Source organism: Panulirus ornatus, chromosome 6 (genome assembly GCF_036320965.1).
Source record: "Panulirus ornatus isolate Po-2019 chromosome 6, ASM3632096v1, whole genome shotgun sequence".
Classification (NCBI taxonomy): Eukaryota; Metazoa; Arthropoda; class Malacostraca; order Decapoda; family Palinuridae; genus Panulirus; species Panulirus ornatus.
The window spans coordinates 1,701,691-1,773,779 of NC_092229.1; the positions used below are offsets into that span (position 1 = coordinate 1,701,691).

General features: G+C 40.4%; 2 protein-coding genes across 4 annotated transcripts in view; both read left to right on the forward strand.

The window, feature by feature from the left end:
• Positions 1-4,041: 4,041 nt before the first annotated feature.
• Positions 4,042-52,193, forward strand: LOC139748991 (uncharacterized). The gene is made up of 6 exons (XM_071662348.1): positions 4,042-4,181; positions 7,993-8,258; positions 10,603-10,701; positions 11,502-11,707; positions 47,755-48,085; positions 51,993-52,193. The coding sequence occupies exons 2-6, from the start codon at positions 7,995-7,997 to the stop codon at positions 52,167-52,169; spliced, it is 1,077 nt and encodes a 358-aa protein (XP_071518449.1). The 5' UTR covers positions 4,042-4,181; positions 7,993-7,994; the 3' UTR covers positions 52,170-52,193.
• A 3,668-nt stretch (positions 52,194-55,861) lies between these two features.
• Positions 55,862-72,089, forward strand: part of LOC139748990 (uncharacterized) — a 60,635-nt gene continuing 44,407 nt past the window's right edge. For 2 of the 3 annotated variants that reach the window (XM_071662346.1, XM_071662347.1), the window contains exons 1-3: positions 55,862-56,056; positions 61,334-61,430; positions 69,535-69,636. In XM_071662346.1, the coding sequence (XP_071518447.1) occupies positions 69,535-69,636 (102 nt within the window). In that variant the 5' untranslated portion in view covers positions 55,862-56,056; positions 61,334-61,430. The remainder of the gene's footprint in view (positions 56,057-61,333; positions 61,431-69,534; positions 69,637-72,089) is intronic. The other variant, XM_071662345.1, reaches the window with a different exon arrangement.

Here is a 72,089-nt window from a genome sequence, read left to right on the forward strand (position 1 = left end):
TCTTGGGAGTAAAGTCAGGGGTTAGTGAGAGGACAAGAGCAAGGGAAGGAGTAGCACTACTCCTGAATCAGGAGTTGTGGGAGTATGTGATAGAGTGTAAGAAAGTAAATTCTAGATTGATATGGGTAAAACTGAAAGTTGATGGAGAGAGATGGGTGATTATTGGTGCAAATGCACCTGGGCATGAGAAGAAAGATCATGAGAGGCAAGTGTTTTGGGAACAGCTGAATGAGTGTGTTAGTGGTTTTGATGCAAAAGACCGGGTTATAGTGATGGGTGATTTGAATGCAAAGGTGAGGAATGTGGCAGTTGAGGGAATAATTGGTATACATGGGGTGTTCAGTGTTGTAAATGGAAATGGTGAAGAGCTTGTAGATTTATGTGCTGAAAAAGGACTGGTGATTGGGAATACCTGGTTTAAAAAGAGAGATATACATAAGTATACGTATGTAAGTAGGCGAGATGGCCAGAGAGCGTTATTGGATTACGTGTTAATTGATAAACGCACGAAAGAGAGACTTTTGGATGTTAATGTGCTGAGAGGTGCAACTGGAGGGATGTCTGATCATTATCTTGTGGAGGCGAAGGTGAAGATTTGTGGGGGTTTTCAGAAAAGAAGAGAGAATGTTGGGGTGGTGAGAGTAAGTGAGCTTGGGAAGGAGACTTGTGTGAGGAAGTACCAGGAGAGACTGAGTACAGAATGGAAAAAGGTGAGAACAAAGGAGGTAAGGGGAGTGGGGGAGGAATGGGATGTATTTAAGGAAGCAGTGATGGCTTGCGCAAAAGATGCTTGTGGCATGAGAAGCGTGGGAGGTGGGTTGATTAGAAAAGGTAGTGAGTGGTGGGATGAAGAAGTAAGATTATTAGTGAAAGAGAAGAGAGAGGCATTTGGACGATTTTTGCAGGGAAAAAATGCAAATGAGTGGGAGAGGTATAAAAGAAAGAGGCAGGAGGTCAAGAGAAAGGTGCAAGAGGTGAAAAAGAGGGCAAATGAGAGTTGGGGTGAGAATCATTAAATTTAAGGGAGAATAAAAAGATGTTTTGGAAGGAGGTAAATAAAGTGCGTAAGACAAGTGAGCAAATGGGAACTTCAGTGAAGGGGGCAAATGGGGAGGTGATAACAAGTAGTGGTGATGTGAGAAGGAGATGGAGTGAGTATTTTGAAGGTTTGTTGAATGTGTTTGATGATAGAGTGGCAGATATAGGGTGTTTTGGTCGAGGTGGTGTGCAAAGTGAGAGGGTTAGCGAAAATGATTTGGTAAACAGAGAAGAGGTAGTAAAAGCTTTACGGAAGATGAAAGCCGGTAAGGCAGCAGGTTTGGATGGTATTGTAGTGGAATTTATTAAATAAGGTGGTGACTGTACTGTTGATTGGTTGGTAAGGTTATTTAATGTATGTATGATTCATGGTGAGGTGCCTGAGGATTGGCGGAATGCTTGCATAGTGCCATTGTACAAAGGCAAAGGGGATAAGAGTGAGTGCTCAAATTACAGAGGTATAAGTTTGTTGAGTATTCCTGGTAAATTATATGGGAGGGTATTGATTGAGAGGGTGAAGGCATGTACAGATCATCAGATTGGGGAAGAGCAGTGTGGTTTCAGAAGTGGTAGAGGATGTGTGGATCAGGTGTTTGCTTTGAAGAATGTATGTGAGAAATACTTTGAAAAACAAATGGATTTGTATGTAGCATTTATGGATCTGGAGAAGGCATATGATAGAGTTGATAGAGATGCTCTGTTGAAGGTTTTAAGAATATATTGTGTGGGAGGAAAGTTGTTAGAAGCAGTGAAAAGTTTGTATCGAGGATGTAAGGAATGTGTACGTGTGGGAAGAGAGGAAAGTGATTGGTTCTCAGTGAATGTAGGTTTACGGCAGGGGTGTGTGATGTCTCCATGGTTTTAATTTGTTTATGGATGGGGTTGTTAGGGAGGTGAATGCACGAGTTTTGGAAAGAGGGGCAAGTATGGAGTCTGTTGTGGATGAGAGAGCTTGGGAAGTGAGTCAGTTGTTGTTCGCTGATGATACAGCGCTGGTGGCTGATTCATGTAAGAAACTGCAGAAGCTGGTGACTGAGTTTTGTAAAGTGTGTGAAAGAAGAAAGTTAAGAGTAAATGTGAATAAGAGCAAAGTTATTAGGTACAGTAGGGTTGAGGGTCAAGTCAATTTGGAGGTAAGTTTAAATGGAGAAAAACTGGAGGAAGTAAAGTGTTTTAGATATCTGGGAGTGGATCTGGCAGTGGATGGAACCATGGAAGCGGAAGTGAATCATAGGGTGGGGGAGGGGGCGAAAATTCTGGGAGCATTGAAGAATGTTTGGAAGTCGAGAACATTATCTCGGAAAGCAAAAATGGGTATGTTTGAAGGAATAGTGTTTCCAACAAAGTTGTATGGTGCGAGGCGTGGGCTATGGATAGAGTTGTGCGCAGGAGGGTGGATGTGCTGGAAATGAGATGTTTGAGGACAATATGTGGTGTGAGGTGGTTTGATCGAGTAAGTAATGTAAGGGTAACAGTGATGTGTGGAAATAAAAAGAGTGTGGTTGAGAGAGCAGAAGAGGGTGTTTTAAAATGGTGTGGTCACATGGAGAGAATGAGTGAGGAAAGATTGACAAAGAGGATATATGTGTCAGCGGTGGAGGGAACGAGGAGAAGTGGGAGACCAAATTGGAGGTGGAAAGATGGAGTGAAGAAGATTTTGAGTGATCGGGGCCTGAACATGCAGGAGGGTGAAAGGCGTGCAAGGAATAGAGTGAATTGGAACGATGTGGTATACCGGGGTCGACGTGCTGTCAATGGATTGAACCAGGGCATGTGAAGCGTCTGGGGTAAACCATGGAAAGTTGTGTGGGGCCTGGATGTGGAAAGGGAGATGTGGTTTTGGTGCATTATTACATGACAGCTAGAGACTGAGTGTGAACGAATGGGGCCTTTGTTGTCTTTTCCTAGCGCTACCTCGCACACATGAGGGGGAGGGGGTTGTTATTCCATGTGAAAATGCTAAATATAGGTTTATTGGCATTCTTTTATACAGGAAATTGCAGTCTTATGTTTAAATCCAAGCCTCTTGAATCTGTAATGTTTCTTTTCACTCAGACTGGATTATATGATAGAGATGACGGCATCCCAAACATTTTGTTCAAACTTCCCTTGTAACCACGTCCCTATCATATGGTTTTAAAAGCTAGTGTTCATGTATATGGTCCTTTCGAAATGAATTGATATAAAATGCAATAGCCTTGGGAAAGCTGAAAAAATATTATTGTCCGTTATCAAACCATATATTTGCAGGGTACTTTCTCAAAAAGCCCTTTTCATACTGTTCAATATATCTGAAGTTCTTTCCAATGTGTCCAGTCATGCTCATCTGTCACACGGCATACCTTTACGGACTTTTAAATCTTAGATTTTTTTTTTTTTAAGGAATCTCCTTTCAGCTGTCTATTCACCCTTCTTGCCTGTCCACATATATCGGTTCATCTGGCAGTACACTGTATGCTGCTCATATCCACTGCCTGCTTGATATTGTACCATTCAGCTGCCCTTATCTTATTTCTCTGTTAAAGTGCCATTGATTACATCATCAACCGCGAAGCCTCTACATGATATTCAAAACAGAATTGGTGAGTATTACAAAAGTTTCCATTAATGGTAAGTCAAACAATTTCCCCTTGTTCATGAAAACACGTCGCTAACTGTGCAGTGCAGTTATACCAAAAAGGATCGTTATGACTGCGTAGAAACAAATTAGCTCTAACTCCTGCTATAGATTATATGAAATAAACTTACTTATATTCAGCACCGAAAATTAATAAACATAAACCACCTTAATGAAGGAACATTTAAAACCCAGCGCGTATTCACTTGGACCCGACGCAATAGCTTCCCGAGAGCGTATTTTCTGTATGCGATGCTTTGCGTTCATAATAATACAATTGTGACGTTTAGAGAATATATGGGAAAGAAAGACCAATTTACCAAATTTATCTCAATCTATTATTTCTATGATTACAATGAAGGAATCGTAACAAGTCATTCATTATGTCATTATGATTTTTATTATATTTTCTTCACCAATGAGCGTTCCACAGGAGCTAGGACGCCATTACGCGGTAACAGCATTTGTGTCTAAGAAACACTGAGAAACTAGTATCTGGACTTGACTAGTAGAGAGAGAACAGCGAGTGAGTATATTTCGTACTTCAGATATAACTTCTGATTCATTGCATGGGTATCTGCTGGTGTAAATTGGCAAACTAAACTGTAGTGATCGGGGCAGTCAATCGTTGGTTTGGTTAGCATAGCCGTCAATAGTGAAGTACGAAATGCCACATTAACGTACCTTTCATACTTTCTTTGATCGTAATGAGTAACAGTCTCTAGCAGTAGGTGATAAAGATTGGCTAGTTTCGGGCAGACTTAACATTTGAAAAAGCAAAAGAGAATACGCTAGTAGGTCTGATATGGTCAGCACGAGTGTGGAGGTCCCCGGCGGTAGTGGCGTCTCGTCATTAGTCTAGTTCTCCTGGGAATTTTTTTTTTGATACTCCTCCAGTCTAGGGGCATGGATTTATTCATTGCGGTAGGATTTTTTTTTATATATTCCTGCAGTCTTGAGGAATAAATTTTTGATAATCAGTTACCCTTTACTTATATATAGTAGGAATCTCATGGTTCTCTATTTTGGACTTTTATACCGTTGAGTCCTATGGGTATTGTACTTTATGTTGAGTGATTTCAGCGTGTAAAACAGTTTTGGTTTTGTAGTTACTTGGCTTTAATCTTTTGTTGTCTGTATCCCAGCAACACTTGTGAGCCTCACTGATACACTTCCTGTATAATAGGGTTGTTTGTGTGGTGATTCCTAGAGAGTGTTGGTTGAGAAGAAAAGTAGCTATGTACTATGACAGGCTGTTTTTCATATATTGAATGATTTGTTTTGCAGGTGCATTGTAGTGGTTAACTTACAATAAGAGAAAGTGAGAGACTGAAATGCACCAATTGGTGTTTTTTATGCTTGCCGTAAAACTTTTATTTTAAATGAATTCTGTTTTCAAAGTGTATTGTGTATCCTATTTTTTTCTTAAATTGGATTGATTTAAGTTGATAATTTCAGCTGAATATGACTCCAGGAGTCCACCAATCTGTGAGAAGTACTTTCTGATGTTATTAATTGGTTCTTAAAACTCTTGTGAGCTGCACCTCTTTATGTCATTCCTATTCTTTTGTAAACTTTGAGCTACAGTCATTTTCCCTTCTCATAATTTTAAAAGTTTGTCTGAAGTCATCCCTCTTTCTCCTCTCCTCTCCAGTTTGGTTAATTTGAGATGATTTTATTTTTCATCCCATCATATGACAGTCTTGTTCATTTTGGAACTGTTTTAGTAGCTTTTCTGTGGACAATTCTTTGAATTGTCTCTATTATTCCTTAAATGAGATCTTGCCTGAAATGATATCTTGCCTGAACAGCATACTCGTGTGGTCTCGCAAAAGTTTTAAATAGTACAAAATGACTCCAGGTGTTTACATTCAAATGAGCATCCCTTTGTCATATAGGCTTTTCTCTCTTATCTGAAATGTGGTTTGTTAATTTCATATCCCCATCATCAGTACTCCCAGATTTTTCTTCATTAACAGCTGCTGAGTTTTTTCCAGACATCTTATAATTTATTTGTACATCGCCATGACCTAGTTGAATCGCCTTACATTTTTAGTAATTAAATCTTAAAGTTTCCATGTGTTTGACCATCATTATTCTAGGTAGATCATCTTGAAGAGTTTCTCATCAGCATGATAGTTAACTTTTGTGTTATCTGCAAATGATTTTGATTTTATATCACATGGGAGATCTTTTACAAAGGTGAGGAATAGTTTGCTCTGGGACTGATCTGTACGTTAGTCCACTTTTTAGTCCACTTTTCATTTCAACCCACTTTGACATGATTCCATTTGTTGATACTGTTTTGTGTTGGTTAAGAATGCCTGAATCCAGGATATAGTAAAGAATGAGGGCTTTTATTTACTTTATTTGATTTGTTGATAGATATGCTAGTAGCAAATTTGCCATTAGATTAGGTTGTGTAAGAGTGATGACAGAAAGCAAATTTTAGTGAATTCTAATGGTTGGGAAATTGATGGTTGGATTGCGGTTGGCAGTTACTTGGCAAAATAACGTTTGAGTTACCTGTGCTAACCAGCCGATTCCAAATGTATGGCACTGGTGAGTAGAAGGCTTAATTTAATCAGCAGTCAGCTTTGTAGGGTTTCATCCACTGATGCCCACTATTCTGCACTGGGCCGAGTCTGGTATGTCAGCTAGTTGGCAAAATAACCACAGACAAAAGTATTTGTAAAATGTTGGCACTTTATTTTTTTCATATTAGATTTTTTAATTATACAGTGAGGAGCCTAAACATATGGGGATGAGATGGCTTTTCTGGCGACAGTTAGGAGCTTCATTGAGTACCATCACTAATATGCCAGTTGCATGTAATAAGTACAATTAAGGTAAGGTCTTGTTTAGCTTAGCAGTATTATTATTTGTCATGTGTATACATCAGATTTTTTCAAACATATTTTGTAGTTATACAGTATATAGTACAATCAGTATTAGTAGGTAGGAATGTTTATGGAGGAGTATTAGGTTGAACATTAGGTAGTAGCAGTTGGTAGGAACATTAGGTAGGAGCATTAGATAGAAGTAGTCAGTAGGAACATTAGGTAGGAGCCTCTGCAAACACAATTTTAGACTTACCCTCTGCCAGTGGCCTGACAAGGTGAGGCATTAAAGGCTAAGAAGCAGCACTAGAGTTTGCTAGTTATGGAGACTGTTGCCATGGCTTTCCCCTTAAGGGAGTTTCAGAAGGAAACAGGCATCAGAGTTATGGATAGTTGTACATTGTGGAACCCAAATATATTTTGAGAATTGTTTTTCACACAATTGTAAGGAGTTATTAAATATGCCTTAACTAGCTCATGGGAGCAAAAACCAAAGTGATCCCTATCTAAAGCTTTAGTTATACCAAAGGCAACTACATAGGATTCAACAAAATCTTTCAAGGATGCTGGTCAGACATTAGGCAGATAGGAAAGAATATCACCAGTGGATCTCACCATTTTGGCTGAGGATATGGGAGTTGAGGAGGGGATTCAGACTTTGGAAATGGTAGATATCAAAGGAACAGGTCGATAGTTAGAGCTCTTAGAATGTTCACCCAATTTAGGGATAGGATGTACCAATACATGCATCCAAGAAGAAAGGAAATGGATGAGTAAGCACAGGTGCAAGTTCAGAGGCAAACTCTTTCATTACATGGGATGGATGTCATCTGGATCATAAGCTTTGTTGTATCCAGAGATAGAAGCACTTTTTGGAAAAGAGGTTATGGGAAAGTGCTTAATATTAGGAAGATGAGCATCAGGGGGTAATGCGAGTTAACTAATGTAGAGTTAGAGGAAAAATGGGAACCAAGGAGTGTTGCTTGGTCTATGGGAGAGACAGCTGTAGGATTCAGAACAGAAGAGTGAAGAAAAGGTAGAGTGACAGTTGTTAGTGATGCCTGTAGCCAAAAACCAAAAATACCTATCAGTTGAAGATGAGAGATTATCGCACTTTTGAATAAAATGATGCTTTGCCTCATTTATAACGGAATTGCAGTATTACGCTCTAAACATCTGGGGACACAAAACTTTTAAGTGCATTGCCTGTATAACACTGTATGTTGTGCATTGGAGAAATGTAAGTAGGATATGGTGATTACTTAAACTTGTGGATCACAACTTCTGACAGCCTGACTGACCAGTAGGGGAACATGGTAGCTTGGCCATAGGCTGAGCTGTGGGGATGGATAGCCTATGAAGTCAGTGAAAGATGTTTAAAGTAAATACTTTGTGTTGGTTATGTAATATCCTCTACAACAAATGTGATTTATGGTGCTTGTTTCTTCAGTGCATTAGTTTTATTCTTGAATCTAGAATTGTTATATTCCTTTGCAGAAATGTCTTCCCGTCCACCTGGAAGAGGTATGCGAGGGGGTGCACCACGTGGAGGATATGGACCCAGAGGAGGAGGTGGACAATGGCCTAGTCATCGTGGAGGACATCGAGGAGGAAGAGCTGAGTACTATCATCAGAATTATGGGGGTAGATCACCACGCCCATCACAGAGACAGCCTGATCCTGAAAAATTATTGGCTTCACTGGGACCTGATGCACAGCTTGCTCTGACTACAGCTATTATCAATTCTGTGTTAAAGAATTCTGTAAGTAATTTTTTCTTTTAGAGAGGTTCTGTAATAGTATATGTTTTGAAATTTGTTAGAGAAACCAGTACCAAATATATGTGGTAGTAAGTAAAACTGAAGAAGTAAGAGTATTAGTGAAAGAGAAGAGAGAGGCATTTGGACGATTTTTGCAGGGAAAAAATGAAATTGAGTGGGAGATGTATAAAAGAAAGAGACAGAAGGTCAAGAGAAAGGTGCAAGAGGTGAAAAAAAGGGCAAATGAGAGTTGGGGTGAGAGAGTATCATTAAATTTTAGGGAGAATAAAAAGATGTTCTGGAAGGAGGTAAATAAAGTGCGTAAGACAAGGGAGCAAATGGGAACTTCAGTGAAGGGCGCAAATGGGGAGGTGATAACAAGTAGTGGTGATGTGAGAAGGAGATGGAGTGAGTATTTTGAAGGTTTGTTGAATGTGTTTGATGATAGAGTGGCAGATATAGGGTGTTTTGGTCGAGGTGGTGTGCAAAGTGAGAGGGTTAGGGAAAATGATTTGGTAAACAGAGAGGAGGTAGTGAAAGCTTTGCGGAAGATGAAAGCCGGCAAGGCAGCAGGTTTGGATGGTATTGCAGTGGAATTTGTTAAAAAAGGGGGTGACTGTATTGTTGACTGGTTGGTAAGGTTTTTTAATGTATGTTTGACTCATGGTGAGGTGCCTGAGGATTGGCGGAATGCGTGCATAGTGCCATTGTACAAAGGCAAAGGGGATAAGAGTGAGTGCTCAAATTACAGAGGTATAAGTTTGTTGAGTATTCCTGGTAAATTATATGGGAGGGTATTGATTGAGAGGGTTAAGGCATGTACAGAGCATCAGATTGGGGAAGAGCAGTGTGGTTTCAGAAGTGGTAGAGGATGTGTGGATCAGGTGTTTGCTTTGAAGAATGTATGTGAGAAATACTTAGAAAAGCAAATGGATTTGTATGTAGCATTTATGGATCTGGAGAAGGCATATGATAGAGTTGATAGAGATGCTCTGTGGAAGGTATTAAGAATATATGGTGTGGGAGGAAAGTTGTTAGAAGCAGTGAAAAGTTTTTATCGAGGATGTAAGGCATGTGTACGTGTAGGAAGAGAGGAAAGTGATTGGTTCTCATTGAATGTAGGTTTGCGGCAGGGGTGTGTGATGTCTCCATGGTTGTTTAATTTGTTTATGGATGGGGTTGTTAGGGAGGTGAATGCAAGAGTTTTGGAAAGAGGGGCAAGTATGAAGTCTGTTGGGGATGAGACAGCTTGGGAAGTGAGTCAGTTGTTGTTCGCTGATGATACAGCGCTGGTGGCTGATTCATGTGAGAAACTGCAGAAGCTGGTGACTGAGTTTGGAAAAGTGTGTGGAAGAAGAAAGTTAAGAGTAAATGTGAATAAGAGCAAGGTTATTAGGTACAGCAGGGTTGAGGGTCAAGTCAATTGGGAGGTGAGTTTGAATGGAGAGAAACTGGAGGAAGTGAAGTGTTTTAGATATCTGGGAGTGGATCTGGCAGCGGATGGAACCATGGAAGCGGAAGTGGATCATAGGGTGGGGGAGGGGGCGAAAATCCTGGGGGCCTTGAAAAATGTGTGGAAGTCGAGAACATTATCTCGGAAAGCAAAAATGGGTATGTTTGAAGGAATAGTGGTTCCAACAATGTTGTATGGTTGCGAGGTGTGGGCTATGGATAGAGTTGTGCGCAGGAGGATGGATGTGCTGGAAATGAGATGTTTGAGGACAATGTGTGGTGTGAGGTGGTTTGATCGAGTAAGTAACGTAAGGGTAAGAGAGATGTGTGGAAATAAAAAGAGCGTGGTTGAGAGAGCAGAAGAGGGTGTTTTGAAGTGGTTTGGGCACATGGAGAGGATGAGTGAGGAAAGATTGACCAAGAGGATATATGTGTCGGAGGTGGAGGGAACAAGGAGAAGAGGGAGACCAAATTGGAGGTGGAAAGATGGAGTGAAAAAGATTTTGTGTGATCGGGGCCTGAACATGCAGGAGGGTGAAAGGAGGGCAAGGAATAGAGTGAATTGGAGCGATGTGGTATACCGGGGTTGACGTGCTGTCAGTGGATTGAAGCAAGGCATGTGAAGCGTCTGGGGTAAACCATGGAAAGCTGTGTAGGTATGTATATTTGCGTGTGTGGACGTATGTATATACATGTGTATGGGGGGGGGGGGGTTGGGCCATTTCTTTCGTCTGTTTCCTTGTGCTACTTCGCAAATGCGGGAGACAGCGACAAAGTATAATAAAAGTAAATAAAGTAAAACTGAAATGTATCTCTGTGAAATATGAAAATGTAAAATTATTTGGTAGTAGGAGAAGGAAGATCACTGATATGAGATATTAAAATTGTTTTGCAGGATGAGAAAGAAGGTCGTGGCTCATTTCGTGATAACCGTGAAGCGATGTACCGACAACAAAGGGACTCGCGCCGTGAAGGTCGGGGAGGATATTATCGGGTAGGTTGCTTGAGTTTCTTGTTATATTTGTGTTAGGATTAACTATGGGGAGGCTTTCACTGTAGATTGCAAGTTGAATGTAATTAACCCTACATTCATTATGAAATTTGAATAGTAATTTTTATAAGTGTCTGAGGTCAGTTTTTATACAAACTGCTGAATTTTAAATTGTGATTATTATTTTGCTACAATATCTTATATACAGTGTTGATGATTTCATTGGTGAAAGTCTTTATACCCCATTAATGTTCCCATTAACTCCAGAAGAAAAGTTAACCATAAGTAGATCACATAAGTCAAAAGATTTTACATTCAAGCTCAGATGGAAGCACTCCTATTACTCAACACTTTACAAGAACCTAAAGCCTCAAAAGAGAAAGTAACTAAAGATTGCCTCTTGATTGATGAAAATATAAGTTTAGAAAATGTGGGGCTATTTGTCTTTTTGAAATGATAATCCAATAAGTATTGAGAGAGAATCAGTTACAGTATCAGATCTTGGAAGGTAAGGCAGCCTCAGTAAAGAGAACAAGCTACTGAAAGCCCATTAGCCTGTATTAATTGTGAATGGGATTTCCCAGATACCCATTTGGTTGCTGACAGAGCAAATATTCTAATTGGACTTGGGTAGCATTCCAAGATTCAAAATTGATGTTATCAGAGATGCAGCCCTGTGCATTCTAGGCACTTAGATGTAGTATGTACTTAATTAGATTGTTTGAAGGTTATCATTAGCCAGCCAGCAGGCAGTGCCTTAGGCTGATGTGATGAACCTCAAGCCGTGAGTCTCATTCATTCAGGAGGAGTTGCGACAGCGCAGGCTATATGCTGAGGCCCGCAGGTATGAAACCAGGTGGCACAACGAGGAGGGGCGGGCCCATCACTATGAACGAGAGAAACCCACTGCTGGCCCCCCTCGCTACCGTTATGGCAACAGATACGCTGGCCCACCCAAGAGGAGGCCCTCCCCCCATGGCCACCAAGGGCCCACTTACAAGCGACAGAGGTAAACACCACGGAAAGAGCGTGTGTCATGATTTATATGAGTTTCTGATTCTTCCAGCAATGGAGCAATGAAGCAAGCTTAGTAGTGAGTCCTGACAATGAATAGTGTGCTCATTGTGGATGGGAAAGGCCAACATGAACAAGCAAGCAAGCAAGCAAGCAAGCTTGAAAACCTATGCACTGGAGTGTTGACCAACTTGTATTTCAGGAAATAAGTAACTGCATATATATATATATATATATATATATATATATATATATATATATATATATATATATATATATATATATATATTGAATCTTTCCTGTCCAAGGATCCCCTTCTATTGGGTTCCAGCACATCACTTGGAAAGCTGCCCACATCCACAAGTATACTGCCTGTATATGTTATATATATGCACATACGTTAATGTAGCAAACCAAGGACCACTTTCTGTGAGACTTTTTCACCTTGTGCAAATGGGAAATAGACTCATTTAGATGGAGGATGTCCTAGACAAGAATGAGCTCCTTTCTATAGTGGTGAAGATACAACCTTCATCAAAGGTGAATTCTTGCTTACGATGTGACCACTTTCAGATAGAGAGTCCAGCAATATATATGTACATATAAGGGGGTGACTGTATTATTGACTGGTTGGTAAGGTTATTTAATGTATGTATGACTCATGGTGGGGTGCCTGAGGATTGGCGGAATGCGTGCGTGGTGCCATTGTACAAAGGCAAAGGGGATAAGAGTGAGTGCTCATATTACAGAGGTATAAGTTTGTTGAGTATTCCTGGTAAATTATATGGGAGGGTATTGATTGAGAGGGTGAAGGCATGTACAGAGCATCAGATTGGGGAAGAGCAAGTGTGATTTCAGAAGTGGTAGAGGATGTGTGGATCAGGTGTTTGCTTTGAAGAATGTATGTGAGAAATACTTAGAAAAGCAAATGGATTTGTATGTAGCATTTATGGATCTGGAGAAGGCATATGATAGAGTTGATAGAGATGCTCTGTGGAAGGTATTAAGAATATATGGTGTGGGAGGCAAGTTGTTAGAAGCAGTGAAAAGTTTTTATCGAGGATGTAAGGCATGTGTATGTGTAGGAAGAGAGAAAAGTGATTGGTTCTCATTGAATGTAGGTTTGCGGCAGGGGTGTGTGATGTCTCCATGGTTGTTTAATTTGTTTATGGATGGGGTTGTTAGGGAGGTGAATGCAAGAGTTTTGGAAAGAGGGGCAAGTATGAAGTCTGTTGGAGATGAGAGAGCTTGGGAAGTGAGTCAGTTGTTGTTTGCTGATGATACAGTGCTGGTGGTTGATTCATGTAAGAAACTGCAGAAGCTGGTGACTGAGTTTGGTAAAGTGTGTGAAAGAAGAAAGTTAAGAGTAAATGTGAATAAGAGCAAGGTTATTAGGTACAGTAGGGTCGAGGGTCAAGTCAATTGGGAGGTAAGTTTGAATGGAGAAAAACTGGAGGAAGTAAAGTGTTTTAGATATCTGGGAGTGGATCTGGCAGCGGATGGAACCATGGAAGTGGATCATAGGGTGGGAGAGGGGGCAAAAATTCTGGGAGCCTTGAAGAATGTGTGGAAGTCGAGAACATTATCTCGGAAAGCAAAAATGGGTATGTTTGAAGGAATAGTGGTTCCAACAATGTTGTATGGTTGCGAGGCGTGGACTATGGATAGAGTTGTGCGCAGGAGGATGGATGTGCTGGAAATGAGATGTTTGAGGACAATGTGTGGTGTGAGGTGGTTTGATCGAGTAAGTAACATAAGGGTAAGAGAGATGTGTGGAAATAAAAAGAGCGTGGTTGAGAGAGCAGAAGAGGGTGTTTTGAAATGGTTTGGGCACATGGGGAGAATGAGTGAGGAAAGATTGACCAAGAGGATATATGTGTCGGAGGTGGAGGGAACGAGGAGAAGTGGGAGACCAAATTTTAGGTGGAAAGATGGAGTGAAAAAGATATTGTGTGATCGGGGCCTGAACATGCAGGAGGGTGAAAGGAGGGCAAGGAATAGAGTGAATTGGATCGATGTGGTATACTGGGGTTGACGTGCTGTCAGTTGATTGAATCAGGGCATGTGAAGCGTCTGGGGTAAACCATGGAAAGCTGTGTAGGTATGTATATTTGCGTGTGTGGATGTATGTATATACATGTGAATGGGGGGGGGTTGGGCCATTTCTTTCGTCTGTTTCCTTGCGCTACCTCACAAACGTGGGAGACAGCGACAAAGCAAAAAAAAAAAAAAAAATGTTATTATACTTTGTCGCTGTATCCCTTCATCCATTTGTGTCATTACCCTGCCTCTCAGGATACAGCATTGCTTCCCCCTGCTTCAGTGAGGTAGCGCCAGGAAAACAAAACAAAAAAAAAGGCCACCTTCATTCACACTTAGTCTCTAGCTGTTATGTGTAATGCACCAAAACCACAGTTCCCCATCCACATCCAGGTACCACATACCCTGGTTCAGTTTATTGACAGCACATCGACCCCGGTACACCACATCATTCCAATTCATTCTATTCCTTGCATGCCTCTCATCCTCCTTTATTTTCAGTTCCCGATCGCTCAAGATCTTTTTCACTCCATCCTTCTGCATCTGACATGTATATCCTCTTGTCAACCTTTCTTCACTCATTTGTTCCATACTTCGAAGCCTTTTCTGCTCTCAGTTGCTCTCTTTTTTATTACCACACATTTCTTTTACCTCATCATTAGTACTCAATCAAACCACTGCATGCCACATATTGTCCTCAAACATTTAATTTCCAACACATCCACCCTTCTGCGTACAATCCTGTCTAAAGCCCATGCCTCGTGACCATGTGATATTGTTGGAACTACTAATCCTTCAATTGTACCCATTTTTGTTCCGAGATATCGTTCTCTCTCTCTCCACACATTCATCATTGCCCCCAGAACCTTCGCTCCCTCCTCCACCCTATGACTTGCTTCCATTTCTGAGGTTCCATTTCATGCAAAGTCCAATCCCAGATATCTACAACACTTCACTTCCTCCAATTTTTCTCTTTTCAAACTTACATACCAACAAACTTGTCCCTCATCCCTGCTAAACCTAAAAACCTTGCTCTTATTCTCATTTACTCTCAGTTTTCTCCTTGCACATACACTTCTAAACTAAGTCACCAACTTCTCAGTTTCTCATTCAAATTAGCCCCCAGTGCTGTATTGGCAGTAAACAACAACTGACTCACTTCTCAGGCTCTCTCATCCCCAACAGATTGCATACTTACCCCTCTCTCCAAAACTCTTGTAATTACCACCCTAATCACCTCATCCATAAGCAAGTTAAGCAACCATGGAGACATCTTGCACCCCCGCTGCAGACCAACCTTCATGGAGAACCAAATGCTCTTCTCTCTTCCTACTGGTACACATGCCTTGCATCCTTGGTAAAAACTTATCACTGCTTCTATCAGTTTACCTTCCACCCCATATATTCTTAAAATCTTCCACAAAGCATCTCTATTAACCCTATCATATTCCTTACTCAGAACCATAAATACTACATATAAATCCATCTGTTTATCTAAGTATTTCTCGCACACATTCTTCAAAGCAAACACCTGATCCACACGTCCTCTACCACTTGTGAAACCACACTGCTCTTCCCAAGTCTGATGCCATGTACTTGTCTTCATCATCTTGATCAATACTCTTTAATATACTTCCCAGGAATACTCAACAAACTTATGCCCATGTAGTTCAAACACACCTTTATCCCCTTTGCCTTTGTACAATGGCACTCTGCATGCATTCTGCCAATCCTCCTGCACTTCACCATGATCCATACATACATTGAATATCCTTTCCAACCACTCCATAACACAGTCACCCTCTTTCTTAAATTCTACTGCAATACCATCCAAACCTGCTGCCTTGCCAGATTTCATCTGCAAAGCTTTCACTACCTCTTCTCTGTTAAACCAAACGATTCTCCCTGACCCTATTCCTTCGCACACCACCCCTGACAAAAACACCCTGTATCTGCCACTCGGTCATCAAATGCATTCAACAAACCTTCAAAATACTCGCTCCATCTCCTTCTCACTTCCTCACTACCTGTTATTACTTCCCCACTTGCCCCCTTCACTGATGCTCCCATTTGTTCTCTTGTCTTATGCATGTTATTTACCTCCTTCCAAAACATTGTTTTATTCTCTCTAATTGTTTCCATTACATTAACCCTCCTTTTCACATTTCTGTCACAGGCCAAATTCCCATATTCATATATCACTGACAGAAGTGCTGTATCGTCAAACATACCCATCTTTACCTTTAAAGACATTAACATTTTCAAAACATTCCTTAGTTTGCCCAGGATCATTGCCTCCTCACCCATCCTATGGCTTACTTCATCTCCCGTGGTTCCATTTGTTGCCATATCTACTCCCAGGTGTCTGAAACTCTTCTTCTTCCTGGTTCTCTCCATTCAAACTTGCGCTCCAAATGAAGTGTCTGTCTTTGCTGCTAAGTCTAATAATCATGCTTTTATTCACATTTACTCATGAATGAGGCTGTCATTTTCCTGGAGTTACCTCACTGTGAAGGAAACTATGAAGAAACATGTATGGAAAATATGATATTGTTGTATTGTATATCATTGGAACTGGACTCTGTTTCGGAGTGGTTACATTGTGAATGAGAAGACTCCTTGGGTAAGGCTTTCCCGTTTTTCTTTTCACGGGACATGAAGGAATACAGTCTCGTTATGGTACTCGTTGCTCCAAAGGAGTTTATCATGTTTCTGCACCTGTTAGGAGTGCAGCCTCACCATTAGGAGCTATATAAAAGAAGTCCTGGTTTTGTATTATTAATTTTATGTGATATATTTTAATCTTTTCTACATGACCTTTCATCACCTCCTGTGGACCATTATGATAAAGTTCTTTCATGGGCAAGTGACTTCACAGTCACATCATAAACACTGTGTTGCTACTCAAGAAATAATACATATGCAACATTAGATAATGTAGGTACTACACTAACTTTCTTAAAACAGAATATCTGCATCCCCACAGAAATACACTGTCATTATTTGATTTCTAGTCATATATCCTCCTATATATTTGAATAATCAACCATTCCCACTCAACTCCAGCCTTACTGGTTATTGTATGAAGCACATGTGATATCCTCTCCTTACACTAAAGCCATAACAAAATATGTTCTCAGTGTTAACTGGTAAAAGATTTAGATAAGAAAAGATCACTAATATCATCTTTCAACATTTCTGTTCCATACTAAACTGCAGACCTGCATGGTCTAAAGCAAATATAACAAAAGCTACGAATTATACAAAGCAGCATTAGAAACAGTCATGGTGACTTAGCACTCACAAACATTCAACATCTGCACATTGTGTGTGTGGGCAATGCTTACAGAGAAGGAATGTGAGTTATTGGGAGATGTTCAAGAGAAAGTGGCAGGAGGTCAAGAGGAAGGTGTAGAGGCTGAAAAGAGGGCAAATGATTTGGAGTAAGTGTTTATTGGCAATCGTCAGGCAAAATAAGATGTTTGGGAAGAACGTTATTAGTGAGAAAAGCAAATGAACACATAAGAACATGGTTTAAGGGGGTAAATAGGAAAGTATTAACAGGCAGTGATGTGAAGAGGTGATGGAGTGAGTACTTTGAAAGAATTGTGAATGTTTTAGATGATAGGATGGCAGAAGCAGTGTGCTTGGGTTGTGAAGATGTATGTGTTTAGTGAGAGCAATTGTTTTGGTAAAGAAAGAAGGGTTGTAGGAATGTGGAAAGGCAGCTGGAATGAATAGTATTGAAATTAGATTTCTTAAGAAAAATGATGACGTGTTGTTGATTGGTTAGTTTTGATTTTCGTTGTATGTATTAATCATGGTGAGTTTTATGCGGATTGGGTTAGTTTGGATTTTCATTGTATGTATTAATCATTGTGAGTTTTATGAGGATTGGCAGAATGCATGTATGTATGTTGCCATTGTTTAAAGGTAAGGGGGACAAAGGCAAGTGTTTGAATTACTGAGGTATAAGTTTAAGTGTATCTGGAAGATTGGATTGAAGAATGGTGATTTTGAGATGATGGCATTCACAGAACATCATTGAGGAGGAGCAGTGTGATATCAGCAGTGTTAAAGGTTGTGTAGATCAGATGTTTGCATCGAATAATGTGTGTGAGAATTAGTTACAGAAATGGAATGATTTGTATGTGGTTTTGATGGATTTGGAGAAAGCGTATGCTGGGAATGATTTGTGGAAGGTGTTATAGTTTGTTGGGAGAAAAAACATTAAAAGCAGTGAGGAGCTTTTATTGAGAGAGTAAGGCATATATGCAAGTAGGTAGATAGAAGGGTTAGTGGTTCCAGGGGAAGTTGGGTTTGAGGTAGGGATTTTTGATGTCACTATGGATGTTTAATTTGTTTTTGGATTGGGTGATAAGGGAGATAAGTGTAAGGGTCCTGGAGAGAGAGGCAGGTATGCAGTCTGTAGGGAGTGAGGGTGCCTTGGAAGTGAGTGAGTTTTTGTTTGACTTTTTGTTTGACTTGACAATTGGACTAAGAAACCACAGAAGTGGATGTCTGAGTACAGGGGGACTTGAGAGGAGAAAGTTGAATGTAAACAAGAATAAAAGCAAGGTTGTTGGGTTTAGCAATTCAAAGAAAGGTTAGTTGGATGTAAGTTTGAATGAAGAAAAATTGTTTTAGATACCTGGGAGTACTCATGGTAGTGAATGGAATCTAGGAAGCTGAGATGGGTCATGGGGTGGGTGAGGGGGTGAAGGTTTCCAGGGTAGGCTTGAAGGTATAGTGGTGCAAACAATGCTGTATGGATGTGAGGCATGGACAGTAGATGAGAATGTATGGATGTGGTTGGATGTGTTAAAAGCAAGGTTGTTGGGTTTAGCAATGGAAAGAAAGATTAGCTGGGATGTAAGTTTGAATGAAGAAAAATTATTTTAGATACCTGGTAGTACTCATGGTAGTGAATGGAATCTAGGAAGCTGAGATGGGTCATGGGGTGGGTGAGGGGGTGAAGGTTTCTAGGAGCATTGAGGAAGATGGGGAAAGAGAGGTCACTATCTGGGAGGTTAAAATGGGTAGGCTTGAAGGTATAGTGTTGCAAACAATGCTGTATGGATGTGAGGCATGGGCAGTAGATGAGAATGTATGGATGCAGTTGGATGTGTTAAAATGAAATGTGGGATGAGCAAAGTTGATAAAGTAATGATAGGTTAAGAGAGAAAGATGAGATCATAAGAAGAGCATAATTGAGAGAGCTAAGGAGGATGTATTGAAATGGTGTGGACATGTGGAGAGAATGAATGATGAGAGGTTAACAAAGAGGATGAATATGTCAGAAGTAGATGGGACAAGAAGGGGAGACTAGATTGGAGATGGAAGGATGTAGGGAAAAGATTTTTAGAGGTTGGGACCTAACATCCAGGATGCTGGAAGGCATGCACAGGCTAGAGTGAATTGGAGTAATGTGGTATACAGGGGGCAATGTGCTATCAGTGGAATGAACCAGAGCATATGAAACAGCCGGAGGAAACCATAGAAAGGTTTGTAGAACCTTGTGGACACGGAGCTGTGTTTTTAGTGCTTTATACATGACTTATGGAATTGGTGTGAGTGCATGAGGCTTTTCTTTTGTCTTTTCTTTACTGTGCCTTACTAACATGATAAACAGCAAGGAATTATGAAAGAAAGAAAGAAAAACTTTCAATGCAGTCACTCCTCATTATGCACTCACTTTTGTTCTTTGTAACAGCACTAGACCTCTCCTACCAGAACCACTTCATAACAAACCATCAACCCCAGAATAGAAATTTAAAGACTACCCCAGTTTTAGTCTTGAGGAACTTGTTCCTTCTGATTCTTTCTTCTCAAGATATATGACAGAAAATTTATGTACACCTTAAGAGGTTAACATCAGACATGTGTCCATCAAAAACTAAATATCTTCAACCACTCCTGGCTGCATAACAAAATTCCTAACATTTAAAAACTTGTATACCCTGTATCACTTCCGTGCTTAGTACCCAGACTTTTTGTAAAAATTTTCCTCACCATCCCAGTTTCACCCATACAATACAGCTTCAGATGAAAATATTCCACCACTTGCTGTACACTGATTTCACATGTTTTAGATGGATATATCCATAGAAAATATACACCTTGTTGAATATAAACTCAGGGAGGGTGTCTGCCCACATTGAGGTTAGAATGCATAATGACCAGTCATTCATTGTTTTTTGTCGTTTCCCAACCTTGGCTTGTTAAGGGTAACATGGACTTTATTCTGTTCTGATTCTGATTGTGTGATAAATGAATTTATAGGACAGATTTATACACAGCACTGATTGGATTCATACCTTGGGAGGGGGATGTCTGGCCACCTCGGTCACATTGAGGTTTAAAAATGTAGCCACTAGTCACCCAGTGTTTAATTTTTTATATACTTTGTCCCAGCCTCAGCTTAGTGGGGTAACATGGACTTTAATTTGTCGTAGCACATTTTTGTAATTTTTAAGATTAGTTAAGATGGTGTTGTATGGAAGAGTTTAGGTAGGAGAAGAAAAAGTTTGAAGAAAGTGAAGGAAAGAAAGTTATACAGATAGTGGGTGGACTGTCCTGCTGGTTGTAGATCAAGCAACTTTGATTGATTTTAGTAGTGTTTAATTGTATGCTTAAGACTGGGTGACTGGTGTTTATACCTTTTAACAACTGTATGGCCAAACACCCCTCTCAGGGCTCAAGTCTGACCTGTGGAGGATATATACCCCAAATAGCTTTAACCAACCATAACCCTCTTCCCATACATTATTGGCACTAGACATCAAAAGAGCTTTGGACACTACTGTCGCACATCCTCTCACAAGCGATACTTGGGACCACCCTCCACAAGAGTAATGAAAAGTGGTTGGCTAGTTTCATGGCTAGCCACAGTGGAAGTCACTCGCATTGCCTTTTTCTCTAAAATACTTTACAGTGGAGTTTCTGAAGGAATAGTCTTTTCTCCAACCTCTTCCTTCATGACCTCTCATTACCTCTGATAAACAACAACTTGAAGGTCCTTTGACAATACAGATGACCTCATAGTCATCACAATAGAGTAGCAGCAACAAACATTCAGCACTTCATTACTCAATTGGAACATTGGCTCAACCAGAATATGTCAGCATCTTCACAAAAGTGTTCAGCCGCTCTTTTTACTTCAGACTGACTGACTTCCCACACAAATGTTGTCAACACAAAAAATACCCAAACTGAATACCCTCAGAACATAAACTGGCACCAAAATTGGACCAGAAAATGACTCTCAAAATCCTCAATGAGCAATACATCCTCTCCTCTTTGAACTACACCTCATGTGTTTGGTCTTCTGTCCTCAGAAATGCAAATATAACAAAAATGCAGCCCACACAAATTAATACTTGGAACAATCACTGGCTGCCTGACAACCACAAGCACACAACACCTACTTAGTGAAGTAAAGATCCTCCCAATGCAGTCCAACCACAACATGCTTTGCACCCAGTTCTTTGCAACCACACTTGATCCTTCCCACCCAAACTACTACATAACTAACCTCCATCTCTTAGAAATAATTAGCTTCCTCCACCTTACACTTCAGCAAACTCCACTCACAGATAACCCCACTGTCAACAAATATAAGTAACAAAAGAAGTAGATAATGAAATAACCCAAACAACTGCTCTCTCAGCTCCATCTTAAACTCCATCTCAACTCTCTTACACCCATCACAACCTACACCCCCCACACAAATGAGAGTTGCACTTTCCATCAATGCTCTGGACATCACTCACCCTTACAGCACTACAAATGCCATTTTACCATATCCCAATACCTCACATTCCCACAATGCAGCTGTCTTAATGAAGACACTGAGCAGTCACTGCTTAATTGCCCTGCACTACAACACACACACACACACACACACACACACACACACACACACACACACCATCGCTAATCTTTTATGACTTTTGATCCAGACTGGTGGATGTGGCTAGCTCCTTGAAAGATATAAGGGACTCCTAGGGCAGGAAGTAAAATAGTGTGTTTATATATATATATATATATATATATATATATATATATATATATATATATATATATATATATATATATATATATATATATATATATATATATATACATATATTCGCCATTTCCTGCATTAGCGAGGCAGCATCAAGAGCAGATGACTGAGTCTAAGAGGGAAAAAATCCTCTTAGCCTCATTCTCTGTTCCTTCTTTTGGAAAAGTGAAACAGGAGGGGGATTTCCACTCCCCACCTACCCATTTCGATCGCCTTCTATGATATGCAGGGAATATGTGGGAAGTATTCTTTCTCTCCTATCCCCAGAAAGTATATATATTTTATTTTTTATTTATATTTATTTATTTTGCTTTGTCGCTGTCTCCCGCGTTTGCGAGGTAGCGCAAGGAAACAGACGAAAGAAATGGCACAACCCACCCCCATACACAATGCACACACACACACGCCCACACACGCAAATATACATACCTATACATCTCAATGTACACATATATATACACACACAGACACATACATATATACCCATGCCCACAATTCACACTGTCTGCCCCTGTTCATTCCCATCGCCACCTCGCCACACATGGAATACCATCCCCCTCCCCCCTCATGTGTGCGAGAATCACTAGGAAAAGACAACAAAGGCCCCATTCGTTCACACTCAGTCTCCAGCTGTCATGCAGTAATGCCTGAAACCACAGCTCCCTTTCCACATCTAGGCCCCACAGAACTTTCCATGGTTTACCCCAGACGCTTCACATGCCCTGATTCAATCCACTGACAGCACGTCAACCCCGGTATACCACATCGATCCAGTTCACTCTATTCTTTGCCCTCCTTTCACCCTCCTGCATGTTCAGGCCCCGATCACACAAAATTTTATTTTATATATATATATATATATATATAAAAATGCAAGAGTTTTGGAAAGAGGGGCAAGTATGAAGTCTGTTGGGGATGAGAGAGCTTGGGAAGTGAGTCAGTTGTTGTTCGCTGATGATACAGCGCTGGTGGCTGATTCATGTGAGAAACTGCAGAAGCTGGTGACTGAGTTTGGTAAAGTGTGTGGAAGAAGAAAGTTAAGAGTAAATGTGAATAAGAGCAAGGTTATTAGGTACAGTAGGGTTGAGGGTCAAGTCAATTGGGAGGTGAGTTTGAATGGAGAAAAACTGGAGGAAGTGAAGTGTTTTAGATATCTGGGAGTGGATCTGGCAGCGGATGGAACCATGGAAGCGGAAGTGGATCATAGGGTGGGGGAGGGGGCGAAAATTCTGGGGGCCTTGAAGAATGTGTGGAAGACGAGAACATTATCTCGGAAAGCAAAAATGGGTATGTTTGAAGGAATAGTGGTTCCAACAATGTTGTATGGTTGCGAGGCGTGGGCTATGGATAGAGTTGTGCGCAGGAGGATGGATGTGCTGGAAATGAGATGTTTGAGGACAATGTGTGGTGTGAGGTGGTTTGATCGAGTGAGTAACGTAAGGGTAAGAGAGATGTGTGGAAATAAAAAGAGCGTGGTTGAGAGAGCAGAAGAGGGTGTTTTGAAGTGGTTTGGGCACATGGAGAGAATGAGTGAGGAAAGATTGACCAAGAGGATATATGTGTCTGAGGTGGAGGGAACGAGGAGAAGAGGGAGACCAAATTGGAGGTGGAAAGATGGAGTGAAAAAGATTTTGTGTGATCGGGGCCTGAATATGCAGGAGGGTGAAAGGAGGGCAAGGAATAGAGTGAATTGGAGCGATGTGGTATACCGGGGTTGACGTGCTGTCAGTGGATTGAATCAAGGCATGTGAAGCGTCTGGGGTAAACCATGGAAAGCTGTGTAGGTATGTATATTTGCGTGTGTGGATGTATGTATATACTTGTGTATGGGGGGGGGGGTTGGGCCATTTCTTTCGTCTGTTTCCTTGCGCTACCTCGCAAACGCGGGAGACAGCGACAAAGTATAATAAAAAAAATAATATATATCTATATATATATATATATATATATATATATATATATATATATATATATTTTTTTTTTTTTTTTATATGTATGTAGCATTTATGGATCTGGAGAAGGCATATGATAGAGTTGATAGAGGTGCTCTGTGGAAGGTATTAAGAATATATGGTGTGGGAGGCAAGTTGTTAGAAGCAGTGAAAAGTTTTTATCGAGGATGTAAGGCATGTGTACGTGTAGGAAGAGAGGAAAGTGATTGGTTCTCAGTGAATGTAGGTTTGCAGCAGGGGTGTGTGATGTCTCCATGGTTGTTTAATTTGTTTATGGATGGGGTTGTTAGGGAGGTAAATGCAAGAGTCCTGGAAAGAGGGGCAAGTATGAAGTCTGTTGGGGATGAGAGAGCTTGGGAAGTGAGTCAGTTGTTGTTCGCTGATGATACAGCGCTGGTGGCTGATTCATGTGAGAAACTGCAGAAGCTGGTGACTGAGTTTGGTAAAGTGTGTGGAAGAAGAAAGTTAAGAGTAAATGTGAATAAGAGCAAGGTTATTAGGTACAGTAGGGGTGAGGGTCAAGTCAATTGGGAGGTGATATATATATATATATATATATATATATATATATATATATATATATATATATATATATATATGCTGACCATGATAACGATTTTCTTCTTGGTTATCAGCAAATTTCTAGATCATGTGCACCACTGTAACCTCTTGCAATATATTTATGTATTATCCCTGTGGATAGGGGAGAAAGAATACTTCACACATATTCCCTGCATGTCGTAAAAGATGACTTAAAGAGGTGGGAGTGGGGGGCTGGAAATCCTCCCCTCCAGTTTTTTACTTTTCCAAAAGAAGGAACGCAGAAGGGGCTATGTGAGGATTTTCCCTCTGTTCTTAATGCTACCTCACTAATGCGGGATATGGCGAATATGTATGAAACGTAAATATAAGAATTTTTTTCATACATATTCACCATTTCCTGCATTAGCGAGGTAGCATTTAGAACAGAGGACTGAGCCTTAGAGGTAGTATCCTTACTTGGCCCCCTTCTCTGTTCCTTCTTTTGACAAATTAAGAACGGGAGAGGAGGATTTTGCTTTGTCGCTGTCTCCCGTGTTTGTGAGGTAGCGCAAGGAAACAGACAAAAGAAATGGCCCAACCCACCCCCATACACATGTATATACATACGCCATGTTTACCATATGGCGTCCTAGCTTCGTCTCTTCGATGTATATCATCTGACTTATATTTCTCTTGTGTCTCCCCAGATGATGTGATTATTACATGAAAGTGCACTTGGGAACTTATCGTGTTTCATTTTCCCCATGGACTCGTAGGAATATATATATATATATATATATATATATATATATATATATATATATATATATATGTATATATAAGAATTGATTTATTGATATAATGTACAGTAGATATGTTCCTGGTGCTACCTTGCTAATGCAGGAAATGCCAAGCAAGTATATATATATATATATATATATATATATATATATATATATATATATATATATATATATATATAGTCAGTTACTGTCATTGTGGACACCCAAAGAAGAGTGCTTTTCACAGCTAAGAAAGTAAATGAAAGGAACTGTTTTAAGCGAGAGCACTTCCATTAGAAAGATACGGAGAATGAAGTGATGAAGCCTCAGCTGCCAGGAAACTCCCATCCTCCTTCCCCACAAAATATCCACTTATATGGTGGAAACACCTTACTTGGACCTTAAAAGGGATAAGTACATGATATATCATATCTCTTGACAGCTAAGTAAATTTTGGCATTTGTATTTGGAATGAAAGTATAGATTTTTTTTGAATGGATTTGCCTTCTGTAGTAGTTTGAAGAGTGTTCTGATTTTTTTCTGTTGAAGATGTTCTTGGGCTTATTTATATTATTGGAAATATTGGAAGTGTATTATATGAATGTTCATCCAAAATTTTGAGAAATGCCATTCTTTTAACCCAAGTGCCACTCATCTCAATTCCAATTCCTGGTACCCATCCACATTTCCAAGCCCCTAATAGCCACCCATTTCTATACAAGCTTGCTACCTGCCCATTCTTAAAACTCCACATTTCCATCCATTTACCTACACGAACCAAATTAGCAAATTTACTTATAACATCTCGTACCCATCTATTAACTCGCCCAGCTATTTGAGTTTTTCTTTGACTTGAAATTAAGGAAAATGTTTTCATTTATCAGTTTTGAGAGAACAGTTCCGAAAAGTAGGGGCTTTAAGTTACCTTTACTGTCTTTTCTTGTAAGGGGATCACATGGGTTGTTTTTTTGATCATTTTTTGAGAAAAATATTAAAACAAATGTTTAAGTAAGTACCTGTGAGATGTCATTTCCTTGCAAGAATTTCATGCTGGGTTTTAAAAGGAATTAAACCCTTCTCTTTTTTTCCAAGGTATAGTGTGTTCCAAAAAATTATTGATGCTTCTTACTTTCTTAATGTATATTCTTGTGGATAGCCTGATTTCGTGTATAAGGCAACCCTTTTACTTTCAGCCAAAAAAAATCTTTATTTTTTTCCATATATCTTAAGTGTAACTACCAAAGTTTTTGAAGGATACCCTAGGCATATCAGCAGTCACTGTATGCTCCTTACTTATATCCCAGCCCCATCATAACATAGTATCATTGTGTATATTAAATCCAAATTCATAATTTTCATTCATGAACTTATGTGCTGTTAATACATTCCAGTTGTTAACAGGTAGGTACTTGCTAAACTGCAGGAATTAAATCAGACCATATATAGCCCTACTACATGTTCACAAGCATGGCAAATGAAAATAGTGTTGTCATACAGGACCAAAATATCAAGTTTATTACTCTGATCAAGATCCACATTTTTACGTTTTATATCGCAAATTGATTAGTCACTATTGCAAGATTGTTTTGCTGAATATGATCTGTAGCAGAACAGTTAGAGAAAGTTTTGAAATTGTATATTCCAATAAAACAGAATATCAGCATCCCTTAGACAAGTGTCTTTATGAACACACTGTAAGGCTGTTTATCCCCTTCCCTTACACTTTTTTAGTGTTTCAAAATTATATTTTAATTCGGATTTGAAAGTTTCACATATACATGAAACAGTATTCAGTCTTTTTAGTTGTTTATATTTTGGAAGGTATAACCATATGAAATACAGTTACTGTGGATCCGAGTTATTACTGTAAAGTAAACATTGATTTAGCAACATGAGTTTGGTACTTGATTGGAATTTTGTGAGATACCATTTTTTCAGCACATTTAATATCATTGATCTTTAGCTTTAGTCCCTTAATCCATGTACATACTGTCCCAAGTAAACTTGTGCTGAATTTTTTTGGAAATCATTATCATCCCAAGTTAACTTGGATCACTTATGATCTGAAAATTAGTATCCTTAGATAACTTGTATGGATTTCCAGATATGCTTTCCATCATTCCCAGTAGACTAAAGCATGATAGGTGTCATTTTCTCATTAGATGGCATTACAAGCACTTATTTACATTTAGAGACATCAGCGTGATGGGGTTTCTCTCAGAGTGGGTGGAAGTGTCTGCCTTATTTTGGCTCACTTCACTTTTTGGACTCGCAATGTGCTGAGTGATGATGAATGATAATGGTGACAAAAAATGAAGATAATGCTTATCTGATAAGAGAAAAGCCATTTTGGGCAGCCTACTATGTATCTCAGGGGGATGCAGTCATATTGTTTATTTCTGCCATTCCCTTGGTATTTCAATTAAGGCCTCAGTATGCTGAGTAATGAGAAGTATGACAGTGATGATCATACAGACACACAGAGGTAGTACTTCAAGACATTACATGCTTCAACTGATTTTCCAGTTGATGCTACAGGGCGGACCACAGTAAAGCCGTCTTTATCTCTTGTTTTACCTCCCAACCATTTGCTTCTGCTGGTAATAACACCATCAGTTGGACAACTACTAAACATTAAATATGTAGCAGTATCTCTTAAAGTTTCCATGAGAAGGGAGAAGCAAGTATGTGCAGTTTCAACAAGTAGTGATGTCACAAAATCCAATGAATTTCCCTGTGGTGACATCTAGCATCTTGCCCGAGTAGACGCATTTCTCCTTGTATTTTACCAGGTGAAGGGCAGTTGATTGAAATCATTCTAAATATGGTAGTTATTGTTTGAGTGAAGAATATAGCCTAAACCACCAAGCAAAAAAGTTCACATTATAAAGAGTGAAATATTGGGATATGAAGCATTATGACACAAAATTATACTGTCTGCCTTTATTCATTCCCATCGCCACCCCTCCACACATGAAATAACAACCCCCTCCCACCGCATGTGCGTGAGGTAGCTCTAGGAAAAGACAACAAAGGCCACATTCATTCACACTCAGTCTCTAGCTGTCATGTATAATGCACTGAAACCACAACTCCCTTTCCACATCCAGGCCCCACAGAACTTTCCATGGTTTACCCCAGACGCTTCACACGCCCTGGTTCAATCCATTGACAGCACGTCGACCCCGGTGTACCACATCGTTCCAATTCACTCTATTCCTTTCATGCCTTTCACCCTCCTGCATGTTCAGGCCCCGATCACTCAAAATCTTTTTCACCCCATCTTTCCACCTCCAATTTGGTCTCCCATTTCTCCTCATTCCCTCCACCTCTGACACACATATCCAAAGGCAGTAAATTATTTAATACTTACTGGTGGCCAGCCAAGTGCATTCATGTCTATAAATTGAATATAACTCAAAATATGGAATTATTAATTGCTTTTTTATTAAGAGATGCTCTGCTTTTTATTAAGAGATGCTCTGCAGAGACAAAAGAAGACCTGGGGTTGAGAGAGATGGAGGTAGTTGCTAGATGCCACCTTTTTTGTCTGAAACATTTTGCAGAATATGACGTCACTACTTCGGCAACTGTACAGCAAAGATTAATGGCAACATCACGGGATAATGGAAGTAATGAATACCACCTCATGAAATTATAGTATTTATGCATTTCTTCTTCTATCTTTTACTTATTTTAATGTCTTTTACAATCTAAAGTTCATAAAGATGTAATTTCAAAATTATGAAGTTTTTGTATTTGTTGAGATATCCTGGACTTTCAGCAATTGTGCTTTTTCATTTTCTAAGATATTAACATTATAAACAAAATATTTTGTGTTAATTTTCTCTGTACATTTTAAAACTGCTTCTAAATAAATTGAATTTTTACTTAGAAAAAACTGGTAAGGGGAAGGCTTTAGGTGGTATGTAGGGTGAATAGATTTTGCTTATCAAGGCTGGGCCTTGATTGAAATACAGAGTTATGAAACAGACAAGGAAAAGACAAGAAAAGTTTTTATGAATTTTTGAGAAAGTAAAAGACCTGTGTAATGTGCCTGGTCATAGTTATTGGGAGAGACGTGAGAAGGTATAGAGTTCCAAAGCTTCGACGTGTAGGGAAAGGAGCAGGTATCAGAACAGCCCACCCTTAAGTTGCTGATGGCCACGCAATGATAATGTGGCATAGCAACTTGGTGAGTATTGCGTGGTATAGCTAGTGGTGGGGGCTCACAAGTAGCTAGCTCTCGGGAGCAAAAACCAAAGTAGTACCTATAGAAGATGGAGAGTGAACCAGTATTGTAGCATAGGGCAAGGGGGGTCAAGTTTTGAAGTTCTCCTGGGACTGTTTATAATTCGTATTGCTTTTGAGTCGACTCTCAAGTAAAGGATACAGAGCTAGAACCACCCCAAATGCGAGATTAGTACTCCATACAAGGACAAATCAATTACTTATATGAACAGAGCAACTGCGCTGGAGAAGTGTTGGCATCTAAACAGGACACCTAGTTTCTTAGAGGCAGACTTTGCTATTCCCGTAAGAAGGGGATTCCAAGAAAGAGTGAATGTTACAATAATACCAAGCATGTTCATTGTGTCAAAGGGTGGAATTACAGAACTGTTAAAAGAGAGATGAAAGTTGTGATTAGTTTTCAATAAAGTGATGGATAGACATTGGGTCTTGGAGGCATTAAACTTGACAAGATTTTGTGTACCCCACTGACATATCCTGTCCAAGTCTGAGTTTATTAAGGAAGGTGTGTCAAGACGAGATGCATATCGAGTGAGAGGAGCATAATTGAAGGATGTGGATAAATGCAGTGCTGAGTCATCAGTGTATGAGTGCAATGGATTATTTATGGAAGAGAGGAAATCATTGAAAAAAAAGGAGAAAAAGTGTAGGGGACATGATAGAACCTTGAGGGACACTGCTGTTGTTGGAGAAAAGGTAAGAGACTGGTCCATCAGTAACCACAGGGATAGATTGGCTGGAAAGGAAGCTAGATATGAAGGAGCAAAGTGATGGAGGGAAGCCGAAAAAGGGAGCATAGATATTTGACCCCAATGCCACACCCTCTGAAAAGGCTTTGATATGTCAAGGGCAAGTACATATGACTCCCAAAAATCTCTCAGGGATGATGACCAGATATTAGTAAGATAGCAAGGAATTTCTTAAGTGTATCTTGCCTTACAGAAGCCATTCTAGCAATCGGAGAGAAGACTGTGATTTTCAAAGTATTCAAGGATATGGGAGTTGAGGAGGGATTCAAAGACTTCGGAAATGATGGATGTCAAAGCAACAGGATGATAGTTAGAGGGGTCAGAATGGTGACCCTTCTTAGGGATGGGATGTCAAACATGTTTTCGAGGAGAAGGAAAAGTTTTGGTTTTTAAGTAGAAATGGAAGAGATGAGCAAGTACAGGTGCAAATTCAGAGGCACACTCATTCAGTACATGGTGATGGATGTCATCAGGACCATAAGCCTTGCTTGTGTCTTGAGAAAGTGCTTTTCAGATGGTCTGAATAGAGATTACTGGAAGAGGTGAAGGATTAGTAAGAGGAGCATCAGGGGGTGAAGGAATGTTAATCATCCAAGGTGGAGTTAGAGGAGAAACATGAACCAAAGAGAGTTGCTTTGTTAACAGGAGAGACAGCTGTAGTACCATGAGAACAGAGAGGAGAAGGAAAGGGAGAGCAACAGAAGTTGGTAGAGATGCCCTTAGGTAGAGATCAGAAAGACCTTTCAGTGGATGATGAGGAGTGTTAATCGCACTTTCTTTAGATAAGGAAAGCTTTGCCTCTCGCATAATGGGCTTGCACCGATTACAGGCTGTGATAAAAGCTGAATGGGAGCCAGAGGAAGGAGAGTTTTTTCTAGTCTGACATGCCTGATCCTTTGTCTCGATAGCCTCAGAACAGGAACGGTTGAACCATGGATTGGGTGAAATAGTAGTTTTGGAGGAAGAGGGGGTATATTCTTCCATTCCCACAAGAATAACCTCTGTTATGTGTTTGGCGGGGATAGAAGCATCACAACTTATAAGAGAGTAATTTACCCATGTAAAGTCAGAAAAGTTGTGCAAGTTATTCCAGTCAGCTCTTTTGGGTGCCAGTGTTTATGCTTAGAAGGGGCTGCTGGAAGGGAGGTGCTGTTAGAATAGTTACATTTATGACAGCGTGATCGAATGAACATAGAAGAAATATTCTAACCTGTGAAGTGAGCTATGTGATGTAACGATTCAGCTTGGTGTTGATGTGGCCTGGTAGTGGGGCCAATTGACTTTTGTGTTAGGTTGTTGCTTTATAGCTTTATCATTTATGTGTCATTCCTTGGTCTGTGTCAAGTTTTCATTTATTGGTTTTATGTGAGGTATACAGTACAATATGTTTTTTATATTTCTAAAAGTTTTAGTTGAATAAACGTAGCAGTAATTTCCGGTCCCATTCTTGTGACGCATGGCTGGTCTGCTTTAACCGAGACCAAGATTGTAACCTCTCAAGTACATTGCGTGTGTATAAGGTGATCCCCCTACTTTTTTGCATTGTCCTTAAAATCTCTACATGTACGTGAGTATATGTGGTAATTCAATTTTGAAATGTGTATGTTTAGATAAAGCAACTCACAAAATATGTATGTTTGGTCTTTTTATTTCTAGAAAAAGTAGTATGTGCAGAGTTATTATGAATCAGAGTTGTCTCGATGAAGATGAAAATATATTGAAAAAATGGAAAATATACTTTTATAAACTTAGATTGAGAGTGTAAGAAAATTAGTAAATTCTGAACTTATTAGGGAAGTTTGATTTGTTAGAAGTCAGATGCTAGGGCATCCCAAATTTTCTTTGGAACTTTTTTTTCCATACTTGATCTCCATTTCTTGTGTTAGCAAGGTAATGCCAAGATGAAGAAAGGCCTTATCTGCTCACATCCTTCCTGAAATATTAGTAAGTATAAAGGAAACCTACCATATTCGTTTTAGGCTGGAAGTGCTCATAAGTAGCAAAGACCATTCTGAATCAAAAGAATAGCTTCAGGGTCACCTGAATCACCTCATTATGCGGTGCAGACTATTTTCTCCATTCTTGTGATACTATGTTATGATGATTTTTACTTTTTCAACTGTGCTGCATTGTTTCATGATCTTAACACATGCAACACTGATAGCACTCTTTTCTTTTATGATTTGATGCAGAAGGTTTGGCCTGTGTGCCATGAAAAACACTGCAGTTGCCTTAGAACTTGGGCAGTAGGATTTTTTGTGTTGACCAAGTGGATGCTTATCTCACACTGTTTGGCAGTGATCAAGCTAGGTCTTACTTCATCTTGAAATTCTCATTAAATGATTATATTAAATAACCATTGTATATTTAAAGGTACAGAATATAGCATTGCACTAAGGCTTTGTAACTCAGTGTGAAAGTCTGTGTGTATGCAGACATGCCATGTTTGTAAAATAAAGAAAAGTGTACTGAGGTGGTGTAGCAGCCTTGTGCACTTTGTTGCCAGATTCCTGTTGTAAATTATCATACTGGCACTTTAGAATTATTGTACCACTGCACAGAGTTTTCAAAACTTCATGCAGTACGGTGATTTAAGTTATATAACCTACATGACATTTTTTTTGTAGGGTCTGAAATTAAGAGGTTGATTACCAAGCTTTTATTGCACACACAGCTTAAAATTCTTCCTCTTTTAAATTGTTTATGAATGCAAATGTTGTTAACATTCATTGAACCAACATAGTGTTTGCCCGTGCATCAGAATTTAATGTAGACAAACCATCGAACCTTCAGTTCTTGTATATCTGAGCTGTCAGAGATTTACTTTGTTTTAATGCTACCAAGATGATTAAGAAGTGCCATATATCATTAGTTGTGCCAGTGACATGAAGAAACTCTGAAAAACTATCATTCTTGAAGTAAACTGGATATGTTAATGCTCACTGATAATGAAATCCAGTACCATAAGTGTAAAGTGCTTTTTTTGCCAGATAATCTTTATTTTATTTAGCTAGTACAGAACAGCTTATGTGAGAAAATGTCATTAATTTTCCCCAGAAACACATTCCCTCTCTTTATAACATAAAAGCTTTGTGTAAAGGAGTCTCACTCACACTTGCATGTAATAGAATAAAGAGGAAGCTCTCTTACCTACACCATTTGACCATTTACTGTATTTTTTTTTATGTTAGCTGAGACCAAATGGACAACGGCCTTAATCAATGCCTTCACATGAAATTTTTTTTTATATTACCTGAGATGGCGCGGGCAGCTGAGGCCCTAATCAAGGCCATCCCATTAATGCTTAGAAAAACAAATGGATGTGTATGTAGCATTTATGGATCTGGACAAGGCATATGATAGGGTTGATAGAGATGCTTTGTGGAAGGTCTTAAGAGTATATGGTGTGGGAGGTAAGCTGCTGGAGGCAGTGAAAAGTTTTTATCAAGGTTGTAAAGCATGTTTATGAGTAGGAAGAAAGTGATTGGTTCTTAGTGAAGGTTGGTCTGTGGCTGGGGTGTGTGATGTCCCCATGGTGGTTTAATTTGTTTTTGGATGGGGTTGTTAGGGAGGTGAATGCAAGAGTTTTGGAGAAAAGGGCAAGTATGCAGTCTTTTGGGGATGAGAAGGCTTGGGAAGCAATTCATTTGTTGTTCACGATGATACTGCACTGGTGGCTGATTGGAGTGAAAACCTTCAGAAGTTAGTAACTGAGTTAAGAAAGGTGTGTGAAAGGAGAATGTTGAAAGTAAATGTGAATACAAGAAAGGTTATTAGGTTTAGCCATGTTGAGTGACAAGATAAAAATTGGAGGAAGTGAAGTGTTTTAGATATTTGGTAATGGACTTGGCAGCGAATGGAACCATGGAAGCGGAAGTGAGTCACAGGGTGGGGAAGGGGGCGAAGGTTCTGGGAACGATGAAGAATGTATGGAGAGAAAGTTATCTCGGAGAGCAAAAATGTGTATGTTTGAAGGAATAGTAGTTCCAACAATATTATATGGTTGTGAGGCATGGGCTAAAGATAGGGTTGTGTGGAGGAAGGTGGATGTGTTAGAAATGAAATGTTTGCGGACAATATTTGGTACTAGACGGTTTGATTGAGTTAGTAATAAAAAGATAGAGAGGTGTGTGGTAATAAAAAGTGAAGTTGAGAGAGCAGAAAAGGGTGTTTTGAAATGGTTTAGACATATGGAGAGAATGTGTGAGGAAAAGTTGTCAAGAGAGGATATACGTGTCAGAAGTGGAGGGAACAAGAAGTGGGAAACCGAGTTGAAGGGTGAGAGGTGTCCAGTGACTGGAGTGAATTGGAACGATGTGATATGCCAGGATTGACGTGCAGTCAATGGAATGAACCAGGGCATGTGAAACGTCTGGGGTAAACCTTGGTAAGGTCTATGGGGCCAGGATGTGGATAGGGAGCTGTATTTTAGTGCATTACACATGACTGCTAGAAATTGAGTGTGAACGAATGTGGCCTTTGTTTGTCTGTTTTCCTGGTGCAACCTCACTGATGCTGAGGTTATCGATCCTATTTCCAGCGTGGCACCATGAATGGATGAAGGCAACCATGAATATAGACATATGCATATATGTATATACTTGTTTATGTGTATGTGTATGGGTGTTTATATATATTTATTTTTATTATTATTTTGCTTTGTTGCTGTCTCCCGCGTTTGTGAGGTAGCGCAAGGAAACAGACGAAAGAAATGGCCCAACCCACCCCCATAAACATGTATATACATACACGTCCACACACGCAAATATACATACCTATACATCTCAATGTACACATATATATACACACACAGACACATACATATATACCCGTGCACACAATTCACACTGTCTGCCTTTATTCATTCCCATCGCCACACATGGAATACCATCCCCCTCCCCCCTCATGCGTGCGAGGTAGCGCTAGGCAAAGACAACAAAGTCCCCATTCGTTCACACTCAGTCTCTAGCTGTCATGCAATAATGCAAAAAACCACAGCTCCCTTTCCACATCTAGGCCCCACACAACTTTCCATGGTTTACCCCCAGACGCTTCACATGCCCTGATTCAATCCACTGACAGCACGTCAACCCCGGTATACCACATTGATCCAATTCACTCTATTCCTTGCCTGCCTTTCACCCTCCTGCATGTTCAGGCCCCGATCACTCAAAATCTTTTTCACTCCATCTTTCCACCTCCAATTTGGTCTCCCACTTCTCCTCGTTCCCTCCAGCTCCGACACATATATCCTCTTGGTCAATCTTTCCTCACTCATTCTCTCCATGTGCCCAAACCATTTCAAAACACCCTCTTCTGCTCTCTCAACCACGCTCTTTTTATTTCCACCCATCTCTCTTACCCTTACATTACTTACTCGATCAAACCACCTCACACCACACATTGTCCTCAAACATCTCATTTCCAGCACATCCACCCTCCTGCGCACAACTCTATCCATAGCCCACGCCTTGCAACCATACAACATTGTTGGAACCACTATTCCTTCAAACATACCCATTTTTGCTTTCCGAGATAATGTTCTCGACTTCCACACATTCTTCAACGCTCCCAGGATTTTCGCCCCCTCCCCCACCCCCAGCTGAATGAGTGTGTTAATGGTTTTGATGCACAAGACCAGGTTATAGTGATGGGTGATTTGAATGCAAAGGTAAGTAATGTGGCAGTTGAGGGAATAATTGGTATACATGGGGTGTTCAGTGTTGTAAATGGAAATGGTGAAGAGCTTGTAGATTTATGTGCTGAAAAAGGACTGATGATTGGGAATACCTGGTTTAAAAAGCGAGATATACATAAGTATACGTATGTAAGTAGGAGAGATTGCCAGAGAGCGTTATTGGATTACGTGTTAATTGACAGGCGTGCGAAAGAGAGACTTTTGGATGTTAATGTGCTGAGAGGTGCAACTGGAGGGATGTCTGATCATTATCTTGTGGAGGCTAAGGTGAAGATTTGTATGGGTTTTCAGAAAAGAAGAGTGAATGTTGGGTTGAAGAGGGTGGTGAGAGTAAGTGAGCTTGGGAAGGAGACTTGTGTGAGGAAGTACCAGGAGAGACTGAGTACAGAATGGAAAAAGGTGAGAACAATGGAAGTAAGGGGAGTGGGGGAGGAATGGGATGCATTTAGGGAATCAGTGATGGAGTGCGCAAAAGATGCTTGTGGCATGAGAAGCGTGGGAGGTGGGTTGATTAGAAATGGTAGTGAGTGGTGGGATGAAGAAGTAAGATTATTAGTGAGAGAGAAGAGAGAGGCATTTGGACGATTTTTCCAGGGAAAAAATGCAATTGAGTGGTAGATGTATAAAAGAAAGAGACAGGAGGTCAAGAGAAAGGTGCAAGAGGTGAAAAAGAGGGCAAATGAGAGTTGGGGTGAGAGAGTATTATTAAATTATAGGGAGAATAAAAAGACGTTCTGGAAGGAGGTAAATAAAGTGCGTAAGACAAGGGAGCAAATGGGAACTTCAGTGAAGGGCGCAAATGGGGAGGTGATAACTAGTAGTGGTGATGTGAGAAGGAGATGGAGTGAGTATTTTGAAGGTTTGTTGAATGTGTTTGATGATAGAGTGGCAGATATAGGGTGTTTTGGTCGAGGTGGTGTGCAAAGTGAGAGGGTTAGCGAAAATGATTTGGTAAACAGAGAAGAGGTAGTAAAAGCTTTGTGGAAGATGAAAGCCAGCAAGGCAGCAGGTTTGGATGGTATTGCAGTGGAATCTGTTAAAAAAGGGGGTGACTGTATTGTTGACTGGTTGGTAAGGTTATTTAATGTATGTATGACTCACGGTGAGGTGTCTGAGGATTGGCGGAATGCTTGCATAGTGCCATTGTACAAAGGCAAAGGGGATAAGAGTGAGTGCCCAAATTACAGAGGTATAAGTTTGTTGAGTATTCCTTGTAAATTATATGGGAGGGTATTGATTGAGAGGGTGAAGGCATTTACAGAGCATCAGATTGGGGAAGAGCAGTGTGGTTTCAGAAGTGGTAGAGGATGTGTGGATCAGGTGTTTGATATGAAGAATGTATGTTAGAAATACTTAGAAAAACAAATGGATTTGTATGTAGCATTTATGGATCTGGAGAAGGCATATGATAGAGATGATAGAGATGCTCTGTGGAAGGTATTAAGAATATATGGTGTGGGAGGCAAGTTGTTAGAAGCCGTGAAAAGTTTTTATCGAGGATGTAAGGCATGTGTACGTGTAGGAAGAGAGGAAAGTGATTGGTTCTCATTGAATGTAGGTTTGCGGCAGGGATGTGTGATGTCTCCATGGTTGTTTAATTTGTTTATGGATGGGGTTGTTAGGGAGGTGAATGCAAGAGTTTTGGAAAGAGGGGCAAGTATGAAGTCTGTTGTGGATGAGAGAGCTTAGGAAGTGAGTCAGTTGTTGTTCGCTGATGATACAGCGCTGGTGGCTGATTCATGTGAGAAACTGCAGAAGCTGGTGACTGAGTTTGGTAAAGTGTGTGAAAGAAGAAAGTTAAGAGTAAATGTGAATAAGAGCAAGGTTATTAGGTACAGTAGGGTTGAGGGTCAAGTCAATTGGGAGGTAAGTTTGAATGGAGAAAAACTGGAGGAAGTAAAGTGTTTCAGATATCTGGGAATGGATCTGGCAGCGGATGGAACCATGGAAGCGGAAGTGAATCATAGGGTGGGGGAGGGGGCGAAAATCCTGGGAGCCTTGAAGAATGTGTGGAAGTCGAGAACATTATTTTGGAAAGCAAAAATGGGTATGTTTGAAGGAATAGTGGTTCCAACAATGTTGTATGGTTGCGAGGCGTGGGCTATGGATAGAGTTGTGCGCAGGAGGATGGATGTGCTGGAAATGAGATGTTTGAGGACAATGTGTGGTGTGAGGTGGTTTGATCGAGTAAGTAATGTAAGGGTAAGAGAGATGTGTGGAAATAAAAAGAGCGTGGTTGAGAGAGCAGAAGAGGGTGTTTTGAAATGGTTTGGGCACATGGAGAGAATGAGTGAGGAAAGATTGACCAAGAGGATATATGTGTCGGAGGTGGAGGGAACGAGGAGAAGTGGGAGACCAAATTGGAGGTTGAAAGATGGAGTGAAAAAGATTTTGAGTGATCGGGGCCTGAACATGCAGGAGGGTGAAAGGAGGGCAAGGAATAGAGTGAATTGGATCGATGTGGTATACCGGGGTTGACGTGCTGTCAGTGGATTGAATCAGGGCATGTGAAGCGTCTGGGGTAAACCATGGAAAGTTGTGTGGGGCCTAGATGTGGAAAGGGAGCTGTGGTTTCGGGCATTATTGCATGACAGCTAGAGACTGAGTGTGAATGAATGGGGCCTTTGTTGTCTTTGCCTAGCGCTACCTCGCACACATGAGGGGGGAGGGGGATGGTATTCCATGTGTGGCGAGGTGGCGATGGGAATGAATAAAGGCAGACAGTGTGAATTGTGTGCATGGGTATATATGTATGTGTCTGTGTGTGTATATATATGTGTACATTGAGATGTATAGGTATGTATATTTGCGTGTGTGGACGTGTATGTATATACATGTGTATGGGGGTGGGTAGGGCCATTTCTTTCGTCTGTTTCCTTGCGCTATCTCGCAAACGCGGGAGACAACAACAAAGCAAAATAAAAAATAAATAAATATATATATGTATATATGTATGTATGTATTGGAAAGGATCACAATTTTGCGTGTGATCAAGATACTTCTATGACTCCATGGGGAAAATGAAACATGATGCATTCCCGAGTGCACTTTCGTGTAATAATCACGTCATCAGGGGAGACACAAATATAAGTTGGTTGGTATACAACAAAAAGACACAGCTAGGACGCCATTTGGTAAACATATGATTGTTCAAGACAGACAATGAGCGTATCGTAAACTTATTATGTGGACAACAAGGTGAATTGTTTACAGATTTTATCAACAATAAAGTTATTCAATTTGTATAGACCATCACTAACATTAAGATTATAATTCTTGGTGTATTTGATAATAGAAGATTCAGTGATGTTTCTTGTGGTAATAGAGTTAGTTAATAACTGAGATGGCATTGCTCCAGTCAGTACAATGATCATTGTTTTTAACATCAGTAAACAAGGCATTTGATTCTTGTCCTGTTCTTATACTATATTTATGTTGCTTAAGTCTAACAGAAAGATCCTTACCAGTCTGCCCAACATTAAACTCATTCACCTTGTCCACATAATAAGTTTATGATATGCTTGTCTGTCTTGGACAATCGCATGTTTACCAAATGGCATCCTAGCTACGTCTCTTCATTGTATATCAACTGACTGTTATATTTCTCTCTTGTGTCTCCCCTGATGATGTGATTATTACACGTAAGGGCACTTGGGAACTTATTGTGTTTCATTTTCCCCCGTATATAAATGCCCATACACAGACACACACATACATATACATATCAACATATAAATATACTCATGTACATATTCATACTTGCCTGCTTTCATTCTCTTGTGGCACTACCCTGTCCCACAGGAAACTGCATCGCTGCCCCTTGCTTCAGCAAGGCAATGCCAGGAAAACATACAAAAAAAAGGCTACATTTGCTTTCACTCAGTCTCTAGCTGTCATGTGTAATGCATTGAAACCACAGCTCCCTATCCACATCCTAGCCCCATAGACCCTTGCATGTTTTACCCCTGACATTTCACATGCCCTGGTTCAGTCCATTGACAGCATGTCGACCCTGGTATACCACATCTTTCCAGTTCACTCTATTCCTTGCACGCCTCTCACCCTCATGTATGTTCAGGCACCAATTGCTCAAAATTTTTTTCTCTCCATCCTTCTGCCTCCAGTTTGGTCTGCTTCTTGTTCCCTCCAACTCTGACACATATATCCTCTTTCCTCACTCTTTCTTTCCAAATGTCCAAACCATTTCAACACACCCTCTTCTGCTCTCTCAACCACACACTTTGTATTTCCACACATCTCTTACCCTTTCATTACACTCGATCAAACCACCTCGCACCACATGTTGTCCTCAAACATTTCTTTTCCAACACATCCGCCCTCCTTTGTACAAACCTATCTATGGCCCATGCCTCGTGACCACATGATATTGTTGGAACTACTAATCCTTCAAACATATCCATTTTTGCTCTCCGAGATAATGTTATCTCCTTCCACACATTCTTCATTGATCCCAAAACTTTCACCCCCTACCCTGTGACTTGCCTCTGCTTCCATGGTTCCATTTGCTGCCAGGTCCACTCCCAGATATCTAAAACACTTCACTTCCAATTTTTCTCCATTCAAACTTACATCCCAATTAACTAGTCCCTCAAACATACTGAACCTAATAACCTTGCTCTATGCACATTTCTCTCAACTTTCTCCTTTCTTACACTTTTCCAAACTCAGTCGCCAACTTCTGCAGTTTTACCTCGAATCAGCCACCAGTGTTGTCTCATTGGCGAACAACAACTGACTCGCTTCCAAGGCCCTTTTACCCCAAGCAGACTGCACACTCACCTCTTTCACCAAAACTCTTGCATTTACCTCCCTAACCACCATATCCATAAACAAATTAAACAACCATGGGGACATCACACACCCTGCTGCAGTCTGACCTTCATTGGGAACCAATCACTCACCTAAGCCAAGTACCCATTTTATTGGTTTAACCCCTAAGGGTAGATAAACAACTGGGTTGACTGGACTTAATGCCACAACTAGGATTCAAACCTACACGCTCAACCCTGGGTGGCCCGAGGATATGTCACGGTCAGGAACACTAACTGCTACACCATGATGTACAGTGTCATGATGTCCACCATCTACTAATCCTTTATACTCATGTACAACATACCATTTTGCACGTACATCCATTCCCACATTTGTACCCCATACCCATCCACTTCCCTAATCCACCTGGGTTGAGAGTGGACCTTGTTCTGATGGGTTAAATCCTTATTTTTTTTATGGTTACATATTGGTAATTGAGTAAGTGATTCTTTGAATGATTATTTCATAATCTCATTTTCCTAATTAATTTTTTTCAGAATTATTTGATTTATTAGTGATATTAATTATACCATTAGCTACTAATTTTTTTGCTATGATAGATTTTAAGAAATGTGTTTAATACAATTGATTTAAGTTTTTCAGACCTTGTTGAAACAGTTCTTCAGTATTTTAGTACTGTACTTAGATGTATAAAGAGTATTTAGATGATTTATGACACTGAAGTGAAATGCAGTACTCATTAAAATTATTTAGAAACATGTTAGTTTGAAAGAAAATGGAATGTTTGAAGAAAAATGCATTTTCATATATTCCTTCAAAATGTCTCACATTTATTTAATATTTCAGCAACATTTTTATTGACATCCAAAATTATCGTAATAGAAGATTGGAAATAATAATGAGAAAAAACAAAAACAAAGGGAAAGTAGAAATATTTCTAGATTATGAGGCAGAGGCTCCTGTAGACAGAATTCTTTAGGACTTGGTGGTGTAACAGTTTTCTTAGTGTTGGTGCTCTTGGTTAGCAAGCCTCTCGGGTATTAATCATTGCCTCCTTGCAGAACTTGTAGGGGACCACCACTTAATGAATGAATTTCGGCATGGTATTTAACAAAATCGCTTTTATCTGACAAATCTGCTTTATTTCTTTTTATGATATAATTAACATGACAAAAGTATTGCTGTTGATTTGATGTCTTATTAGTCTCAAAAAATGTTTGATAAAGTTCCATATCAAAAGTTACTAGCAGAAGTTAGGTCACAGAGTATGGATGGGGTTGTACTTCAGGGGTTAGGAAATTGATTGGCTGTAAGCGAAAGTGTTGTAATTAATGGTGAAGCTTCAGATTGGTTAGACATAACCAGGATCAGCCTTAGGACTGGTTCGCTTTCTTTTACATATTATGTTGATTATGGAATGCATTGTGAGATATAAATATTCGTAGATAAAGGGTTAAGCCATGTGTCTGTCATATTAGTAAGAATATTATTTGCCTTTGTATATTCATATCCTGGTTTCAGCACCTACATGCCAACTAGAGATGGGTATGTTAAATTGAGGCTGTTCTCTTTCTGTTCCTGACAATAACTTGTGAAGGCTGGGGAAAGTTTTGTGTGGAACATCTTTAACCCTCACCTCTTCACTTTGGTTTCCTTTCTAACCCTATGAATCTCTCCTTTTTTTGTTATTGATAAGATGTTTAACCTTACAGTTTCAAAGATATTCATAGAACAATGAAATAAGTCTTTCCAGAAGTATATTTCATCATGTTCTTTCACTTTGATAATTTATAGGCATTTTCTAGATATTTCTATACAATGTGGTAAAAAGTGCTGGAGTAAGGCTCAAGTTTGTATCAAGTTACTATTTTACATGTTTTATTGTTTATATTACATACGCGAAGATTATTTACCAGTGAATGTGCAGGGGCTAAATAAGAGGGCAAAAGAGAGTTGAGATGAACAAGTCGTGGCAACTTCAAGGAGAAATAAAATGTTTTGGAAGGAGCTTAATAGTGTGTCAGAAAAACAAGAGAATGAATGGGAACAGTGTCAGAAAAACAAGAGAATGAATGGGAACATCAGTAAAGTGGGCATTTGGGGAAGTGGTAAGAGGCATTGATAAGATGAGAAGATGGAGTGAGTATTTTGAAGGATTGTTGAATGTTTGAGGATAGGGTGGCAGATGTAGGATGTCAGGGTTGGCGAGGTATGCTGAGTGAGAGTTGTAGAAAATGATTTGTTGAAAAAGAAGAGGTAATGAGAACCTTGCATAATGTGAAATTTGGCAAGATGGCTGGAGTTGATGATATTGCAGTTGAATTTCTTAAAGGAGATGACTGCATGGTAGATTGATTAGGTTGATTGATTTAATAATGTATGATTTTCATTGTATGCGTGAAGTTCCTGAAGATTTGTAGAATGCATGTGTAGTGCTGCTGTACAGGGCAAGGGGAACAATGTTGAGTGTTCAAGTTACAGAGGTATTAGTTTGCTGAATGTACCTGTTAAGCTGTATGGATAAATGGTGGTTGAGGGTGATAGTATGCATAGAGCATCAGAGTGTAGAGGAACAAGTACTTTGGTTTTGGGAGAGGTAGAGATGTGTGGATCAGGTGTTTGAAGAGTGTTTGAAAAATGCTTCTAGAATGAAAAGATTTGTGTGTGGTTTATGAATAAATCTGGAGAAAGTGTGTAATAGGTTTGTTAGAAAAGCTTTTTGAGGAAGGTGTTATGGATATTTTTGGTGTGGAAAGAAAGCTATTAGAAGCAATGGAGAGTTTCTTTCAGGAGAGTATGGTACATGAATGTACAAGTGGTTGGAGAGGAGGATGAGTGGTTGCAAGTAAAGGTGGGTCTGCAGCTGGGCTGTTTGATGTCACAATGGCTGTTAAGTCTGTTAATGGAGCTTAAGAGAACGTGTGAAAGAAGAAAATTAAGTGTGAATAAAAGCATCGTTATTAGGCTTAGTAGTGAAAAGGGAGAGGTTGGACGGAGTGTGAAATTAATGGAGAGAACTTGGAAGAAGTAGAGTATTATAGATACCTGGGAGTGGTTAGGGCAGCAAATGGAAGTGTAGGGTGTGTGTGTGTGTGTGTGTAAGGTGGGGTGGCAGATGTGCACTGGGGAATGTTTCAAGAGGCCACTGGCTTTAAGGGCAAAGATGAATATTTGTGATGGTATATTTGTTACATGGGTGCTATATGGATGTGAGGCTTGGGCCTTGGACAGAATTGTAAAGGTTAGGGTGAATGTGTTGGAAATGAAATGTTTAAGGTCACTATATTGTGTGAGGAGGTTTGGTTGAGTAAGAGGGTTGAGAGCTGTGTTAGGAAGTGGAGTATGTAGTTACACATGAGAGAGGTGGTTTGCTGACATGGTTTGGACATGAGAGGATGAGTGAAGTAAGGATGCTAAGAGTTTATACAAAAGGTTCGGACCCTGAACATGCAGGAAGTTTAAGGCATGCATGGAATATAGCGAATGGGACTGATGTTGTTTACAGGGGATGACGTACAGGTCAGTAGATGAACCAGGGTAAATGAAGTGGTTAGGGGAAACCATGGAAAGGTATGTGGGGCCTGGTTACGGATAGGGGGCTCTAGTTTTAGGGCATTATTCATAACAGGTTGAGAGTGGAGGTGAGTGAATGAGGGCATGTCTTCGTCTGTCCCTGGTGGTACTTTGCTAATGTGGGAAGTAGGGAACATGTTTGGAAGAACAATAATTTATTCGTAATGGCAAGACCAGCAAAGTTTGTAGAATTACCATCCACACTAGTCATTGCAGTGTTGTCAGGTGTTAGAAACACTTTCTTGTGGCTCATCTTGGCAAACAAAAGATGCTGGAGGAGTCTGCAAATGTAAAACCACCCTCCTCACATTCCAAAGACAAACCATTATTATAAAGAAATTCAAGATCATCATCTACTTGGACCTCTCCATCTTGCTAAAACTTTCTCTGCTTTTTTCCTAGAAAACTTGTGTGAATCTCCCATCACACCTGGGGGATGAATGACTTTAGGGGGAAATTGAGGCATTACATGAGCCAAAAATGAGTCTGCCACATTTAAGTTTGAAGGAAGCAAGAAGGTACACATTCAGGTTTTGAATATTTAAATACCCATAAGTGAAGGTAATAGTTGGTAGGCAGCAAATGCCCAGGGAGTTGCCACCCTGTGTCAGTGAAGTTGTGCTAGGAAACGAATGAAAAAAAGGCCACATCCACTCAAACTCATTCTCTCGCTGTTATGAACAATGCACCGAAATCACAGCTCCTGATCCACATTGAGGCCCCACAGACCTTTCCATGATTTACCCCAGAAGTTTCACATCCCTTCATTCAGTCCACTGACAGCATATGACCCCTGTGTACCACATCATTCCAGTTCACTCTATTTCTGCATTTTGAGGCCCTGATTGTTCAAAATCTTTTTCACTCCATCCACCTCCAATTTTGTCTCCTGCCTCTCCATGTTCCCTTCACCTCTGACACATATATCCTTTTTGTCAACCTTTCCTCTCTCATTCTATCCGTATGTCCAAATTATTTCAACACGCCCTCTTCTGCTTTCTCAACCACGTTCTTTTTATTACCACACATCTCTCTTACCATTTCATTACTTGATCAAACCACCTCATATTGTCCTCAAGCATTTTATTTCCAACACATCCACCTTCCATTGTACACCCCTATCTATTGCCTATTCCTCGCAACCATGTGATATTGTTGGAACTACTATTCCTTCAAACATACCCATTTTTGCTCTTTGAGATAAATTTCTCTCTTTCCACACATCCTTAACTGTTCCCAGAGCCTTCGCCCCCTTCCCTCGCTTCCACTTCCATGGTTCCATTCGATGTTAAGTCCACTCCCAGATATCTAAAACACTGCACTTCCTCCACTTTTTTCTCCATTCAAACTTACCTTCCAACTAACTTGTCTCTCAACCCTGCTGAACCTAATAACCTTGCTCATATTCTTATTTAATCTCAACATTCTCCTTTTACACACTTTTCCACATTCGGTCACCAACTTCTGCAGTTTCTCACATGAATCAGCCATCAGAGCTGCATCATCAGCAAACAACTGACTCACTTCCTGGGCCCTTTCATCCCCAACAGACTGCATACTCTTCCTTTTGCAAAACTCTTTCATTTACCTTGCTGATCACCTGATCCATAAACAAATTAAACAACCATGGGGACATCACAGGCCAACCTTCACTGGGAATCACTTACTCTTTCTACTTTTACACATGCCTTGCACCCTTAATGGAAACTTTTCACTGCTTCTAGTAGCTGACCTTTCACACCATATACTCTTAAGATCCTCAGTAAAGCATCTTTGTCAACCCTATTGTATGCCTACTCCAGGTCCATAAACGCTACTTACAAATCCATCTGATTTTCTAAGTATTTCTTGCACATTCTTCAAAGCAAACACCTAGTCCACACATCCTCTACCATTTCTGAAACCACTCTGCTCTTCCCCAATCTGATGTTCTGTACATGCCTTCACCCTCTCGATCAATACCTTCCCTTACAATTTTCCAGGAATACTCAACAAACTTATTCCTCTGGAGTTTGAACACTCACATTTATCCCCTTTGTCTTTGTACAGTGGCACTATACATGCATTCTGCCAATCCTCTGGCACTTTACCATGATCCATACATTGAATATCCTTACCAACCAATCAACAACACTGTCATCCCCTTTCTTAATAGATTCAATAGCAATACCATCCAAACTTGCTGCCTTGCCGGATTTCGTCCTCTGCAAGGCTTTCACCACATTTTGATATAAATGGCTGATTTGTGCTTGAACCAGCCTCACAGACTGGAGTTTTGTTGATATATTACTGGAGAAATGACAGAAAAACAAATCAGTTTATAAAAGTTTGTAGCTCTGTTTTTAGGTTTATTGCAAAACAGCTGGACATCATTTGTAGGTACCCATTAAAACTCAGATTTTTGTTTGTCAAGATTTTCTGCATTTATATATGTATTGTGCTTTTGGTGTTGGTTGGCCATGCTGTCTCCATGATAAATGTTTATATGTAAAAAAATGAAATTAGTATAGAGCTTTAATTCCTTCAGGATGTGATTATATTACTAAATAGTCTGTTCTTTTATGTGTTTCTCGCTCTGTCTATGTAAGTTTCCTAGCCTGAAGGCAAAATTCTCTCTCTCTCTCTCTCTCTCTCTCTCTCTCTCTCTCTCTCTCTCTCTCTCTCTCTCTCTCTCTCTCTCTCTCTCTCTCTTCTCTCTCTCTGTCTCTCTCTCTGTCTCTCTCTCTGTCTCTCTGTCTCTCTGTCTGTCTCTCTGTCTCTCTCTCTGTCTCTCTCTCTCTCTCTGTCTCTCTCTCATTTTTCCATAATTTTTTTGTTTCTGGATCATCCTAAGATATAGAAAGGGTGGCAGACTAACAAGCCTAGCCAGAGGAACTAGGTGTCCCTGTAATTTTTCAGTCCTTTGGGTTATGGCTAAAGTCACAGTTCTACAGAATTAATGTACAATTGCACTTGATCCATCTCATGCAAATGGGAAATGAATTCAAGATTATATATAGATATACATAACTTGTTAGATATGGAAGACCATATTCTGTTTGTGTCCATTCTCAGTTCTGTATGTTTCATAGAAATTTTATCGTAACAATGTTTTTTATGAATATTAGTGCAGATTTGGAAACATTACTGTTGTAGAACTTTAGAAGACAATAAAATGCTTTTCCTTAAGTTTTCTGGTATTCAGTGATTGATCTTTAATGGTTTTAACAGAGATAGAAGTCTAATAACGATCTTTTGATATCTCTAATATGGCAGAAGTCTCTTTGGTGTTTTTTGCATTGATGACATTTGAAGTTATGGAATTTGCAAAACTGCAGTGTACAAGATTGATGTGTGGTAAAGTAAAATATATATTTGAATTCAAGTGAATTCATATTAAATGATGTGTTTCATTTTGTATGATAAGGAATGTATGTGAAGCATATGATTTGAATTTTTAGATTATGTAAAGCTCTTATGATAATACATTTACTTGTAGAATTTTGCATAGCTTGAGCCTGCAAGTTAAGAGAATAGGATTTTTTTTTTTTTGTACCTCTTGCATTGTAAAGGAAATTGAAGTAATTTTTACTTGTATTATTAGTAATCCTGTTTTAATGGCAATGTTTGTCAGAATGGAGAAGGAGACTGGTGAAGGTGAAAATGCACCTCACCGAGAAGCTGAGCTAACAGAAGAGGCAGCTGCCAAAGAACGAGAAAGATCACGTGATCGAGAACGTCATGGTTCTGGCCCTGAAGAAGATCGAGGTAGACGTGATGGTAGTAGCAGTGGTGCTGGAGGAAATAAGGAGACCGAGGGTGGTCCCAGTGGTGTCCAAGTGACCATTCGTGCTGATGGAGAGCGAGCAGTCAACAGTGATGGGCATGTGCGCAGAGTTGCTGGACGACTTTTTGTAGAGTTGAGATGCCCTCATTGTCCAAGTCAGAAATCTATCACATTCAAGGTATGTATTTATTGAAAAGTAGTATAATTGTAATGCATTTCTAAGTAGACTATTGTGGAGTATACTATACATCCCCACAGTTATGTCGGGATATTTGACATAAGTTCAAGTATTCCTGGGAAAATATTTGGGAGGGTATTGATTGATAGGGTGAAGGCCTGCACAGAGCATCAGACTGGAGTGAGCAGTGTTGTTTCAGAAGTGGTAGAGGATGTGCGGGTCAGGTGTTTGCTTTGAAAAATGTGTGCAAGAAATACTTAGAAAAACATGGATTTGTATGTAGCATTTATGGATCTGGAGAAGGCATATAATAGGGTTGATATAGATGATTTGTGGAATGTCTTAAGAGTATATGACGTGGGAGTAAGCTGCTAGAAGCAGTGAAAGGTTTTTACCGAGGATGTAAGGATGTGTGCGAGTAGGAAGAGAGGAGAGTGATTGGTTCCCTGAGAAGGTTGGTTTGTGGCAGGGGTGTGTGATGTCTCCATGGTTGGGGTGCTTAGGGAGGTAAATGCAAGGGTTTTGGAGAGAGTGGCAGGTATGCAGTCTGTTGGAGATGAGAGGGCCTGAGAAGTGAGTCAGTTATTGTTAGCCGATGGTACAGCTTTGGTGGCTGATTCGAGTGAGAAACTGCAGAAGTTAGTGACTTGAGCTTAGAAAAGTATGTGAAACTAGAAGGCTGAGAGTAAATGTGAATAAGAGTAAGGCTAGGTTCAGTAGGGTTAAGGGACAAGTAAATTGGGATGTAAGTTTGAATGGAGAAAAACTGAAGGAAGTAGTGTTTTAGATGTGTTTTAGATATCAGGGAGTGGACTTAGCAGCGAATGGAACCATGGAAGTGTAAGTGAGTCAGGGTGGGGGAGGGGGCAAAGGTTTTTGGAGCGATGAAAAATGTGTGGAAGGAGAGCAAAAATGTGTATGTTTGAAGGAATAGTAGTTCCAACAATATGGTTGTAAGGCGTGGGCTATAGATAGGGTTGTACGGCGGAGGGTGGATGTGTTTGAAATGTTTCAGGACAGTATGTGGTGTGAGGTGGTTTGATTGATTAAGGAATAAAAGGGTAAGAGAGATGTGTGGAGATAAAAAGAGTGTGGTGAGCAGAAGAGGGTGTGTTAGAATATTTTAGGTTTGAACATATGGAGAGAATGAGTGAGGAAAGGTTGACAAAGAGGATACATATGTCGGAGGTGGAGGGAACAAGGAGAAGCAGGAGACCAAGTTGGAGGTGGAACGATGGAGTGAAAAAGATTTTAGTGATTGGGGTTTGAACATACTGAAGGATGAGGCATGTAAGGAAGAGTGAATTGGAATGATGTGGTATACCTAGGTCGACGTGCTGTCAATGGATTGAACCAGGGCATGTGAAGTGTCTGGGGTAAACCATGGAAAGTTTTGTGGGGCCTGGATGTGGAAAGGAAGCTGTGGTTTAAGTGCGTTACACATGACAGCTAGAGACTGAGCGTGAACGAATGTGGTCTTTGTTGTATTTTCCTAGTGCTACCTTGCGGGCGCATTGGGGGAGTGGGGTATGTTTCATGTGTGGCGGGGTTGGAGGCAGCAAGTATGAATATTTACATGTTTATATATGTATTTGTCTGTGTATGTATATGTATATTTTATTTTATTTTATTTTATTTTATTTTTTTATTTTTTTTTTGCTTTGTCGCTGTCTCCCGCGTTTGCGAGGGAGCGCAAGGAAACAGACGAAAGAAATGGCCCAACCCACCCCCATACACATGTATATACATACGTCCACACACGCAAATATACATACCTACACAGCTTTCCATGGTTTACCCCAGACGCTTCACATGCCCTGATTCAATCCACTGACAGCACGTCAACCCTGGTATACCACATCGATCCAATTCACTCTATTCCTTGCCCTCCTTTCACCCTCCTGCATGTTCAGGCCCCGATCACACAAAATCTTTTTCACTCCATCTTTCCACCTCCAATTTGGTCTCCCACTTTTCCTCGTTCCCTCCACCTCCGACACATATATCCTCTTGATCAATCTTTCCTCACTCATTCTCTCCATGTGCCCAAACCATTTCAAAACACCCTCTTCTGCTCTCTCAACCACGCTCTTTTTATTTCCACACATCTCTCTTACCCTGACGTTACTTACTCGATCAAACCACCTCACACCACAGATTGTCCTCAAACATCTCATTTCCAGCACATCCATCCTTCTGCGCACAACTCTATCCATAGCCCACGCCTCGCAACCATACAACATTGTTGGAACCACTATTCCTTCAAACATACCCATTTTTGCTTTCCGAGATAATGTTCTCGACTTCCACACATTCTTCAAGGCTCCCAGAATTTTCGCCCCCTCCCCCACCCTATGATCCACTTCCGCTTCCATGGTTCCATCCGCTGCCAGATCCACTCCCAGATATCTAAAACACTTTACTTCCTCCAGTTTTTCTCCATTCAAACTTACCTCCCAATTGACTTGACCCTCAACCCTACTGTACCTAATAACCTTGCTCTTATTCACGTTTACTCTTAACTTTCTTCTTTCACACACTTTACCAAACTCAGTCACCAGCTTCTGCAGTTTCTCACGTGAATCAGCCACCAGCGCTGTATCATCAACGAACAACAACTGACTCGCTTCCCAAGCTCTCTCATCCCCAACAGACTTCATACTTGCCCCTCTTTCCAAAACTCTTGCATTTACCTCCCTAACAACCCCATCCATAAACAAATTAAACAACCATGGAGACATCACACACCCCTGCCACAAACCTACATTCACTGAGAACCAATCACTTTCCTCTCTTCCTACACGTACACATGCCTTACATCCTCGATAAAAACTTTTCACTGCTTCTAACAACTTGCCTCCCACACCATATATTCTTAATACCTTCCACAGAGCATCTTTATCAACTCTATCATATGCCTTCTCCAGATCCATAAATGCTACATACAAATCCATTTGCTTTTCTAAGTATTTTTCACATACATTCTTCAAAGCAAACACCTGATCCACACATCCTCTACCACTTCTGAAACCACACTGCTCTTCCCCAGTCTGATGCTCTGTACATGCCTTCACCCTCTCAATCAATACCCTCCCATATAATTTACCAGGAATACTCAACAAACTTATACCTCTGTAATTTGAGCATTCACTCTTATCCCCTTTGCCTTTGTACAATGGCACTATGCACGCATTCCGCCAATCCTCAGGCACCTCACCATGAGTCATACATACATTAAATAACCTTACCAACCAGTCAATAATACAGTCACCCCCTTTTTTAATAAATTCCACTGCAATACCATCCAAACCTCCTGCCTTGCCAGCTTTCATCTTCCGCAAAGCTTTCACTACCTTTTATATATTTATTTATTTTGCTTTGTTGCTGTCTCCTGCGTTAGCGAGGTAGCGCAGGGAAACAGATGAAAGAATGGCCCAACCCACCCACATACACATGTATATACATATACGTCCACACATGCAAATATACATACCTATACATCTCAATGTGTACATATATATACACACACAGACATATACATATATACACGTACATAATTCATACTGTCTGCCTTTATTCATTCCCATCGCCACCCTGCCACACATGGAATAACAACCCCCTATCCCCTCATGTGTGCGAGGTAGCACTAGGAAAAGACAGCAAAGGCCACATTCATTCACACTCAGTCTCTAGCTGTCATGTAATAATGCACCGAAACCACAGCTCAGGGTATGATAGACTTGTAATGGAACATTGACCATACCGTTTTAAATTTCTCTCTTTGATGCACCTTTTTGATAATTTCTTCCACACTAACATTCATGTCTTTATTTTTTAGTGTTTTTTCTTGATTTCAAGTATACAGCATTAGTTATCCATCTTTACTAGACTGCTCTGATATTTTCAGGAATACAAGTTACATTTGGTTAGTGATCAACATAAGTCACAGCTGAATCGATTAGCTAGGAAGCATTCAGTGGTGTTGCGCAAAATACGTATTCAACAGAGACAGGAACAGAAGGATATTGAAGCAAAATGGAGAGAAGAAAATGCTGAAGAATTTAAAACTGCTGTATCAAGGTAATATTAGTTTTCTTTATTGAATATAATGAGTGGATCATTCTTGTTTAACATTGGGACTGCAAATGATTTGTAATATTTTTATCTTACAGTTAATACCTTTGACCTCATTGTCATTCAAATAAGTCGGCCCCAAAAGTTAAGGTATGAGAGGGCCGTCTACTTTGATTATCGCAGAAATCATATCATGTCTCTTAAAGAGACCCTGGCAAGTGTTTTATGTTAAGTTATGCATCAACAGCACTCTTCATATATTTGGCCACTGGCAGAGGGCAACTCTAGTACCTAATGTTTGTAGTTAATGCTGCTGCCTAAATGTTCCTACCTACTACTAATATCTGTTGCTAACATTTTGCCAAAAGGCAGATCTAACACTTAGTGCTTACTGCAGGAAAATCTAGAGTTGTCAAGGATATGCTGTGTGTGTTAAGTGTTGTCTGGTGTTATATATGCCAAGGAGAGATTGTATGTTTGTTTACTGTAGTCCACATGTGGGTGAGGCAGAAAGAACCGATAGCTACTTGGACTAGAGGGATGCAGCTTGACAACTACTGAAGTGCTGGCTTACTGTGGTGGCATCACTAACCCTCCTGATACCCAGGCAAGTCGTACTGGTAATACACCTCCCTGACTGTTGGCTGCCTACCAACTACTGCCTACATATGTGAAATCTATACATATGCTTAAGATCATATGTATAAGATTGCAGAGAAATATTGTTTGGAAGATATTATTTTGGAAACATAGAGCCATAGGAAGAACTTTGCTGTGGAATAAGGTAGGAAGGTATAATGGTATCATAATATAACTGGTTGGCAAGCAAGAGATTTTACATATTTTTTTCATACAGAGGAATTCAAACAGCTTTAGGCAATTGGGTCCTTTTGAAGTTGTTTGTGATAGTTGAAGATTTCAGGAGCTCCATAAACAAATTAAACAACCATGGAGACATCATGCACCCCTGCCACAAACCGACATTCACTGAGAACCAATCACTTTCCTACTCGTACACATGCCTTACATCCTCGATAAAAACTTTTCACTGCTTCTAACAACTTACCTCCCACACCATATAATCTTAATACCTTCCACAGAGCATTTCTATCATATGCCTTCTCCAGATCCATAAATGCTACATACAAATCCATTTGCTTTTCTAAGTATTTCTCACATGCATTCCTCAAAGCAAACACCTGGTCCACACATCCTCTACCACTTCTGAAACCACACTGCTCTTCCCCAGTTTGATGCTCTGTACATGCCTTCACCCTCTCAATCAAAACCCTCCCATATAATTTCCCAGGAATACTTAGCAAACTTTTTTTTTTTTTTTTTTCATACTATTCGCCATTTCCCGTGATAGCGAGGTAGCGTTAGGAACAGAGGACTGGGCGAATACCCTCACCTGGCCCCCTTCTCTGTTCTTCTTTTGGAAAATTAAAAAAACAAACTTTTTTTTTTTTTTTTTTTGCCGCTGTCTCCCGCGTTTGCGAGGTAGCGCAAGGAAACAGACGAAAGAAAAGAAATGGCCCAACCCACCCCCATACACATGTATATACATACGTCCACACACGCAAATATACATACCTACACAGATTTCCATGGATTACCCCAGACGCTTCACATGCCTTGATTCAATCCACTGACAGCACGTCAACCCCGGTATACCACATCGCTCCAATTCACTCTATTCCTTGCCCTCCTTTCACCCTCCTGCATGCTCAGGCCCCATCACACAAAATCTTTTTCACTCCATCTTTCCACCTCCAATTTGGTCTCCCTCTTCTCCTCGTTCCCTCCACCTCCGACACATATATCCTCTTGGTCAATCTTTCCTCACTCATTCTCTCCATGTGACCAAACCATTTCAAAACACCCTCTTCTGCTCTCTCAACCACGCTCTTTTTATTTCCACACATCTCTCTTACCCTTACGTTACTTACTCGATCAAACCACCTCACACCACACATTGTCCTCAAACATCTCATTTCCAGCACATCCATCCTCCTGCGCACAACTCTATCCATAGCCCACGCCTCGCAACCATACAACATTGTTGGAACCACTATTCCTTCAAACATACCCATTTTTGCTTTCCGAGATAATGTTCTCGACTTCCACACATTCTTCAAGGCTCCCAGAATTTTCGCCCCCTCCCCCACCCTATGATCCACTTCCGCTTCCATGGTTCCATCCGCTGCCAGATCCACTCCCAGATATCTAAAACACTTTACTTCCTCCAGTTTTTCTCCATTCAAACTTACCTCCCAATTGACTTGACCCTCAACCCTACTGTACCTAATAACCTTGCTCTTATTCACGTTTACTCTTAACTTTCTTCTTTCACACACTTTACCAAACTCAGTCACCAGCTTCTGCAGTTTCTCACGTGAATCAGCCACCAGCGCTGTATCATCAACGAACAACAACTGACTCGCTTCCCAAGCTCTCTCATCCCCAACAGACTTCATACTTGCCCCTCTTTCCAAAACTCTTGCATTTACCTCCCTAACAACCCCATCCATAAACAAATTAAACAACCATGGAGACATCACACACCCCTGCCACAAACCTACATTCACTGAGAACCAATCACTTTCCTCTCTTCCTACACGTACACATGCCTTACATCCTCGATAAAAACTTTTCACTGCTTCTAACAACTTGCCTCCCACACCATATATTCTTAATACCTTCCACAGAGCATCTTTATCAACTCTATCATATGCCTTCTCCAGATCCATAAATGCTACATACAAATCCATTTGCTTTTCTAAGTATTTTTCACATACATTCTTCAAAGCAAACACCTGATCCACACATCCTCTACCACTTCTGAAACCACACTGCTCTTCCCCAGTCTGATGCTCTGTACATGCCTTCACCCTCTCAATCAATACCCTCCCATATAATTTACCAGGAATACTCAACAAACTTATACCTCTGTAATTTGAGCATTCACTCTTATCCCCTTTGCCTTTGTACAATGGCACTATGCACGCATTCCGCCAATCCTCAGGCACCTCACCATGAGTCATACATACATTAAATAACCTTACCAACCAGTCAATAATACAGTCACCCCCTTTTTTAATAAATTCCACTGCAATACCATCCAAACCTCCTGCCTTGCCAGCTTTCATCTTCCGCAAAGCTTTCACTACCTTTTATATATTTATTTATTTTGCTTTGTTGCTGTCTCCTGCGTTAGCGAGGTAGCGCAGGGAAACAGATGAAAGAATGGCCCAACCCACCCACATACACATGTATATACATATACGTCCACACATGCAAATATACATACCTATACATCTCAATGTGTACATATATATACACACACAGACATATACATATATACACGTACATAATTCATACTGTCTGCCTTTATTCATTCCCATCGCCACCCTGCCACACATGGAATAACAACCCCCTATCCCCTCATGTGTGCGAGGTAGCACTAGGAAAAGACAGCAAAGGCCACATTCATTCACACTCAGTCTCTAGCTGTCATGTAATAATGCACCGAAACCACAGCTCAGGGTATGATAGACTTGTAATGGAACATTGACCATACCGTTTTAAATTTCTCTCTTTGATGCACCTTTTTGATAATTTCTTCCACACTAACATTCATGTCTTTATTTTTTAGTGTTTTTTCTTGATTTCAAGTATACAGCATTAGTTATCCATCTTTACTAGACTGCTCTGATATTTTCAGGAATACAAGTTACATTTGGTTAGTGATCAACATAAGTCACAGCTGAATCGATTAGCTAGGAAGCATTCAGTGGTGTTGCGCAAAATACGTATTCAACAGAGACAGGAACAGAAGGATATTGAAGCAAAATGGAGAGAAGAAAATGCTGAAGAATTTAAAACTGCTGTATCAAGGTAATATTAGTTTTCTTTATTGAATATAATGAGTGGATCATTCTTGTTTAACATTGGGACTGCAAATGATTTGTAATATTTTTATCTTACAGTTAATACCTTTGACCTCATTGTCATTCAAATAAGTCGGCCCCAAAAGTTAAGGTATGAGAGGGCCGTCTACTTTGATTATCGCAGAAATCATATCATGTCTCTTAAAGAGACCCTGGCAAGTGTTTTATGTTAAGTTATGCATCAACAGCACTCTTCATATATTTGGCCACTGGCAGAGGGCAACTCTAGTACCTAATGTTTGTAGTTAATGCTGCTGCCTAAATGTTCCTACCTACTACTAATATCTGTTGCTAACATTTTGCCAAAAGGCAGATCTAACACTTAGTGCTTACTGCAGGAAAATCTAGAGTTGTCAAGGATATGCTGTGTGTGTTAAGTGTTGTCTGGTGTTATATATGCCAAGGAGAGATTGTATGTTTGTTTACTGTAGTCCACATGTGGGTGAGGCAGAAAGAACCGATAGCTACTTGGACTAGAGGGATGCAGCTTGACAACTACTGAAGTGCTGGCTTACTGTGGTGGCATCACTAACCCTCCTGATACCCAGGCAAGTCGTACTGGTAATACACCTCCCTGACTGTTGGCTGCCTACCAACTACTGCCTACATATGTGAAATCTATACATATGCTTAAGATCATATGTATAAGATTGCAGAGAAATATTGTTTGGAAGATATTATTTTGGAAACATAGAGCCATAGGAAGAACTTTGCTGTGGAATAAGGTAGGAAGGTATAATGGTATCATAATATAACTGGTTGGCAAGCAAGAGATTTTACATATTTTTTTCATACAGAGGAATTCAAACAGCTTTAGGCAATTGGGTCCTTTTGAAGTTGTTTGTGATAGTTGAAGATTTCAGGAGCTCCATAAACAAATTAAACAACCATGGAGACATCATGCACCCCTGCCACAAACCGACATTCACTGAGAACCAATCACTTTCCTACTCGTACACATGCCTTACATCCTCGATAAAAACTTTTCACTGCTTCTAACAACTTACCTCCCACACCATATAATCTTAATACCTTCCACAGAGCATTTCTATCATATGCCTTCTCCAGATCCATAAATGCTACATACAAATCCATTTGCTTTTCTAAGTATTTCTCACATGCATTCCTCAAAGCAAACACCTGGTCCACACATCCTCTACCACTTCTGAAACCACACTGCTCTTCCCCAGTTTGATGCTCTGTACATGCCTTCACCCTCTCAATCAAAACCCTCCCATATAATTTCCCAGGAATACTTAGCAAACTTTTTTTTTTTTTTTTTTCATACTATTCGCCATTTCCCGTGATAGCGAGGTAGCGTTAGGAACAGAGGACTGGGCCTTTGAGGGAATACCCTCACCTGGCCCCCTTCTCTGTTCTTCTTTTGGAAAATTAAAAAAACAAACTTTTTTTTTTTTTTTTTTTTGCCGCTGTCTCCCGCGTTTGCGAGGTAGCGCAAGGAAACAGACGAAAGAAAAGAAATGGCCCAACCCACCCCCATACACATGTATATACATACGTCCACACACGCAAATATACATACCTACACAGATTTCCATGGATTACCCCAGACGCTTCACATGCCTTGATTCAATCCACTGACAGCACGTCAACCCCGGTATACCACATCGCTCCAATTCACTCTATTCCTTGCCCTCCTTTCACCCTCCTGCATGCTCAGGCCCCATCACACAAAATCTTTTTCACTCCATCTTTCCACCTCCAATTTGGTCTCCCTCTTCTCCTCGTTCCCTCCACCTCCGACACATATATCCTCTTGGTCAATCTTTCCTCACTCATTCTCTCCATGTGACCAAACCATTTCAAAACACCCTCTTCTGCTCTCTCAACCACGCTCTTTTTATTTCCACACATCTCTCTTACCCTTACGTTACTTACTCGATCAAACCACCTCACACCACACATTGTCCTCAAACATCTCATTTCCAGCACATCCATCCTCCTGCGCACAACTCTATCCATAGCCCACGCCTCGCAACCATACAACATTGTTGGAACCACTATTCCTTCAAACATACCCATTTTTGCTTTCCGAGATAATGTTCTCGACTTCCACACATTCTTCAAGGCTCCCAGAATTTTCGCCCCCTCCCCCACCCTATGATCCACTTCCGCTTCCATGGTTCCATCCGCTGCCAGATCCACTCCCAGATATCTAAAACACTTCACTTCCTCCAGTTTTTCTCCATTCAAAAAAAAACAAACTTATACCTCTGTAATTTGAGCACTCACCTTTATCCCCTTTGCCTTTGTACAATGGCACTATGCAAGCATTCCGCCAATCCTCTGGCACCTCACCATGAGTCACACATACATTGAATGACCTTACCAACCAGTCAACAACACAGTCCCCCCTTTTTTTAATAAATTCCACTGCAGTACCATCCAAACCTGCTGCCTTGCCAGCTTTCATCTTCTGCAAAGCTTTTACTACCTCTTCTCAGTTTACCAAATCATTCTCCCTGAACCTCTCACTTTGCACACCGCCTCAACCAAAACACCTTATGTCTGCCACTCTATCATCAAACACATTCAACAAACCTTCAAAATACTCACTCCATCTCCTTCTCACATCACCACTACTTATTATCACCACTCCATTAGCCCCCTTCACTGATGTTCCCATTTTCCCCCCGTCTTATGCACTTTATTTATCTCTTTCCAAAACATCTTTTTATTTTCCCTAAAATTTAATGATACTCTCTCACCCCAACTCTCATATGCCCTCTTTTTCACCTCTTGCACCTTTCTCTTGACCTCTTGCCTCTTTCTTTTATACATCTTCCAGTCATTTGCACTATTTCCCTGCAAAAATCATCCAAATGCCTGTCTCTACTCTTTCACTAATAATCTTACTTCTTCATCCCACCACTCACTACCCTTTCTAATCTGCCCACCTCCCATGTTTTTCATGCCACAAGCATCTTTTGCACAAGCCATCACTGCTTCCCTAAATACATCCCATTCCTCCCCCTCTCCCCTTATGTCCTTTGTTCTCACCTTTTTCCATTCTGTACTCAGTCCCTCCTGGTACTTCCTCACACAAGTCTCCTTCCCAAGCTCACTTACTCTCACCACTCTTCACCCCAACTTTCTCTCTTCTTTTCTGAAAACCTCTACAAATCTTCACCTTTGCCTCCACAAGATAATGATCAGACATCCCTCCAGTTGCACCTCTCAGCACATTAATATCCAAAAGTGTCTCTTTCACGCACCTATCAATTAACACGTAATCCAATAATGCTCCTTGGCCATCTCTCCTACTTACATATGTATACTTATGTATATCTCTCTTTTTAGACCAGGTATTCCCAATCACCAGTCCTTTTTCAGCGCACAAATCTACAAGCTCTTCACCATTTCCATTTACGACACTGAACACCCCATGTACACCAATTATTCCCTCAACTGTCACATTACTCACCTCTTCATTCAAATCACCCATTACTATAACACGGTCTCATGCATCAAAACTACTAACACACTCACTCAGCTGCTCCCAAAACACTTGCCTCTCATGATCTTTCTTCTCATGCCCAGGTGCATATGCACCAATAATCACCCATCTCTCTCCATCCACTTTCAGTTTTACCCATATCAGTCTAGAGTTTACTTTCTTACACTCTATCACATACTCCCACCACTCCTGTTTCAGGAGTAGTGCTACTCCTTCCCTTGCTCTTGTCCTCTCACCAACCCCTGACTTTACTCCCAAGACATTCCCAAACCACTCCTTCCCTTTACTCTTGAGCTTCGTTTCACTAAGAGCCAGAACATCCAGGTTCCTTTCCTCAAGCATACTACCTATTTCTACTTCTTTCTCATCTTGGTTACATCCACACACATTTAGACACCCCAATCTGAGCCTTTGAGGAGGATGAGCACTCCCTGTGTGACTCCTTCGGTTTCCCGTTTTAGAAAGTTAAAATACAAGGAGGGGAGGCTTGTTAGGTAGGTGAATGCAAGAGTTTTGGAGAGAGGGGCAAGTATGCAGTCTGTTGTGGATGAGAGAGCTTGGGAAGTGAGTCGGTCGTTATTCGCTGATGATAAAGCGCTGGTGGCTGATTCAGGTGAGAAACTGCAGGAGCTGGTGACTGAATTTGGTAAAGTGTGTGAAAGAAGAAAGCTGAGAGTAAATGTGAATAAGAGCAAGGTTATTAGGTACTGTGCTAGACTTGCCCTCTGCTAGTGGCTTGTTAAGGTTGAGGCACTAAAGGCTAAGAGTCATCACTGGAGTTCTGTTATAGAGACTGTTGCCGTGGCCACCCCTTTAAGGGAGTTCCAGTTGGAGCAGGCATCAGAGATATAAGGAGGTAGACCCTTTTCTTCTCAAAGCTAAAGAGATTGAAGTTGTTTAATCTTCTCTAGTAGGATTTTTCTCAGTATGGGAATCATTTTAGTTGCTCAATGCTTTACTCTCTCCATTCTGTCTTGTCTTTTTTATTTAGGAAGGTGACCAAAATTGAACTAAGTATTCAGGATGTAGGTGAAGCAGTGAAGTGAGTGGAAAAGAGTAAGCATGATTTCCTTGAACTTAGATTTGAAGACAATACCTATGTATCCAAAAATTTTGTTTGCTTTTTTCACTGCTTCTGTGCATTGCTTACTCGGATTTAGGTCCCTAGATATTAGTACACCCAAATCTTTTTTTTTTTTCTTTCTTTCTTTCTGTGCTATTACCCCCCCCCCCCCCCCCCCCCCCCCCCGTACACCCAGGTATTATCTTGCATTTCACCAGAATTCATGCTTTTTTTTGTTTTTAATATTGATATGTGAAGATTTGAGCATTATCGATATTAAAATTTTGATATCTTGAAATGCATCCCATTTATCAATATTTTACTGTATATGAGAAAGAGAAGCATTCCCAAGACTGATCCTTGTGGCACCTCGCATGTTTGTGTCTAACCATTTGAAGCCTTTTCACTGATCACAGGTCTTTGTTTATGGATGTTTATGGACAGTCATGCAATTTTGTATCCCTTGAAGTACAATCTATCAATGAAGAGTGTGACAGTTACTGCTAGTAACCTTTGATGTAGAACCTTATTGAAAACTTACTGAAAATCTAGATATCTAACATTAATTGCTTTACTTTCAAGCGTAGTTTTATCCAAAAGAATTGCATTTCTATATTATTTTTCTTTTTGCCAGTTTTGAGATATATTTTACTCCAGGTGATATGTGCAATTTTTTTTTACAGGTTCTGTAGCACTTGCAAGCTGGCTTTTAAATGCCTTCCAGCAGGGAGCAATAACAGTGAAGGTATTGGCTTCCACAATCGCAGCAAATTGCACAGGGTAAGGAAAGTCTAGAGTAATTTATACTGAAAAAGAACTTTGAATTGCTCATTGTGTGGATAATTTAAGGTTGTTGAATTAGGGAAGATTATAACATGCATTTGTTTTACATATACAAGTATTTTTGTATGGTATGAATGACAGTTATATGGTTGCGAGGCGTGGGCATTAGATAGAGTTGTGCGGAGGAGGGTGGATGTGTTGGAAATGAGATGTTTGAGGACAATATGTGGTGTGAGGTGGTTTATTGGGTAAGTAATGAAAGGGTAAGATAGAGGTGTGGTAGTAAAAAGAGTGTGGTTGAGAGAGCAGAAGAGGATGTTTTGAAATGGTTTGGTCACATGGAGAGAATGATTAAGGAAAGATTAACCAAGAGGATATATGTGTCAGAGGTGGAGGGAAAGAGTAGAAGTGGGAGACCAAATTGGAGGTGGAAAGATGGAGTGAAAAAGATTTTGAGTGATCGAGGCCTGAACATGCAGGAGGGTGAAAGGTGTGCAAGGAATAGAGTGAATTGGAATGATGTGGTATACCAGGGTCGATGTGCTATCATTGGATTGAACCAGGGCATGTGAAGCGTCTGGGGTAAACCATGGAAAGTCTTGTGGGGCCTGTATGTGGAAAGGGAGGTCTGGTTTCGGTGCATTGTATATGAAAGCTAGAGAATGAGTGTGAATGAATGTTGCGTTTGTTGTCTTTTCCTAGCATTACCTCGTGCGCATGCAGGGGGAGGGGGTTGTCATTTCATGTGTGGGGGGGTGGCGATGGGAATGAATAAAGGCAGCAAGTATGAATTATGTACATATGTATATGTCTGTGTATGTATATGTATATATACGTTGAGATGTATAGGTATGTATATGTGCATGTGTTGAAGTGTATGTATATACATGTGTATGTGGGTGGGTTGGGCCATTCTTTCGTCTGTTTCCTTGCGCTACCTCACTAACGTGGGAGACGACGACAAAGTATAATAATGACTAGATAGAAATGTATAATATTTATTTATTTATATTCATTTGTTATACATAGTTGCTGTCTCCTGTGTTAGCGAGGTAGCGCAAGGAAACAGATGAAAGAATGGCCCAACCCACCCACATGCACATGTATATACATAAATGCCCACACACACGCATATACATACCGATACATTTCAGTGTATATATACATAAACAGACATATGCATATATACACAAGTACATATCCATACTTGTTGCCTCCATCCATTCCTGTCGCCACCCTGCCACACATGCAATGTCGCCCCCCTCCACCTGCACGCGCACGAGGTAGCACTAGGAAAAGACAACAAGGGCCACATTCGTTCACACTCAGTCTTTGGCTGTCATGTGTAATGCATGGAAACACTGCTCCGTTTCCACATCTAGGCCCCACAAAACTTTCCATGGTTTACCCCATTTTATATATGAGAGGTATGCCTCATTTTGATTTTATGAGGAGATTAGATAATTATGTTAGATGTGAATAGCAAGCTAGGTGGGACTTATATGTCCAAAAGAATAACGAATCACAGATGATAAAGAAAGATGTTGAAGCATGGCATTGAGTCTTTAAGAGGAATTTTCATTATGAAGCAATTCTACATCTGATGAGGATTGGTCAGTGGTCATACTGTACTGTGTTGACCAGTGGTTACTTGATGGAGAGAAAACCTGACTCAGTATATGACACAGAATTACAGTGTAACTGTAGACCATGTATTAATGGAATGTCAGATATATCAGTCTTTAGATTTGATTTTGAATTATGTAATATCTGTGGAAGAAATGAAAGTATTGGGAAAATTTTAAACTATTAAATGTGAATACTTTTTATATGAAATCAAAGTATGTAATATAGTATGCTTGGTTTTAAGTTTTTAGATATATCTTGAAGGAGGGCAAAAGAGATAATTCCATGTAAATAGTTTGAAGTTTTTATATATTCTATGCTTAAAAGCACTGAATATTCATTTGGTTTTAGTGTTTTACCAATTCCACAAAGTCGGTCAGTACCTGTGTTCTGCTTCCATCAGCATGTGGAGTGTTGCGGGTGATGTGATGTTACCAGCTTTCAGAATTTGCATATATTATCTTCCTCAGATTGGCTGGTGATGGGAGGACAGTAATCATGAATATGTCTTTATCATACTTGGTTTGTTCAGGAAAGGTTTACATGATTACTACCTGCTAACAATCAACTGGTGATTTTTTGGTGTGGCCTGGTGCTGGCACTCCCTATCTGTTTGGCCTTTTATCATCTTAGAGTGAAGGATTCTACAGTTAATACATTACACTGTGTAACACAATTTTTGTTCTTGAGTAGAAAATATTTCCTAGTTGCTAATGCTTTAAAATTAGAGAAAAGGGCTATTATTCTCTTTAAACTTTGCTTTTGTGACCAGGACAGTAATATTTTGAAATGTAGGGGATAGGGGAGAAAGAATACTTCTCATGCATTTCTCACATGTCATAGAAAGCGACTAGAGGGGACTGGAGTGGGGGGCTAGAAACCCTCCCCTCCCCTCCTTGTATTTTAACTTTCTAAAAGGGGAAACCGAAGGAGGAGTCACGTGGGGAGTGTTCATCCTCCTCGAAGGCTCAGATTGGGGTGTCTAAATGTGTGTAGATGTAACCAAAATGAGAAAAAAGGAGAGGTAGGTAGTATGTTTGAGGAAAGGAACCAATGTTTTGGCTCTGAGTGAAACGAAGCTCAAGGGTAAAGGGGAAGAGTGGTTTGGGAATGTTTTGGGAGTAAAGTCAGGGGTTGATGAGAGGACAAGAGCAAGGGAAGGAGTAGCACTACTCCTGAAACAGGAGTTGTGGGAGTATGTGATAGAGTGTAAGAAAGTAAACTTTAGATTGATATGTGTAAAACTGAAAGTGGATGGAGAGAGATGGGTGAGTATTGTTGCATATTCACCTGGGCATGAGAAGAAAGATCATGAGAGGCAAGTGTTTTGGGAGCAGCTGAGTGAGTGTGTTAGTAGTTTTGATATATGAGACCGGGTTATAGTTATGGGTGATTTGAATGCAAAGGTGAGTAATGTGGCAGTTGAGGGAATAATTGGTGTACATGGGGTGTTCAGTGTTGTAGATGGAAATGGTGAAGAGCTTGTAGATTTATGTGCTGCAAAAGGACTGGTGATTGGGAATACCTGGTTTAAAAAGAGAGATATACATAAGTATAAGTATGTAAGTAGGAGAAATGGCCAAAGAGCGTTATTGGATTATGTGTTAATTGATAGGTGCGCGAAAGAGAAACTTTTAGATGTTAATGTGCTGAGAGGTGCAACTGGAGGGATGTCTGATCATTATCTTTTGTAGGCAAAGGTGAAGATTTGTGGAGGTTTTCAGAAAAGAAGAGAGAATGTTGAGGTGAAGAGAGTGGTGAGAGTAAGTGAGCTTGGGAAGGAGACTTGTGTGAGGAAGTACCAGGAGAGACTGAGTACAGAATGGAAAAAGGTGAGAGCAAAGGATGTAAGGGGAGAGGGGGAGGAATGGGATATATTTAGGGAGGCAGTGATGGCTTGCACAAAGGATGCTTGTGGCATGAGAAGCGTGGGAGGTGTGCAGATTAGAAAGGGTAGTGAGTGGTGGGATGAAGAAGTAAGATTATTAGTGAAATAGAAGTGAGAGGTATTTGGACGATTTTGCAGGGAAAAAATGCAAATGAGTGGGAGATGTATAAAATGAGTGGGAGATGTATAAAAGAAAGAGGCAAGAGGTCAAGAGAAAGGTGCAAGAGGTGAAAAAGAGGACAAATGAGAGTTGGGGTGAGAGAATATAATTAAATTTTAGGGAGAATAAAACGATGTTTTGGAAGGAGGTAAATAAAGTGCGTAAGACAAGGGAGCAAATGGGAACTTCAGTGAAGGGGGCTAATGGGGAGGTGATAACAAGTAGTGGTGATGTGAGAAGGAGATGGAGTGAGTATTTTGAAGGTTTGTTGAATGTTTTTGATGATAGAATGGCAGATATAGGGTGTTTTGGTCGAGGTGGTGTGCAAAGTGAGAGGGTTAGGGAAAATGATTTGGTAAACAGAGAAGAGGTAGTAAAAGCTTTGCAGAAGATGAAAGCCGGCAAGGCAGCAGGTTTGGATGGTATTGCAGTGGAATTTATTAAAAAAGGGGGTGACTGTATTGTTGACTGGTTGGTAAGGTTATTTAATGTATGTATGATTCATGATGAGGTGCCTGAGTATTGGTGGAATGCTTGCATAGTGCCATTGTACAAAGGCAAAGGGGATAAGAGTAAGTGCTCAAATTACAGAGGTATAAGTTTGTCGAGTATTCCTGGTAAATTATATGGGAGGGTATTGATTGAGAGGGTGAAGGCATGTACAGAGCATCAGATTGGGGAAGAGCAGTGTGGTTTCAGAAGTGGTAGAGGATGTGTGGATCAGATGTTTGCTTTGAAGAATGTATGTGAGAAATACTTAGAAAAGCAAATGGATTTATATGTAGCATTTATGGATCTGGAGAAGGCATATGATAGAGTTGATAGAGATGCTCTGTGGAAGGTATTAAGAATATATGGTGTGGGGGGCAAGTTGTTAGAAGCAGTGAAAAGTTTTTATCGAGGATGTAAGGCATGTGTACGTGTAGGAAGAGAGGAAAGTGATTGGTTCTCATTGAATGTAGGTTTGCGGCAGGGGTGTGTGATGTCTCGATGGTTGTTTAATTTGTTTATGGATGGGGTTGTTAGGGAGGTGAATGCAAGAGTTTTGGAAAGAGGGGCAAGTATGCAGTCTGTTGTGGATGAGAGAGCTTGGGAAGTGAGTCAGTTGTTGTTCGCTGATGATACAGCGCTGGTGGCTGATTCATGTGAGAAACTGCAGAAGCTGGTGACTGAGTGTGGTAAAGTGTGTGAAAGAAGAAAGTTAAGAGTAAATGTGAATAAGAGCAAGGTTATTAGGCACAGTAGGGTCGAGGGTCAAGTCAGTTGGGAGGTAAGTTTGAATGGAGAAAAACTGGAGGAAGTAAAGTGTTTTAGATATCTGGGAGTGGATTTGGCAGCAGATGGAACCATGGAAGCAGAAGTGAATCATAGGGTGGGGGAGGGGGCGAAAATCCTGGGAGCCTTGAAGAATGTGTGGAAGTCGAGAACATTATTTCGGAAAGCAAAAATGGGTATGTTTGAAGGAATAGTGGTTCCAACATTGTTGTATGGCTGCGAGGCGTGGGCTATGGATAGAGTTGTGCGCAGGAGGATGGATGTGCTGGAAATGAGATGTTTGAGGACAATGTGTGGTGTGAGGTGGTTTGATCGAGTAAGTAATGTAAGGGTAAGAGAGATGTGTGGAAATAAAAACAGTGTGGTTAAGAGAGCAGAAGAGGGTGTTTTGAAATGGTTTGGTCACATTGAGAGAATGAGTGAGGAAAGATTGACCCAAGAGGATATATGTGTCGGAGGTGGAGGGAATGAGGAGAAGTGGGAGACCAAATTGGAGGTGGAAAGATGGAGTGAATAAGATTTTGTGTGATCGGTACCTGAACATGCAGGAGGGTGAAAGGCGTGCAAGGAATAGAGTGAATTGGAGCGATGTGGTATACCGGGGTCGACGTGCTGTCAATGGATTGAACCAGGGAATGTGAAGTGTCTGGGGTAAACCATGGAAAGTTGTGTGGGGCCTGGATGTGGAAAGGGAGGTGTGGTTTTGGTACATTATTACATGACAGCTAGAGACTGAGTGTGAATGAATGTTGCCTTTGTTGTCTTTTCCTAGCGCTACCTCGCACACATGAGGGGGAAGGGGGTTGTTATTCCATGTGTGGTGGGGTGGCGATGGGAATGGGTGAAGGCAGACAGTATGAATTATGTACATGTGTATATATGTATATGTCTGTGTGTGTATATATATGTGTACATTGAGATGTATAGGTATGTATATTTGTGTGTGTAGACATGTATGTATATACATGTGTATGTGGGTGGGTTGGGCCATTCTTTCATCTGTTTCCTTGCACTACCTTGCTAACGCGGGAGACAGCAACAAAGCAAAATAAATAAATGTGTAAATGACTCATGGTGATGTGCCAGAGGATTGGCAAGATGCATGCATAGTGCCATTTTACAAAGGCAAAGGGGATAAAGTTGAGTGCTCAAATTACAGAGGTATAAGTTTGTTGAGTATTCCTGGGAAATTATATGGGAGGATATTGATTGAGAGGGTGAAGGCATGTACAGAGCATCAGATTGGGGAGGAGCAGTGTGGTTTCATAAGTGGTAGAGGATGTGTGGATCAGGTGTTTGCTTTGAAGAATGTATGAGAAATACATAGAAAAGCAAATGGATTTGTATGTAGCATTTATGGATCTGGAGAAGGCATATGATAGAGATGCTCCGTGGAAGGTATTAAGAATATATGGTGTGGGAGGCAAGTTGTTTGAAGCAGTGGAAAGTTTTTATCGAAGATGTAGGGCATTTGTATGATTAGGAAGAGAGGAAAGTGATTGGTTCTCAGTGAATGTTGGTTTGTAGCAGAGTGCGTGGTCTCCATGGTTGTTTAATTTAATTATGGATGGGGTTGTTAGGGAGGTGAATGCAAGACTTTTGGAGAGAGGGGCAAGTATGCAGTCTGATGTGGATGAGAGAGTTTGTGAAGCGAATCAGTTGTTGTTCGGTGATTATGCAGCACTAGTTGCTGATTTATGTGAGAAACTGCAGAAGCTGGTGACTGAGTTTGGTAAAGTGTGTGAAAGGAGAAAGTTAAGAGTAAATGTGAATAAAAGGAAGGTTATTAGTTCAGTATGGTTGAGGGACAAGTCAACTGGGAGATAAGTTTGAATGGAGAAAAACTGGAGGAAGTAAAGTGTTTTAGATATCTGGGAGTGGATTTGGCAGCGGATGGAACCATGGAAGCGGAAGTGAGTCTATGGGTGGGGGTGGGGGTGAAAGTTCTGGAAGCATTGAAGAATGTGTGGAAGGCAAGAACATTATCTTGGAAAGCCAAAATGGGTATGTTTGAAGGAATAGTGGTTCCGACAATGTTATATGGTTGCGAGGTGTGGGCTGTAGATAGGGTTGTGCAGAGGAGGGTGGATGTGCTGGAAATGAGATGTTTGAGGACCATATGTGGTGTGAGGTGGTTTGATCGAGTAAGTCTTGAAAGGGTATATGTTGAAATGTATAGGTATTTATATGTGTGTGTGTGTGGACGTGTATGTTTATACATGTGTATGTGGGTGGGTTGGGCCATTCTTTCGTTTGTTTCCTTGCGCCACCTTCTATCACCTTCCTTGAAAGGATCAATCTTTGTTTTTGTGTTCTTTCTTTGTTCATGTTTGTAAATAGTACTGTTAGATTATGATTTGTGATTGCATAACTTTCATTTATTCTTTGATCTTGTCTGTGTAACTCTGTTACTGTTTTTACATCATAATTAACACTGAGGAAGTCTTCCATTCCAGTATAACATATAGTGCTTCTGACTACAGGCTATTTTCATCTCTACACAATGTACTGCTTCTTACAGTGTTTGCACTTGTTTGGTCATAACTTTTTTAAAAATGATTTCAGTTAACTTTCTCATTGTTATTTGCAATTATTTTCTGGATGCATTGGATGTGTTGTCCATTCACAATAACGTTTTATGGTTGTGTGGATTATTTGAATGTATTATTCTACTCTTCTCGCTGTTGATCTTAGATTTAGCTAGTGATACTTATTTCATTGTATGTTGTTTTGGTGTTCACCTGATATTTTACTGAAGCATTTCATCATGGTTGTTCTGTGATAAATTGATTTTTGTCATGCAGGAAGAGGCTGAAGAGTTTTCAAGGAACTGCTGGGTGGGGTACACCCATATTCAGCTTTAGGAGTTTGGAAGTAGTCTTTATGAATGACTTGGGCATGTCGCCTAACTTTAAAGTTGGTAAATGGTTTTTTGTCATTTTTATGTAGGATGGTGTCAAGTATGTTTTGTATAAGGGTGCAGAGTGATGTTGTTTGATGCTTTGTTGATATATATTGCCACCAGTACTGTGTGGGTGGTGAGTTATGGTTGTTTGAAGCCATCCACGATGTGTTTTGTAAGGAGCTTGTGTGCAGTGTGATATTGGAAGATTGGGTGATGTTGTGATATGTAGGTTAATTTTTCTTTTCAGATGCAGCGTCACTACCTCCATCCACGATGTGGTATCTGTCGCATTACCTTTCCAAGTCGTATGGTTTATGAACATCATATTGCGTCGATCAACCACTTAAGGGTAGGTATGATACATGTTGGCCTACATTTTAGTAGTGTTAATGTAGTGTTATAAAAAGTTATCATGGCTACAATATTTTGATACTGTTACAAAGTGCATGTTTCTGCATAGGTTAAATAGTAATAACAATTGGTTTATGTTTGAATAGCATGAATAAATTTTTGTTGCTTTGTGGTGTAAACGCCAGTACAGCATGCTAATCCAGTTAAACAGCACAGTGACAAGTCATATAACATCCTTTATATATGCCAGCATGTTTATACACTAACAGAGGGATACAAACCCTGGGTAGGGTGCCTAGCTGCCTCAGCAACAAAGAAGTTAAAGGCACACACACTAGAATTCTAGTGTTTTTATGTGTGTCCCAACTTCATCTCAGTGGGGGTAGCATGGACTTTAATCTCACACGGCTCCGATGATGTGATAAATATGTCGATGGACCGACAAATGTAAATACACCAACTGGGGAATGAACCCTGGATAGGGCACCTACCTGCGTCAGCCACATGGAGGTTAAAAGATGCAGCACTAGATTTGTAGTGTCTTTACATGTGTCCCAACCTCATCTTGGCGAGGGTAGCATGGACTTAAGCTCTTGTGGCTCTGATGGTGTAACAAATATGTCGATGAACAGATGTGTAAATACACCGACTGAGGGATACGAACCCTGGGTAGGGCACCTGGCTGCCTCAGTCACATGGAGGTTGAAACACACACACACACACACACACACACACACACATACACAAACTAGATTTTTAGTGTTTTTACATGTATCCCAACATCATCTCGGTGGCATTAGCATGGACTTTAATCTCATGTGGCAATGATGGTGCGACAAATGTGTCAGTGGACATACAAATGCATGCACACAAACAGAAGGATACGAACCCTGGGAAGGATGCTTGGCTGCCTCAGCTACATGGAGGTTAAAAGATGCACACACAGATTTCTAGTCTTTTTATATGTATTCCAACCTCATTTTGGTGACATTAGCATTTACTTTAATCTCATGGGGCTCTGATGGTGTAACAAATATGATGATTGACAGACAGATGTTTATACACCAACATAGGGATATGAACCCTGGGTAGGGCACCTGGCTGCCTCGGCCACATGGCGGTTAAAAGACACACGCACTAGATTTCTAGTGATTTAAATGACCCAACCTCATCTCGGTGGGGGTAGCATGGACTTTAATCTCATGCGGCTCCCATGTATGTGACAGATATGTTGATGGACAGACAGATGTATATACACCAACAGAGGTATACGAACCCTGGGTAGGACACCTGGCTGCCTTGGCCACATGGAGGCTAAAAGACACTTATGCTAGATTTCTAATGATTTTACGTGTATCCCAATCTCATCTCAGTAGGAGCATGTACTTTAATCTCACACGGCTCCAATGGTTGCACTTCTCTCTCTGAGACTCGGATTTGACATGTCAAACTTGCCATCCCATCCATGAACAAATTGAATGCCCATGGTGACATCGCACACCCCTTCCGCATATCAGTTTTTACTTGAAACCTATTACTTTCTTTCCTTCCTACTTGTACACATGTCTTACACCTTTGATAAAACTCACTATATCCAGCAGCTTTCCTCCCACACCATCTGAAGTTATGACTAACCTTGAGGTGTCCCTATCAGTCCTATCATATGATTTCTCCAGATCCATAGATGCCATATGAGTATCCATCTGTTTATCTGACTTTAAAGTGAGCACCTGATCTACACATCCCCTACCACTTCTGAAACCTGACTGTCTTCTGTAATATGATGCTCTATACATGCCTTGACTCTCATTCACTACCCTTCCATACAGTTTACCAGGGACACACTGCAGACTTGTACCTGTGTAGGTTAAACACTTGCCTTTATCCCCCTTGCCTTAATACAGTGGCACTATACATACATACTACTGATTCTCAGGCTTGTCACATTGATCCGTCCATATACTGAAAATCCTAACAAACCAGTCACCAACACATTCACCCTCTTTTGTAATAAATTCAACTGCAATACTATCCACTCCAGCTGCTTTGCCACTGTTTATGTTATCTAAGGCTCTCGCCACCTCTTCTTTCTTTTGCAAACCACTCTCCATGACTTGCTTTGTATACCACCCTGACCCAAGCTCCCTATGTCTAGCACTCTTTTATCAAACACATTCAACAGTCCTTCAAAATTTTTGCTTCATCACTGCCTGGCATCACTTCTCCCTTTGCATCTCCACAACTTTTACATCCCTACACTGATGATCATATTTGTTTTCTTTAGTTGTATCATGTTTGTTCAAGACTGATGCAACCATGGTTTGTATCTTCAAGTTATCATTGAAGAAGAATGTATGTGGATTTGTCATGTGCAGTAGCAACATGGCTGTATCAGAAATATCAGTTGGTCATTTAAGTAGATTTTTTGTAGCTCTTGATTTCAGTAGGCCA

Coding starts and splice junctions, on each gene's coding strand:
- LOC139748991 (XM_071662348.1), top strand. CDS start 7,995: ATGTCTTCCCGTCCACCTGGAAGAGGTATGCGAGGGGGTGCACCACGT. Junction 8,259..10,602: donor ATTCTGTGTTAAAGAATTCT/GTAAGTAATTTT, acceptor ATTGTTTTGCAG/GATGAGAAAGAAGGTCGTGG. Junction 48,086..51,992: donor AGAAATCTATCACATTCAAG/GTATGTATTTAT, acceptor TGATATTTTCAG/GAATACAAGTTACATTTGGT.